The sequence below is a fragment of the Paroedura picta genome, chromosome 4, assembly GCF_049243985.1.
Source record: "Paroedura picta isolate Pp20150507F chromosome 4, Ppicta_v3.0, whole genome shotgun sequence".
NCBI classification, from domain to species: domain Eukaryota; kingdom Metazoa; phylum Chordata; class Lepidosauria; order Squamata; family Gekkonidae; genus Paroedura; species Paroedura picta.
The window spans coordinates 18,606,287-18,678,375 of NC_135372.1; positions in this window are offsets into that span (position 1 = coordinate 18,606,287).

Below are 72,089 nucleotides of genomic sequence, written 5' to 3' on the forward strand. Positions count from 1 at the left end.
TTCTCTTACAGGTCTAACAGTTCCGAAAAACCAATACAACGCCCACCCGGAACAATATATAAAGCTAAACGAACCGTTCACTGTGCACTTATCCGTACAAAAATCCCTATTGTTTTACCTGTTTTTATAAGGAAATAAAATGTGAAAAAAATGTTTCTACATCCCATGGCCTTTCCCAACCATTTAAAATTTTCTCTTACAGGTCTAACACTTCCGAAAAACCAATACAACGCCCACCTGGAACAATATATAAAGGTAAACGAACCGTTCACTGGGCACTTATCCATACGAAAATCCCTATTAATTTACCTGTTTTTACAAGGAAATAAAATGTGAAAAAAATATTTCTACATCCCATGGCCTTTCCCAACCATTTAAATTTTTCTCTTACAGGTCTAACACTTCCGAAAAGCCAATACAACGCCCACCCGGAACAATATATAAAGCTAAACGAACCGTTCACTGGGCACTTATCCGTACGAAAATCCCTATTGTTCTACCTGTTTTTAAAAGGAAATAAAATGTGGAAAAAATATTTCTACATCCCATGGCCTTTCCCAACCATTTAAATTTTTCTCTAACAGGTCTAACACCTCCGAAAAACCAATACAACGCCCTCCCAGAACAATATATAAAGCTAAACAAACCGTTCACTGGGCACTTATCCGTATGAAAATCCCTATTGATGTACCTGTTTTTACAAGGAAATAAAATGTGGAAAAAATATTTCTACATCCCGTGGCCTTTCCCAACCATTTAAATTTTTCTCTTACAGGTCTAACACTTCCGAAAAACCAATACAACGCCCACCCGGAACAATATATAAAGCTAAACGAACCGTTCACTGGGCACTTAATCGTACGAAAATCCCTATTGTTTTACCTGTTTTTAAAAGGAAATAAAATGTGAAAAAAATATTTCTACATACCATGGCCTTTCCCAACCATTTAAATTTTTCTCTTACAGGTCTAACACTTCTGAAAAACCAATACAACGCCCACCAGGAACAATATATAAAGCTAAACGAACCGGTCACTGGGTACTTACACGTACGAAAATCCCTATTGATTTACCTGTTTTAACAAGGAAATAAAATGTGAAAAAAATATTTCTACATCCCATGGCCTTTCCCAACCATTTAAATTTTTCTCTTACAGGTCTAACACTTCCAAAAAACCAATACAACGCCCACCCGGAACAATATATAAAGCTAAACGAACCGTTCACTGGGCACTTATCCGTACGAAAATCCCTATTGATTTACCTGTTTTTACAAGGAAATAAAATGTGAAAAAAATATTTCTACATCCCATGGCCTTTCCCAACCATTTAAATTTTTCTCTTACAGGTCTAACACTTCCGAAAAACCAATACAACGCCCACCCGGAACAATATATAAAGCTAAACGAACCGTTCACTGGGCACTTATCCGTACGAAAATCCCTATTGTTTTACCTGTTTTTACAAGGAAATAAAATGTGAAAAAAATGTTTCTACATCCCATGGCCTTTCCCAACCATTTAAAATTTTCTCTTACAGGTCTAACACTTCCGAAAAACCAATACAACGCCCACCTGGAACAATATATAAAGGTAAACGAACCGTTCACTGGGCACTTATCCATACGAAAATCCCTATTAATTTACCTGTTTTTACAAGGAAATAAAATGTGAAAAAAATATTTCTACATCCCATGGCCTTTCCCAACCATTTAAATTTTTCTCTTACAGGTCTAACACTTCCGAAAAGCCAATACAACGCCCACCCGGAACAATATATAAAGCTAAACGAACCGTTCACTGGGCACTTATCCGTACGAAAATCCCTATTGTTCTACCTGTTTTTACAAGGAAATAAAATGTGAAAAAAATATTTCTACATCCCATGGCCTTTCCCAACCATTTAAATTTTTCTCTTACAGGTCTAACACTTCCGAAAAACCAATACAACGCCCACCTGGAACAATATATAAAGCTAAACGAACCGTTCACTGGGCACTTATCCTTACGAAAATCCCTATTAATTTACCTGTTTTTAAAAGGAAATAAAATGTGAAAAAAATATTTCTACATCCCATGGCCTTTCCCAACCATTTAAATTTTTCTCTTACAGGTCTAACACTTCTGAAAAACCAATACAACGCCCACCCGGAACAATATATAAAGCTAAACGAACCGTTCACTGGGTACTTACACGTACGAAAATCCCTATTGATTTACCTGTTTTAACAAGGAAATAAAATGTGAAAAAAATATTTCTACATCCCAGGGCCTTTCCCAACCATTTAAATTTTTCTCTTACAGGTCTAACACTTCCGAGAAACCAATACAACGCCCACCCGGAACAATATATAAAGCTAAACGAACCGTTCACTGGGTACTTATCCGTACGAAAATCCGTATTGATTTACCTGTTTTTACAAGGAAATAAAATGTGAAAAAAATATTTCTACATCCCATGGCTTTTCCCAACCATTTAAATTTTTCTCTTACAGGTCTAACACTTCCGAAAAACCAATACAACGCCCACCCGGAACAATATCTAAAGCTAAACGAACCGTTCACTGGGCACTTATCCGTACGAAAATCCCTATTGATTTACCTGTTTTTACAAGGAAATAAAATGTGAAAAAAATATTTCTACATCCCATGGCCTTTCCCAACCATTTAAATTTGTCTCTTACAGGTCTAATACTTCCGAAAAACCAATATAACTCCCACCCGGAACAATATATAAAGCTAAACGAACCGTTCACTGGGCACTTATTCGTACGAAAATCACTATTGATTTACCTGATTTTACAAGGAAATAAAATGTGAAAAAAATATTTCTACATCCCATGGCCTTTCCCAACCATTTAAATTTTTCTCTTACAGGTCTAACACTTCCAAAAAACCAATACAACGCCCACCCGGAACAATATATAAAGGTAAACGAACCGTTCACTGGGCACTTATCCGTACGAAAATCCCTATTGATTTACCTGTTTTTACAAGGAAATAAAATGTGAAAAAAATATTTCCACATCCCATGGCCTTTCCCAACCATTTAAATTTTTCTCTTACAGGTCTAACAGTTCCGAAAAACCAATACAACGCCCACCCGGAACAATATATAAAGCTAAACGAACCGTTCACTGTGCACTTATCCGTACAAAAATCCCTATTGTTTTACCTGTTTTTATAAGGAAATAAAATGTGAAAAAAATGTTTCTACATCCCATGGCCTTTCCCAACCATTTAAAATTTTCTCTTACAGGTCTAACACTTCCGAAAAACCAATACAACGCCCACCTGGAACAATATATAAAGGTAAACGAACCGTTCACTGGGCACTTATCCATACGAAAATCCCTATTAATTTACCTGTTTTTACAAGGAAATAAAATGTGAAAAAAATATTTCTACATCCCATGGCCTTTCCCAACCATTTAAATTTTTCTCTTACAGGTCTAACACTTCCGAAAAGCCAATACAACGCCCACCCGGAACAATATATAAAGCTAAACGAACCGTTCACTGGGCACTTATCCGTACGAAAATCCCTATTGTTCTACCTGTTTTTAAAAGGAAATAAAATGTGAAAAAAATATTTCTACATCCCATGGCCTTTCCCAACCATTTAAATTTTTCTCTTACAGGTCTAACACTTCCGAAAAACCAATACAACGCCCACCTGGAACAATATATAAAGCTAAACGAACCGTTCACTGGGCACTTATCCTTACGAAAATCCCTATTGATTTACCTGTTTTTACAAGGAAATAAAATGTGAAAAAATATTTCTACATCCCATGGCCTTTCCCAACCATTTAAATTTTTCTCTTACAGGTCTAACACTTCCGAAAAACCAATACAACGCCCACCCGGAACAATATATAAAGCTAAACGAACCGTTCACTGGGCACTTATCCGTACGAAAATCCCTATTGATTTACCTGATTTTACAAGGAAATAAAATGTGAAAAAAATATTTCTACATCCCATGGCCTTTCCCAACCATTTAAATTTTTCTCTTACAGGTCTAACACTTCCGAAAAACCAATACAACGACCACCCGGAACAATATCTAAAGCTAAATGAACCGTTCACGGGGTACTTATCCGTAAGAAAATCCCTTTTGATTTACCTGTTTTTACAAGGAAATAAAATGTGAAAAAATATTTCTACATCCCATGGCCTTTCCCAACCATTTAAATTTTTCTCTTACAGGTCTAATACATCCGAAAAAGCAATACAACGCCCACCCGGAACAATATATAAAGCTAAACGAACCGTTCACTGGGTACTTACACGTACAAAAATCCCTTTTGATTTACCTTATTTTACAAGGAAATAAAATATGAAAAAAATATTTCTACATCCCATGGCCTTTCCCAACCATTTAAATTTTTCTCTTACAGGTCTAACACTTCCGAAAAACCAATACAACGCCCACCCGGAACAATATATAAAGCTAAACGAACCGTTCACTGGGCACTTATCCGTACGAAAATCCCTATTGATTTACCTGATTTTACAAGGAAATAAAATGTGAAAAAAATATTTCTACATCCCATGGCCTTTCCCAACCATTTAAATTTTTCTCTTACAGGTCTAACACTTCCGAAAAACCAATACAACGACCACCTGGAACAATATCTAAAGCTAAATGAACCGTTCACGGGGTACTTATCCGTAAGAAAATCCCTTTTGATTTACCTGTTTTTACAAGGAAATAAAATGTGAAAAAATATTTCTACATCCCATGGCCTTTCCCAACCATTTAAATTTTTCTCTTACAGGTCTAATACATCCGAAAAAGCAATACAACGCCCACCCGGAACAATATATAAAGCTAAACGAACCGTTCACTGGGTACTTACACGTACAAAAATCCCTTTTGATTTACCTTATTTTACAAGGAAATAAAATATGAAAAAAATATTTCTACATCCCATGGCCTTTCCCAACCATTTAAATTTTTCTCTTACATTTCTAACACTTCCAAAAAACCAATACAACGCCCACCTGGAACAAAATATAAAGCTAAACGAACCGTTCACTGGGCACTTATCCTTACGAAAATCCCTATTAATTTACCTGTTTTTAAAAGGAAATAAAATGTGAAAAAAATATTTCTACATCCCATGGCCTTTCCCAACCATTTAAATTTTTCTCTTACAGGTCTAACACTTCCGAAAAGCCAATACAACGCCCACCCGGAACAATATATAAAGCTAAACGAACCGTTCACTGGGCACTTATCCGTACGAAAATCCCTATTGTTCTACCTGTTTTTACAAGGAAATAAAATGTGAAAAAAATATTTCTACATCCCATGGCCTTTCCCAACCATTTAAATTTTTCTCTTACATTTCTAACACTTCCGAAAAACCAATACAACGCCCACCTGGAACAATATATAAAGCTAAACGAACCGTTCACTGGGTACTTACACGTACGAAAATCCCTATTGATTTACCTGTTTTTACAAGGAAATAAAATGTGAAAAAATATTTCTACATCCCATGGCCTTTCCCAACCATTTAAATTTTTCTCTTACAGGTCTAATACTTCCAAAAAACCAATACAACGCCCACCCGGAACAATATATAAAGCTAAACGAACCGTTCACTGGGTACTTACACGTACGAAAATCCCTATTGATTTAACTGATTTTACAAGGAAATAAAATGTGAAAAAAATATTTCTACATCCCTTGGCCTTTCCCAACCATTTAAATTTTTCTCTTACAGGTCTAACACTTCCGAAAAGCCAATACAACGCCCACCCGGAACAATATATAAAGCTAAACGAACCGTTCACTGGGCACTTATCCGTACGAAAATCCCTATTGTTTTACCTGTTTTTACAAGGAAATAAAATGTGAAAAAAATATTTCTACATCCCTTGGCCTTTCCCAACCATTTAAATTTTTCTCTTACAGGTCTAACACTTCCGAAAAACCAATACAACGCCCAGCCGGAACAATATATAAAGCTAAACGAACCGTTCACTGGGTACTTACACGTACGAAAATCCCTATTGATTTACCTGTTTTTACAAGGAAATAAAATGTGAAAAAATATTTCTACATCCCATGGCCTTTCCCAACCATTTAAATTTTTCTCTTACAGGTCTAATACTTCCGAAAAACCAATACAACGCCCACCCGGAACAATATATAAAGCTAAACGAACCGTTCACTGGGTACTTACACGTACGAAAATCCCTATTGATTTACCTGATTTTACAAGGAAATAAAATGTGAAAAAAATATTTCTACATCCCTTGGCCTTTCCCAACCATTGAAATTTTTCTCTTACAGGTCTAACACTTCCGAAAAACCAATACAACGCCCACCCGGAACAATATATAAAGCTAAACGAACCGTTTACTGGGCACTTATCCGTACGAAAATCCCTATTGATTTACCTGATTTTACAAGGAAATAATATGTGAAAAAAATATTTCTACATCCCATGGCCTTTCCCAACCATTTAAATTTTTCTCTTACAGGTCTAACACTTCTGAAAAACCAATACAACGACCACCCGGAACAATATCTAAAGCTAAATGAACCGTTCACTGGGTACTTATCCGTAAGAAAATCCCTATTGATTTACCTGTTTTTCCAAGTAAATAAAATGTGAAAAAATATTTCTACATCCCATGGCCTTTCCCAACCATTTAAATTTTTCTCTTACAGGTCTAATACATCCGAAAAAGCAATACAACGCCCACCCGGAACAATATATAAAGCTAAACGAACCGTTCACTGCGTACTTACACGTACGAAAATCCCTATTGATTTACCTTATTTTACAAGGATATAAAATATGAAAAAAATATTTCTACATATTTCTACATCCCATGGCCTTTCCCAACCATTTAAATTTTTCTCTTACATTTCTAACACTTCCAAAAAACCAATACAACGCCCACCCGGAACAATATATAAAGCTAAACGAAAATCCCTATTGATTTACCTGATTTTACAAGGAAATAAAATGTGAAAAAAATATTTCTACATCCCATGGAATTTCCAACCATTTAAATTTTTCTCTTACAGGTCTAACACTTCCGAAAAACCAATACAACCCCCACCCGGAACAATATATAAAGCTAAACGAACCGTTCACTGGGTACTTACACGTACGAAAATCCCTATTGTTTTACCTGTTTTTACAAGGAAATAAAATGTGAAAAAAATATTTCTACATCCCTTGGCCTTTCCCAACCATTTAAATTTTTCTCTTACAGGTCTAACACTTCCGAAAAACCAATACAACGCCCAGCCGGAACAATATATAAAGCTAAACGAACCGTTCACTGGGTACTTACACGTACGAAAATCCCTATTGATTTACCTGTTTTTACAAGGAAATAAAATGTGAAAAAATATTTCTACATCCCATGGCCTTTCCCAACCATTTAAATTTTTCTCTTACAGGTCTAATACTTCCGAAAAACCAATACAACGCCCACCCGGAACAATATATAAAGCTAAACGAACCGTTCACTGGGTACTTACACGTACGAAAATCCCTATTGATTTACCTGATTTTACAAGGAAATAAAATGTGAAAAAAATATTTCTACATCCCTTGGCCTTTCCCAACCATTGAAATTTTTCTCTTACAGGTCTAACACTTCCGAAAAACCAATACAACGCCCACCCGGAACAATATATAAAGCTAAACGAACCGTTTACTGGGCACTTATCCGTACGAAAATCCCTATTGATTTACCTGATTTTACAAGGAAATAATATGTGAAAAAAATATTTCTACATCCCATGGCCTTTCCCAACCATTTAAATTTTTCTCTTACAGGTCTAACACTTCTGAAAAACCAATACAACGACCACCCGGAACAATATCTAAAGCTAAATGAACCGTTCACTGGGTACTTATCCGTAAGAAAATCCCTATTGATTTACCTGTTTTTCCAAGTAAATAAAATGTGAAAAAATATTTCTACATCCCATGGCCTTTCCCAACCATTTAAATTTTTCTCTTACAGGTCTAATACATCCGAAAAAGCAATACAACGCCCACCCGGAACAATATATAAAGCTAAACGAACCGTTCACTGCGTACTTACACGTACGAAAATCCCTATTGATTTACCTTATTTTACAAGGATATAAAATATGAAAAAAATATTTCTACATATTTCTACATCCCATGGCCTTTCCCAACCATTTAAATTTTTCTCTTACATTTCTAACACTTCCAAAAAACCAATACAACGCCCACCCGGAACAATATATAAAGCTAAACGAAAATCCCTATTGATTTACCTGATTTTACAAGGAAATAAAATGTGAAAAAAATATTTCTACATCCCATGGAATTTCCAACCATTTAAATTTTTCTCTTACAGGTCTAACACTTCCGAAAAACCAATACAACCCCCACCCGGAACAATATATAAAGCTAAACGAACCGTTCACTGGGTACTTACACGTACGAAAATCCCTATTGATTTACCTGTTTTTACAAGGAAATAAAATGTGAAAAAATATTTCTACATCCCATGGCCTTTCCCAACCATTTAAATTTTTCTCTTACAGGTCTAATACTTCCGAAAAACCAATACAACGCCCACCCGGAACAATATATAAAGCTAAACGAACCGTTCACTGGGTACTTACACGTACGAAAATCCCTATTGATTTACCTGATTTTACAAGGAAATAAAATGTGAAAAAAATATTTCTACATCCCTTGGCCTTTCCCAACCATTTATATGTTTCTCTTACAGGTCTACCACTTCCGAAAAACCAATACAACGCCCACCCGGAACAATATATAAAGCTAAACGAACCGTTCACTGGGCACTTATCCGTACGAAAATCCCTATTGTTTTACCTGTTTTTACAAGGAAATAAAATGTGAAAAAAATATTTCTACATCCCATGGCCTTTCCCAACCATTTAAATTTTTCTCTTACAGGTCTAACACTTCCGAAAAACCAATACAACGCCCCCCCGGAACAATATATAAAGCTAAACGAACCGTTCACTGGGCACTTATCCTTACGAAAATCCCTATTAATTTACCTGTTTTTACAAGGAAATAAAATGTGAAAAAAATATTTCTACATCCCATGGCCTTTTCCAACCATTTAAATTTTTCTCTTACAGGTCTAATACTTCCGAAAAACCAATACAACGCCCACCCGGAACAATATATAAAGCTAAATGAACCGTTCACTGGGTACTTACACGTACGAAAATCCCTATTGATTTACCTGATTTTACAAGGAAATAAAATGTGAAAAAAATATTTCTACATCCCTTGGCCTTTCCCAACCATTGAAATTTTTCTCTTACAGGTCTAACACTTCCGAAAAACCAATACAACGCCCACCCGGAACAATATATAAAGCTAAACGAACCGTTTACTGGGCACTTATCCGTACGAAAATCCCTATTGATTTACCTGATTTTACAAGGAAATAATATGTGAAAAAAATATTTCTACATCCCATGGCCTTTCCCAACCATTTAAATTTTTCTCTTACAGGTCTAACACTTCTGAAAAACCAATACAACGACCACCCGGAACAATATCTAAAGCTAAATGAACCGTTCACTGGGTACTTATCCGTAAGAAAATCCCTATTGATTTACCTGTTTTTCCAAGTAAATAAAATGTGAAAAAATATTTCTACATCCCATGGCCTTTCCCAACCATTTAAATTTTTCTCTTACAGGTCTAATACATCCGAAAAAGCAATACAACGCCCACCCGGAACAATATATAAAGCTAAACGAACCGTTCACTGCGTACTTACACGTACGAAAATCCCTATTGATTTACCTTATTTTACAAGGAAATAAAATATGAAAAAAATATTTCTACATCCCATGGCCTTTCCCAACCATTTAAATTTTTCTCTTACATTTCTAACACTTCCAAAAAACCAATACAACACCCACCCGGAACAATATATAAAGCTAAACGAACCGTTCACTGGGCACTTATCCGTACGAAAATCCCTATTGTTTTACCTGATTTTACAAGAAAATAAAATGTGAAAAAAATATTTCTACATCCCATGGCCGTTCCCAACCCTTTAAATTTTTCTCTTACATTTCTAACACTTCCAAAAAACCAATACAACGCCCACCCGGAACAATATATAAAGCTAAACGAACCGTTCACTGGGCACTTATCCGTACGAAAATCCCTATTGATTTACCTGATTTTACAAGAAAATAAAATGTGAAAAAAATATTTCTACATCCCATGGCCTTTCCCAACCCTTTAAATTTTTCTCTTACAAGTCTAACACTTCCAAAAAACCAATACAACGCCCACCCGGAACAATATATAAAGCTAAACGAACCGTTCACTGGCCACTTATCAGTACGAAAATCCCTATTGATTTACCTGATTTTACAAGGAAATAAAATGTGAAAAAAATATTTCTACATCCCATGGAATTTCCAACCATTTAAATTTTTCTCTTACAGGTCTAACACTTCCGAAAAACCAATACAACCCCCACCCGGAACAATATATAAAGCTAAACGAACCGTTCACTGGGTACTTACACGTACGAAAATCCCTATTGATTTACCTGTTTTTACAAGGAAATAAAATGTGAAAAAATATTTCTACATCCCATGGCCTTTCCCAACCATTTAAATTTTTCTCTTACAGGTCTAATACTTCCGAAAAACCAATACAACGCCCACCCGGAACAATATATAAAGCTAAACGAACCGTTCACTGGGTACTTACACGTACGAAAATCCCTATTGATTTACCTGATTTTACAAGGAAATAAAATGTGAAAAAAATATTTCTACATCCCTTGGCCTTTCCCAACCATTTATATGTTTCTCTTACAGGTCTACCACTTCCGAAAAACCAATACAACGCCCACCCGGAACAATATATAAAGCTAAACGAACCGTTCACTGGGCACTTATCCGTACGAAAATCCCTATTGTTTTACCTGTTTTTACAAGGAAATAAAATGTGAAAAAAATATTTCTACATCCCATGGCCTTTCCCAACCATTTAAATTTTTCTCTTACAGGTCTAACACTTCCGAAAAACCAATACAACGCCCCCCCGGAACAATATATAAAGCTAAACGAACCGTTCACTGGGCACTTATCCTTACGAAAATCCCTATTAATTTACCTGTTTTTACAAGGAAATAAAATGTGAAAAAGATATTTCTACATCCCATGGCCTTTTCCAACCATTTAAATTTTTCTCTTACAGGTCTAATACTTCCGTAAAACCAATACAACGCCCACCCGGAACAATATATAAAGCTAAACGAACCGTTCACTGGGCACTTATCCGTACGAAAATCCCTATTGTTTTACCTGATTTTACAAGGAAATAAAATGTGAAAAAAATATTTCTACATCCCATGGCCTTTCCCAACCATTTAAATTTTTCTCTTACAGGTCTAACACTTCCGAAAAACCAATACAACGCCCACCCAGAACAATATATAAAGCTAAACGAACCGTACACTGGGCACTTATCCGTACGAAAATCCCTATTGATTTACCAGATTTTACAAGGAAATAAAATGTGAAAAAAATATTTCTACATCCCATGGCCTTTCCCAACCATTTAAATTTTTCTCTTACAGGCCTACCACTTCCGAAAAACCAATACAACGACCACCCGGAACAATATCTAAAGCTAAACGAACCGTTCACTGGGTACTTATCCGTAAGAAAATCCCTATTGATTTACATGTTTTTACAAGGAAATAAAATGTGAAAAAATATTTCTACATCCCATGGCCTTTCCCAACCATTTAAATTTTTCTCTTACAGTTCTAATACATCCGAAAAAGCAATACAACGCCCACCCGGAACAATATATAAAGCTAAACGAACCGTTCACTGGGTACTTACACTTACGAAAATCCCTATTGATTTACCTTATTTTACAAGGAAATAAAATTTGAAAAAAATATTTCTACATCCCATGGCCTTTCCCAACCATTTAAATTTTTCTCTTACAGGTCTAACACTTCCGAAAAACCAATACAACGACCACCCGGAACAATATCTAAAGCTAAACGAACCGTTCACTGGGTACATATCCGTTAGAAAATCCCTATTGATTTACCTGTTTTTACAAGGAAATAAGAGCCTCTTGTGGCGCAGAGTGGTAAGGCAGCGATATGCTGTCTGAAGCTGTCTGCCCATGAGGCTGGGAGTTCGATCCCAGCAGCCGGCTCAAGGTCGACTCAGCCTTCCATCCTTCCGAGGTCGGTAAAATGAGTACCCAGCTTGCTGGGGGGTAAACGGTAATGACTGGGGAAGGCACTGGCAAACCACCCCGTATTGAGTCTGCCATGAAAACGCTGGAGGGCGTCACCCCAAGGGTCAGACATGACCCGGTGCTTGCACAGGGGATACCTTTACCTTTTACCTTTACAAGGAAATAAAATGTGAAAAAATATTTCTACATCCGATGGCCTTTCCCAACCATTTAAATTTTTCTCTTATAGGTCTAATACTTCCGAAAAACCAATACAATGCCCACCCGGACCAATATATAAAGCTAAACGAACCGTTCACTGGGTACTTACACGTACGAAAATCCCTATTGATTAACCTGATTTTACAAGGAAATAAAATGTGAAAAAAATATTTCTACATCCCATGGCCTTTCCCAACCATTTAAATTTTTCTCTTACAGGTCTAACACTTCCGAAAAACCAATACAACGACCACCCGGAACAATATCTAAAGCTAAATGAACCGTTCACTGGGTACTTATCCGTAAGAAAATCCCTATTGATTTACCTGTTTTACAAGGAAATAAAATGTGAAAAAATATTTCTACATCCCATGGCCTTTCCCAACCATTTAAATTTTTCTCTTACAGGTCTAATACATCCGAAAAAGCAATACAACGCCCACCCGGAACAATATATAAAGATAAACGAACCGTTCACTGGGTACTTACACGTACGAAAATCCCTATTGATTTACCTTATTTTACAAGGAAATAAAATGTGAAAGAAATATTTCTACATCCCATGGCCTTTCCCAACCATTTAAATTTTTCTCTTACAGGTCTAACACTTCCGAAAAACCAATACAACGCCCACCCGGAACAATATATAACGCTAAACGAACCGTTCACTGGGCACTTATCCGTACGAAAATCCCTATTGATTTACCTGTTTTAACAAGGAAATAAAATGTGAAAAAAATATTTCTACATCCCATGGCCTTTCCCAACCATTTAAATTTTTCTCTTACAGGGCTAACACTTCCGAAAAACCAATACAACACCCACCCGGAACAATATATAAAGCTAAACGAACCGTTCACTTGGTACATATCCGTAAGAATATCCCTATTGATTTATCTGTTTTTACAAGGAAGTAAAATGTGAAAAAAATATTTCTACATCCCATGGCCTTTCCCAACCATTTAAATTTTTCTCTTACAGGTCTAACACTTCCGAAAAACCAATACAACGCCCACCCGGAACAATATATAAAGCTAAACGAACCGTTCACTGGGTACTTACACTTACGAAAATCCCTATTGATTTACCTTATTTTACAAGGAAATAAAATGTGAAAAAAATATTTCTACATCCCATTGCCTTTCCCAACCATTTAAATTTTTCTCTTACAGGTCTAATACTTCCGAAAAACCAATACAACGCCCACCCGGAACAATATATAAAGCTAAACGAACCGTTCACTGGGCACTTATCCGTACGAAAATCCCTATTGATTTACCTGATTTTACAAGGAAATAAAATGTGAAAAAAATATTTCTACATCCCATGGCCTTTCCCAACGATTTAAATTTTTCTCTTACAGGTCTAACACTTCCGAAAAACCAATACAACGACCACCCGGAACAATATCTAAAGCTAAACGAACCGTTCACTGGGTACATATCCGTTAGAAAATCCCTATTGATTTACCTGTTTTTACAAGGAAATAAAATGTGAAAAAATATTTCTACATCCCATGGCCTTTCCCAACCATTTAAATTTTTCTCTTATAGGTCTAATACTTCCGAAAAACCAATACAATGCCCACCCGGACCAATATATAAAGCTAAACGAACCGTTCACTGGGTACTTACACGTACGAAAATCCCTATTGATTAACCTGATTTTACAAGGAAATAAAATGTGAAAAAAATATTTCTACATCCCTTGGCCTTTCCCAACCATTTAAATTTTTCTCTTACAGGTCTAACACTTCCGAAAAACCAATACAACGCCCACCCGGAACAATATATAAAGCTAAACGAACCGTTCACTGGGCACTTATCCGTACGAAAATCCCTATTGATTTACCTGATTTAACAAGGAAATAAAATGTGAAAAAAATATTTCTACATCCCATGGCCTTTCCCAACCATTTAAATTTTTCTCTTACAGGGCTAACACTTCCGAAAAACCAATACAACACCCACCCGGAACAATATATAAAGCTAAACGAACCGTTCACTTGGTACATATCCGTAAGAATATCCCTATTGATTTATCTGTTTTTACAAGGAAGTAAAATGTGAAAAAAATATTTCTACATCCCATGGCCTTTCCCAACCATTTAAATTTTTCTCTTACAGGTCTAACACTTCCGAAAAACCAATACAACGCCCACCCGGAACAATATATAAAGCTAAACGAACCGTTCACTGGGTACTTACACTTACGAAAATCCCTATTGATTTACCTTATTTTACAAGGAAATAAAATGTGAAAAAAATATTTCTACATCCCATTGCCTTTCCCAACCATTTAAATTTTTCTCTTACAGGTCTAATACTTCCGAAAAACCAATACAACGCCCACCCGGAACAATATATAAAGCTAAACGAACCGTTCACTGGGCACTTATCCGTACGAAAATCCCTATTGATTTACCTGATTTTACAAGGAAATAAAATGTGAAAAAAATATTTCTACATCCCATGGCCTTTCCCAACCATTTAAATTTTTCTCTTACAGGTCTAACACTTCCGAAAAACCAATACAACGCCCACCCGGAACAATATATAAAGCTAAACTAACCGTTCACTGGGTACTTATCCGTACGAAAATCCCTATTGATTTACCTGTTTTTACAAGGAAATAAAATGTGAAAAAAATATTTCTACATCCCATGGCCTTTCCCAACCATTTAAATTTTTCTCTTACAGGTCTAACACTTCCGAAAAACCAATACAACGCCCACCCGGAACAATATCTAAAGCTAAATGAACCGTTCACTGGGTACTTATCTGTAAGAAAATCCCTATTGATTTACCTGTTTTACAAGGAAATAAAATGTGAAAAAATATTTCTACATCCCATGGCCTTTCCCAACCATTTAAATTTTTCTCTTACAGGTCTAATACATCCGAAAAAGCAATACAACGCCCACCCGGAACAATATATAAAGATAAACGAACCGTTCACTGGGTACTTACACGTACGAAAATCCCTATTGATTTACCTTATTTTACAAGGAAATAAAATGTGAAAGAAATATTTCTACATCCCATGGCCTTTCCCAACCATTTAAATTTTTCTCTTACAGGTCTAACACTTCCGAAAAACCAATACAACGCCCACCCGGAACAATATATAACGCTAAACGAACCGTTCACTGGGCACTTATCCGTACAAAAATCCCTATTGATTTACCTGTTTTAACAAGGAAATAAAATGTGAAAAAAATATTTCTACATCCCATGGCCTTTCCCAACCATTTAAATTTTTCTCTTACAGGGCTAACACTTCCGAAAAACCAATACAACACCCACCCGGAACAATATATAAAGCTAAACGAACCGTTCACTTGGTACATATCCGTAAGAATATCCCTATTGATTTATCTGTTTTTACAAGGAAGTAAAATGTGAAAAAAATATTTCTACATCCCATGGCCTTTCCCAACCATTTAAATTTTTCTCTTACAGGTCTAACACTTCCGAAAAACCAATACAACGCCCACCCGGAACAATATATAAAGCTAAACGAACCGTTCACTGGGTAATTACACTTACGAAAATCCCTATTGATTTACCTTATTTTACAAGGAAATAAAATGTGAAAAAAATATTTCTACATCCCATTGCCTTTCCCAACCATTTAAATTTTTCTCTTACAGGTCTAATACTTCCGAAAAACCAATACAACGCCCACCCGGAACAATATATAAAGCTAAACGAACCGTTCACTGGGCACTTATCCGTACGAAAGTCCCTATTGATTTACCTGATTTAACAAGGAAATAAAATGTGAAAAAAATATTTCTACATCCCATGGCCTTTCCCAACCATTTAAATTTTTCTCTTACAGGGCTAACACTTCCGAAAAACCAATACAACACCCACCCGGAACAATATATAAAGCTAAACGAACCGTTCACTTAGTACATATCCGTAAGAATATCCCTATTGATTTATCTGTTTTTACAAGGAAGTAAAATGTGAAAAAAATATTTCTACATCCCATGGCCTTTCCCAACCATTTAAATTTTTCTCTTACAGGTCTAAGACTTCCGAAAAACCAATACAACGCCCACCCGGAACAATATATAAAGCTAAACGAACCGTTCACTGGGTACTTACACTTACGAAAATCCCTATTGATTTACCTTATTTTACAAGGAAATAAAATGTGAAAAAAATATTTCTACATCCCATTGCCTTTCCCAACCATTTAAATTTTTCTCTTACAGGTCTAATACTTCCGAAAAACCAATACAACGCCCACCCGGAACAATATATAAAGCTAAACGAACCGTTCACTGGGCACTTATCCGTACGAAAATCCCTATTGATTTACCTGATTTTACAAGGAAATAAAATGTGAAAAAAATATTTCTACATCCCATGGCCTTTCCCAACCATTTAAATTTTTCTCTTACAGGTCTAACACTTCCGAAAAACCAATACAATGCCCACCCGGAACAATATATAAAGCTAAACTAACCGTTCACTGGGTACTTATCCGTACGAAAATCCCTATTGATTTACCTGTTTTTACAAGGAAATAAAATGTGAAAAAAATATTTCTACATCCCATGGCCTTTCCCAACCATTTAAATTTTTCTCTTACAGGTCTAACACTTCCGAAAAACCAATACAACGCCCACCCGGAACAATATATAAAGCTAAACTAACCGTTCACTGGGCACTTACACGTACGAAAATCCCTATTGATTAACCTGATTTTACAAGGAAATAAAATGTGAAAAAAATATTTCTACATCCCTTGGCCTTTCCCAACCATTTAAATTTTTCTCTTACAGGTCTAACACTTCCGAAAAACCAATACAACGCCCACCCGGAACAATATATAAAGCTAAACGAACCGTTCACTGGGCACTTATCCGTACGAAAATCCCTATAGATTTACCTGATTTAACAAGGAAATAAAATGTGAAAAAAATATTTCTACATCCCATGGCCTTTCCCAACCATTTAAATTTTTCTCTTACAGGGCTAACACTTCCGAAAAACCAATACAACACCCACCCGGAACAATATATAAAGCTAAACGAACCGTTCACTTGGTACATATCCGTAAGAATATCCCTATTGATTTATCTGTTTTTACAAGGAAGTAAAATGTGAAAAAAATATTTCTACATCCCATGGCCTTTCCCAACCATTTAAATTTTTCTCTTACAGGTCTAACACTTCCGAAAAACCAATACAACGCCCACCCGGAACAATATATAAAGCTAAACGAACCGTTCACTGGGTACTTACACTTACGAAAATCCCTATTGATTTACCTTATTTTACAAGGAAATAAAATGTGAAAAAAATATTTCTACATCCCATTGCCTTTCCCAACCATTTAAATTTTTCTCTTACAGGTCTAATACTTCCGAAAAACCAATACAACGCCCACCCGGAACAATATATAAAGCTAAACGAACCGTTCACTGGGCACTTATCCGTACGAAAATCCCTATTGATTTACCTGATTTTACAAGGAAATAAAATGTGAAAAAAATATTTCTACATCCCATGGCCTTTCCCAACCATTTAAATTTTTCTCTTAAAGGTCTAACACTTCCGAAAAACCAATACAACGACCACCCGGAACAATATCTAAAGCTAAACGACCCGTTCACTGGGTACATATCCGTTAGAAAATCCCTATTGATTTACCTGTTTTTACAAGGAAATAAAATGTGAAAAAATATTTCTACATCCCATGGCCTTTCCCAACCATTTAAATTTTTCTCTTATAGGTCTAATACTTCCGAAAAACCAATACAATGCCCACCCGGACCAATATATAAAGCTAAACGAACCGTTCACTGGGTACTTACACGTACGAAAATCCCTATTGATTTACCTTATTTTACAAGGAAATAAAATGTGAAAAAAATATTTCTACATCCCATGGCCTTTCCCAACCATTTAAATTTTTCTCTTACACGTCTAACACTTCCGAAAAACCAATACAACGACCACCCGGAACAATATCTAAAGCTAAACGAACCGTTCACTGGGTACTTATCCGTACGAAAATCCCTATTGATTTACCTGTTTTTACAAGGAAATAAAATGTGAAAAAAATATTTCTACATCCCATGGCCTTTCCCAACCATTTAAATTTTTCTCTTACAGGTCTAACACTTCCGAAAAACCAATACAACGCCCACCCGGAACAATATATAAAGCTAAACTAACCGTTCACTGGGTACTTATCCGTACGAAAATCCCTATTGATTTACCTGTTTTTACAAGGAAATAAAATGTGAAAAAAATATTTCTACATCCCATGGCCTTTCCCAACCATTTAAATTTTCTCTTACAGGTCTAACATTTCCGAAAAACCAATACAACGCCCACCCGGAACAATATATAAAGCTAAACGAACCGTTCACTGGGCACTTATCTGTACGAAAATCCCTATTGATTTACCTGTTTTTACAAGGAAATAAAATGTGAAAAAAATATTTCTACATCCCATGGCCATTCCCAACCATTTAAATTTTTCTCTTACAGGTCTAACACTTCTGAAAAACCAATACAACGCCCACCCGGAACAATATATAAAGCTAAACGAACCGTTCACTGGGCACTTATCCGTACGAAAATCCCTATTGTTTTACCTGTTTTTACAAGGAAATAGAATGTGAAAAAAATATTTCTACATCCCATGGCCTTTCCCAACCGTTTAAATTTTTCTCTTACAGGTCTAACACTTCCGAAAAACCAATACAACCCCCACCTGGAACAATATATAAAACTAAACGAACCGTTCACTGGGCACTTATCCTTACGAAAATCCCTATTGATTTACCTGTATTTACAAGGAAATAAAAGGTGAAAAAAATATTTCTACATCCCATGGCCTTTCCCAACCATTTAAATTTTTCTCTTACAGGTCTAACACTTCCGAAAAACCAATACAACGCCCACCCGGAACAATATATAAAGCTAAACGAACCGTTCACTGGGCACTTATCTGTACGAAAATCCCTATTGATTTACCTGTTTTTACAAGGAAATAAAATGTGAAAAAAATATTTCTACATCCCATGGCCATTCCCAACCATTTAAAATTTTCTCTTACAGGTCTAACACTTCCGAAAAACCAATACAACGCCCACCCGGAACAATATATAAAGCTAAACGAACCGTTCACTGGGTACTTATACGTACGAAAATCCCTATTGATTTACCTGTTTTTACAGGGAAATAAAATGTGAAAAAAATATTTCTACATCCCATGGCCTTTCCCAAACATTTAAATTTTTCTCTTACAGGTCTAACACTTCGGAAAAACCAATACAACGCCTACCGGGAACAATATATAAAGCTAAACGAACCGTTCACTGGGCACTTATCCGTACGAAAATCCCTATTGATTTACCTGTTTTTACAAGGAAATAAAATGTGAAAAAAATATTTCTACATCCCATGGCCTTTCCCAACCATTTAAATTTTTCTCTTACAGGTCTAACACTTCCGAAAAACCAATACAACGCCCACCCGGAACAATATATAAAGCTAAACGAACCGTTCACTTGGTACATATCCGTAAGAATATCCCTATTGATTTATCTGTTTTTACAAGGAAGTAAAATGTGAAAAAAATATTTCTACATCCCATGGCCTTTCCCAACCATTTAAATTTTTCTCTTACAGGTCTAACACCTCCGAAAAACCAATACAACGCCCACCCGGAACAATATATAAAGCTAAACAAACCGTTCACTGGGTACTTACACTTACGAAAATCCCTATTGATTTACCTTATTTTACAAGGAAATAAAATGTGAAAAAAATATTTCTACATCCCATGGCCTTTCCCAACCATTTAAATTTTTCTCTTACAGGTCTAATACTTCCGAAAAACCAATACAACGCCCACCCGGAACAATATATAAAGCTAAACGAACCGTTCACTGGGCACTTATCCGTACGAAAATCCCTATTGATTTACCTGATTTTACAAGGAAATAAAATGTGAAAAAAATATTTCTACATCCCATGGCCTTTCCCAACCATTTAAATTTTTCTCTTACAGGTCTAACACTTCCGAAAAACCAATACAACGACCACCCGGAACAATATCTAAAGCTAAACGAACCGTTCACTGGGTACATATCCGTTAGAAAATCCCTATTGATTTACCTGTTTTTACAAGGAAATAAAATGTGAAAAAATATTTCTACATCCCATGGCCTTTCCCAACCATTTAAATTTTTCTCTTATAGGTCTAATACTTCCGAAAAACCAATACAATGCCCACCCGGACCAATATATAAAGCTAAACGAACCGTTCACTGGGTACTTACACGTACGAAAATCCCTATTGATTAACCTGATTTTACAAGGAAATAAAATGTGAAAAAAATATTTCTACATCCCTTGGCCTTTCCCAACCATTTAAATTTTTCTCTTACAGGTCTAACACTTCTGAAAAACCAATACAACGCCCACCCGGAACAATATATAAAGCTAAACGAACCGTTCACTGGGCACTTATCCGTACGAAAATCCCTATTGATTTACCTGATTTAACAAGGAAATAAAATGTGAAAAAAATATTTCTACATCCCATGGCCTTTCCCAACCATTTAAATTTTTCTCTTACAGGGCTAACACTTCCGAAAAACCAATACAACACCCACCCGGAACAATATATAAAGCTAAACGAACCGTTCACTTGGTACATATCCGTAAGAATATCCCTATTGATTTATCTGTTTTTACAAGGAAGTAAAATGTGAAAAAAATATTTCTACATCCCATGGCCTTTCCCAACCATTTAAATTTTTCTCTTACAGGTCTAACACTTCCGAAAAACCAATACAACGCCCACCCGGAACAATATATAAAGCTAAACGAACCGTTCACTGGGTACTTACACTTACGAAAATCCCTATTGATTTACCTTATTTTACAAGGAAATAAAATGTGAATAAAATATTTCTACATCCCATTGCCTTTCCCAACCATTTAAATTTTTCTCTTACAGGTCTAATACTTCCGAAAAACCAATACAACGCCCAACCGGAACAATATATAAAGCTAAACGAACCGTTCACTGGGCACTTATCCGTACGAAAATCCCTATTGACTTACCTGATTTTACAAGGAAATAAAATGTGAAAAAAATATTTCTACATCCCATGGCCTTTCCCAACCATTTAAATTTTTCTCTTACAGGTCTAACACTTCCGAAAAACCAATACAACGACCACCCGGAACAATATCTAAAGCTAAACGAACCGTTCACTGGGTACATATCCGTTAGAAAATCCCTATTGATTTACCTGTTTTTACAAGGAAATAAAATGTGAAAAAATATTTCTACATCCCATGGCCTTTCCCAACCATTTAAATTTTTCTCTTATAGGTCTAATACTTCCGAAAAACCAATACAATGCCCACCCGGACCAATATATAAAGCTAAACGAACCGTTCACTGGGTACTTACACGTACGAAAATCCCTATTGATTAACCTGATTTTACAAGGAAATAAAATGTGAAAAAAATATTTCTACATCCCTTGGCCTTTCCCAACCATTTAAATTTTTCTCTTACAGGTCTAACACTTCCGAAAAACCAATACAACGCCCACCCGGAACAATATATAAAGCTAAACGAACCGTTCACTGGGCACTTATCCGTACGAAAATCCCTATTGATTTACCTGATTTTACAAGGAAATAAAATGTGAAAAAAATATTTCTACATCCCATGGCCTTTCCCAACCATTTAAATTTTTCTCTTACAGGTCTAACACTTCCGAAAAACCAAAACAACGCCCACCCGGAACAATATATAAAGCTAAACTAACCGTTCACTGGGTACTTATCCGTACGAAAATCCCTATTGATTTACCTGTTTTTACAAGGAAATAAAATGTGAAAAAAATATTTCTACATCCCTTGGCCTTTCCCAACCATTTAAATATTTCTCTTACAGGTCTAACACTTCTGAAAAACCAATACAACGCCCACCCGGAACAATATATAAAGCTAAACGAACCGTTCACTGGGCACTTATCCGTACGAAAATCCCTATTGATTTACCTGATTTTACAAGGAAATAAAATGTGAAAAAAATATTTCTACATCCCATGGCCTTTCCCAACCATTTAAATTTTTCTCTTACAGGTCTAACACTTCCGAAAAACCAATACAACGACCACCCGGAACAAAATCTAAAGCTAAACGAACCGTTCACTGGGTACATATCCGTTAGAAAATCCCTATTGATTTACCTGTTTTTACAAGGAAATAAAATGTGAAAAAATATTTCTACATCCCATGGCCTTTCCCAACCATTTAAATTTTTCTCTTATAGGTCTAATACTTCCGAAAAACCAATACAATGCCCACCCGGACCAATATATAAAGCTAAACGAACCGTTCACTGGGTACTTACACGTACGAAAATCCCTATTGATTAACCTGATTTTACAAGGAAATAAAATGTGAAAAAAATATTTCTACATCCCTTGGCCTTTCCCAACCATTTAAATTTTTCTCTTACAGGTCTAACACTTCCGAAAAACCAATACAACGCCCACCCGGAACAATATATAAAGCTAAACGAACCGTTCACTGGGCACTTATCCGTACGAAAATCCCTATTGATTTACCTGATTTTACAAGGAAATAAAATGTGAAAAAAATATTTCTACATCCCATGGCCTTTCCCAACCATTTAAATTTTTCTCTTACAGGTCTAACACTTCCGAAAAACCAAAACAACACCCACCCGGAACAATATATAAAGCTAAACTAACCGTTCACTGGGTACTTATCCGTACGAAAATCCCTATTGATTTACCTGTTTTTACAAGGAAATAAAATGTGAAAAAAATATTTCTACATCCCATGGCCTTTCCCAACCATTTAAATTTTTCTCTTACAGGTCTAACACTTCCGAAATACCAATACAACGCCCACCCGGAAAAATATATAAAGCTAAACTAACCGTTCACTGGGTACTTATCCGTACGAAAATCCCTATTGATTTACCTGTTTTTACAAGGAAATAAAATGTGAAAAAAATATTTCTACATCCCATGGCCTTTCCCAACCATTTAAATTTTCTCTTACAGGTCTAACATTTCCGAAAAACCAATACAACGCCCACCCGGAACAATATATAAAGCTAAACGAACCGTTCACTGGGCACTTATCTGTACGAAAATCCCTATTGATTTACCTGTTTTTACAAGGAAATAAAATGTGAAAAAAATATTTCTACATCCCATGGCCATTCCCAACCATTTAAATTTTTCTCTTACAGGTCTAACACTTCTGAAAAACCAATACAACGCCCACCCGGAACAATATATAAAACTAAACGAACCGTTCACTGGGCACTTATCTGTACGAAAATCCCTATTGATTTACCTGTTTTTACAAGGAAATAAAATGTGAAAAAAATATTTCTACATCCCATGGCCTTTCCCAACCATTTAAATTTTTCTCTAACAGGTCTAACACTTGCGAAAAACCAATACAACGCCCACCCGGAACAATATATAAAGCTAAACGAACCGTTCACTGGGTACTTACACTTACGAAAATCCCTATTGATTTACCTTATTTTACAAGGAAATAAAATGTGAAAAAAATATTTCTACATCCCATTGCCTTTCCCAACCATTTAAATTTTTCTCTTACAGGTCTAATACTTCCGAAAAACCAATACAACGCCCAACCGGAACAATATATAAAGCTAAACGAACCGTTCACTGGGCACTTATCCGTACGAAAATCCCTATTGATTTACCTGATTTTACAAGGAAATAAAATGTGAAAAAAATATTTCTACATCCCATGGCCTTTCCCAACCATTTAAATTTTTCTCTTACAGGTCTAACACTTCCGAAAAACCAATACAACGACCACCCGGAACAAAATCTAAAGCTAAACGAACCGTTCACTGGGTACATATCCGTTAGAAAATCCCTATTGATTTACCTGTTTTTACAAGGAAATAAAATGTGAAAAAATATTTCTACATCCCATGGCCTTTCCCAACCATTTAAATTTTTCTCTAATAGGTCTAATACTTCCGAAAAACCAATACAATGCCCACCCGGACCAATATATAAAGCTAAACGAACCGTTCACTGGGTACTTACACGTACGAAAATCCCTATTGATTAACCTGATTTTACAAGGAAATAAAATGTGAAAAAAATATTTCTACATCCCTTGGCCTTTCCCAACCATTTAAATTTTTCTCTTACAGGTCTAACACTTCCGAAAAACCAATACAACGCCCACCCGGAACAATATATAAAGCTAAACGAACCGTTCACTGGGCACTTATCCGTACGAAAATCCCTATTGATTTACCTGATTTTACAAGGAAATAAAATGTGAAAAAAATATTTCTACATCCCATGGCCTTTCCCAACCATTTAAATTTTTCTCTTACAGGTCTAACACTTCCGAAAAACCAAAACAACACCCACCCGGAACAATATATAAAGCTAAACTAACCGTTCACTGGGTACTTATCCGTACGAAAATCCCTATTGATTTACCTGTTTTTACAAGGAAATAAAATGTGAAAAAAATATTTCTACATCCCATGGCCTTTCCCAACCATTTAAATTTTTCTCTTACAGGTCTAACACTTCCGAAATACCAATACAACGCCCACCCGGAAAAATATATAAAGCTAAACTAACCGTTCACTGGGTACTTATCCGTACGAAAATCCCTATTGATTTACCTGTTTTTACAAGGAAATAAAATGTGAAAAAAATATTTCTACATCCCATGGCCTTTCCCAACCATTTAAATTTTCTCTTACAGGTCTAACATTTCCGAAAAACCAATACAACGCCCACCCGGAACAATATATAAAGCTAAACGAACCGTTCACTGGGCACTTATCTGTACGAAAATCCCTATTGATTTACCTGTTTTTACAAGGAAATAAAATGTGAAAAAAATATTTCTACATCCCATGGCCATTCCCAACCATTTAAATTTTTCTCTTACAGGTCTAACACTTCTGAAAAACCAATACAACGCCCACCCGGAACAATATATAAAACTAAACGAACCGTTCACTGGGCACTTATCTGTACGAAAATCCCTATTGATTTACCTGTTTTTACAAGGAAATAAAATGTGAAAAAAATATTTCTACATCCCATGGCCTTTCCCAACCATTTAAATTTTTCTCTAACAGGTCTAACACTTGCGAAAAACCAATACAACGCCCACCCGGAACAATATATAAAGCTAAACGAACCGTTCACTGGGCACTTATCCGTACGAAAATCCCTATTGTTTTACCTGTTTTTACAAGGAAATAAAATGTGAAAAAAATATTTCTACATCCCATGGCCTTTCCCAACCATTTAAATTTTTCTCTTACAGGTCTAACACTTCCGAAAAACCAATACAACCCCCACCTGGAACAATATATAAAACTAAACGAACCGTTCACTGGGCACTTATCCTTACGAAAATCCCTATTGATTTACCTGTATTTACAAGGAAATAAAAGGTGAAAAAAATATTTCTACATCCCATGGCCTTTCCCAACCATTTAAATTTTTCTCTTACAGGTCTAACACTTCCGAAAAACCAATACAACGCCCACCCGGAACAATATATAAAGCTAAACGAACCGTTCACTGGGCACTTATCTGTACGAAAATCCCTATTGATTCACCTGTTTTTACAAGGAAATAAAATGTGAAAAAAATATTTCTACATCCCATGGCCATTCCCAACCATTTAAAATTTTCTCTTACAGGTCTAACACTTCCGAAAAACCAATACAACGCCCACCCGGAACAATATATAAAGCTAAACGAACCGTTCACTGGGTACTTATACGTACGAAAATCCCTATTGATTTACCTGTTTTTACAGGGAAATAAAATGTGAAAAAAATATTTCTACATCCCATGGCCTTTCCCAACCATTTAAATTTTTCTCTTACAGGTCTAACACTTCGGAAAAACCAATACAACGCCTACCGGGAACAATATATAAAGCTAAACGAACCGTTCACTGGGCACTTATCCGTACGAAAATCCCTATTGATTTACCTGTTTTTACAAGGAAATAAAATGTGAAAAAAATATTTCTACATCCCATGGCCTTTCCCAACCATTTAAATTTTTCTCTTACACGTCTAACACTTCCGAAAAACCAATACAACGCCCACCCGGAACAATATATAAAGCTAAACGAACCGTTCACTGGGTACTTATCCGTACGAAAATCCCTATTGATTTACCTGTTTTTACAAGGAAATAAAATGTGAAAAAAATATTTCTACATCCCATGGCCTTTCCCAACAATTTAAATTTTCTCTTACAGGTCTAACACTTCCGAAAAACCAATACAACGCCCACCCGGAACAATATATAAAGCTAAACGAACCGTTCACTGGGCACTTATCCGTACGAAAATCCCTATTGATTTACCTGTTTTTACAAGGAAATAAAATGTGAAAAAAAATATTTCTACATCCCATGGCCTTTCCCAACCATTTAAATTTTTCTCTTACAGGTCTAACACTTCCGAAAAACCAATACAACGCCCACCCGGAACAATATATATAGCTAAACGAACCGTTCACTGGGCACTTATCCGTACGAAAATCCCTATTGTTTTACCTGTTTTTACAAGGAAATAAAATGTGAAAAAAATATTTCTACATCCCATGGCCTTTCCCAACCATTTAAATTTTTCTCTTACAGGTCTAACACTTCCGAAAAACCAATACAACCCCCACCTGGAACAATATATAAAGCTAAACGAACCGTTCACTATGCACTTATCCTTACGAAAATCCCTATTGATTTACCTGTATTTACAAGGAAATAAAATGTGAAAAAAATATTTCTACATCCCATGGCCTTTCCCAACCATTTAAATTTTTCTCTTACAGGTCTAACACTTCCGAAAAACCAATACAACGCCCACCCGGAACAATATATAAAGCTAAACGAACCGTTTACTGGGTACTTACACGTACGAAAATCCCTATTGATTTACCTGTTTTTACAAGGAAATAAAATGTGGAAAAAATATTTCTACATCCCATGGCCTTTCCCAACCATTTAAATTTTTCTCTTACAGGTCTAACACTTCCAAAAAACCAATACAACGCACACCCGGAACAATATATAAAGCAAAACGAACCGTTCACTGTGCACTTATCTGTACGAAAATCCCTATTGATTTACCTGTTTTTACAAGGAAATAGAATGTGAAAAAAATATTTCTACATCCCATGGCCATTCCCAACCATTTAAATTTTTCTCTTACAGGTCTAACACTTCCGAAAAACCAATACAACTCCCACCCGGAACAATATATAAAGCTAAACGAACCGTTCACTGGGTAGTTACACGTACGAAAATCCCTATTGATTTACCTGTTTTTACAAGGAAATAAAATTTGAAAAAAATATTTCTACATCCCATGGCCTTTCCCAACCATTTAAATTTTTGTCTTACATGTCTAACACTTCTGAAAAACCAATACAACGCCCACCCGGAACAATATATAAAGCTAAACGAACCGTTCACTGGGCACTTATCCTTACGAAAATCCCTATTGATTTACCTGTTTTTACAAGGAAATAAAATGTGAAAAAATATTTCTACATCCCATGGCCTTTCCCAACCATTTAAATTTTTCTCTTACAGGTCTAACACTTCCGAACAACCAATACAATGCCCACCCGGAACAATATATAAAGCTAAACGAACCGTTCACTGGGCACGTATCTGTACGAAAATCCCTATTGATTTACCTGTTTTTACAAGGAAATAAAATGTGAAAAAAATATTTCTACATCCCATGGCCATTCCCAACCATTTAGGTTTTTCTCTTACAGGTCTAACACTTCCGAAAAACCAATACAACGCCCACCCGGAACAATATATAAAGCTAAACGAACCGTTCACTGGGTAGTTACACGTACGAAAATCCCTATTGATTTACCTGTTTTTACAAGGAAATAAAATGTGAAAAAAATATTTCTACATCCCATGGCCTTTCCCAACCACTTAAATTTTTCTCTTACAGGTCTAACACTTCCGAAAAACCAATACAACCCCCACCTGGAACAATATATAAAGCTAAACGAACCGTTCACTGGGCACTTATCCGTACGAAAATCCCTATTGATTTACCTGTTTTTACAAGGAAATAAAATGTGAAAAAAATATTTCTACATCCCATGGCCTTTCCCAACCATTTAAATTTTTCTCTTACAGGTCTAACACTTCCGAAAAACCAATACAACGCCCACCCGGAACAATATATAAAGCTAAACGAACCGTTCACTGGGTAGTTACAGGTACGAAAATCCCTATTGATTTACCTGTTTTTACAAGGAAATAAAATGTGAAAAAAATATTTCTACATCCCATGGCCTTTCCCAACCATTTAAATTTTTCTCTCACAGGTCTAACACTTCTGAAAAACCAATACAACGCCCACCCGGAACAATATATAAAGCCAAACGAACCGTTCACTGGGCACTTATCCGTACAAAAATCCCTATTGTTTTACCTGTTTTTACAAGGAAATAAAATGTGAAAAAAATATTTCTACATCCCATGGCCTTTCCCAACCATTTAAATTTTTCTCTTACAGGTCTAACACTTCCGAAAAAACAATACAACCCCCACCTGGAACAATATATAAAGCTAAACGAACCGTTCAATGGGCACTTATCCTTACGAAAATCCCTATTGATTTACCTGTTTTTACAAGGAAATAAAATGTGAAAAAAATATTTCTACATCCCATGGCCTTTCCCAACCATTTAAATTTTTCTCTTACAGGTCTAACACTTCCGAAAAACCAATACAACGCCCACCCGGAACAATATATAAAGCTAAACGAACCGTTCACTGGGCACTTATCTGTACGAAAATCCCTATTGATTTACCTGTTTTTACAAGGAAATAAAATGTGAAAAAAATATTTCTACATCCCATGGCCATTCCCAACCATTTAAGTTTTTCTCTTACAGGTTTAACACTTCCGAAAAACCAATACAACGCCCACCCGGAACAATATATAAAGCTAAACGAACCGTTCACTGGGTAGTTACAGGTACGAAAATCCCTATTGATTTACCTGTTTTTACAAGGAAATAAAATGTGAAAAAAATATTTCTACATCCCATGGCCTTTCCCAACCATTTAAATTTTTCTCTTACAGGTCTAACACTTCCGAAAAACCAATACAACCCCCACCTGGAACAATATATAAAGCTAAACGAACCGTTCACTGGGTAGTTAAAGGTACGAAAATCCCTATTGATTTACCTGTTTTTACAAGGAAATAAAATGTGAAAAAAATATTTCTACATCCCATGGCCTTTCCCAACCATTTAAATTTTTCTCTCACAGGTCTAACACTTCTGAAAAACCAATACAACGCCCACCCGGAACAATATATAAAGCCAAACGAACCGTTCACTGGGCACTTATCCGTACAAAAATCCCTATTGTTTTACCTGTTTTTACAAGGAAATAAAATGTGAAAAAAATATTTCTACATCCCATGGCCATTCCCAACCATTTAAAATTTTCTCTTACAGGTCTAACACTTCCGAAAAACCAATACAACGCCCACCCGGAACAATATATAAAGCTAAACGAACCGTTCACTGGGTACTTATACGTACGAAAATCCCTATTGATTTACCTGTTTTTACAGGGAAATAAAATGTGAAAAAAATATTTCTACATCCCATGGCCTTTCCCAACCATTTAAATTTTTCTCTTACAGGTCTAACACTTCGGAAAAACCAATACAACGCCTACCGGGAACAATATATAAAGCTAAACGAACCGTTCACTGGGCACTTATCCGTACGAAAATCCCTATTGATTTACCTGTTTTTACAAGGAAATAAAATGTGAAAAAAATATTTCTACATCCCATGGCCTTTCCCAACCATTTAAATTTTTCTCTTACACGTCTAACACTTCCGAAAAACCAATACAACGCCCACCCGGAACAATATATAAAGCTAAACGAACCGTTCACTGGGTACTTATCCGTACGAAAATCCCTATTGATTTACCTGTTTTTACAAGGAAATAAAATGTGAAAAAAATATTTCTACATCCCATGGCCTTTCCCAACAATTTAAATTTTCTCTTACAGGTCTAACACTTCCGAAAAACCAATACAACGCCCACCCGGAACAATATATAAAGCTAAACGAACCGTTTACTGGGTACTTACACGTACGAAAATCCCTATTGATTTACCTGTTTTTACAAGGAAATAAAATGTGGAAAAAATATTTCTACATCCCATGGCCTTTCCCAACCATTTAAATTTTTCTCTTACAGGTCTAACACTTCCAAAAAACCAATACAACGCACACCCGGAACAATATATAAAGCAAAACGAACCGTTCACTGTGCACTTATCTGTACGAAAATCCCTATTGATTTACCTGTTTTTACAAGGAAATAGAATGTGAAAAAAATATTTCTACATCCCATGGCCATTCCCAACCATTTAAATTTTTCTCTTACAGGTCTAACACTTCCGAAAAACCAATACAACACCCACCCGGAACAATATATAAAGCTAAACGAACCGTTCACTGGGTAGTTACACGTACGAAAATCCCTATTGATTTACCTGTTTTTACAAGGAAATAAAATTTGAAAAAAATATTTCTACATCCCATGGCCTTTCCCAACCATTTAAATTTTTGTCTTACATGTCTAACACTTCTGAAAAACCAATACAACGCCCACCCGGAACAATATATAAAGCTAAACGAACCGTTCACTGGGCACTTATCCGTAAAAAAATCCCTATTGTTTTTCCTGTTTTTACAAGGAAATAAAATGTGAAAAAAATATTTCTACATCCCATGGCCTTTCCCAACCATTTAAATTTTTCTCTTACAGGTCTAACACTTCCGAAAAACCAATACAACCCCCACCTGGAACAATATATAAAGCTAAACGAACCGTTCAATGGGCACTTATCCTTACGAAAATCCCTATTGATTTACCTGTTTTTACAAGGAAATAAAATGTGAAAAAATATTTCTACATCCCATGGCCTTTCCCAACCATTTAAATTTTTCTCTTACAGGTCTAACACTTCCGAACAACCAATACAATGCCCACCCGGAACAATATATAAAGCTAAACGAACCGTTCACTGGGCACGTATCTGTACGAAAATCCCTATTGATTTACCTGTTTTTACAAGGAAATAAAATGTGAAAAAAATATTTCTACATCCCATGGCCATTCCCAACCATTTAGGTTTTTCTCTTACAGGTCTAACACTTCCGAAAAACCAATACAACGCCCACCCGGAACAATATATAAAGCTAAACGAACCGTTCACTGGGTAGTTACACGTACGAAAATCCCTATTGATTTACCTGTTTTTACAAGGAAATAAAATGTGAAAAAAATATTTCTACATCCCATGGCCTTTCCCAACCACTTAAATTTTTCTCTTACAGGTCTAACACTTCCGAAAAACCAATACAACCCCCACCTGGAACAATATATAAAGCTAAACGAACCGTTCACTGGGCACTTATCCGTACGAAAATCCCTATTGATTTACCTGTTTTTACAAGGAAATAAAATGTGAAAAAAATATTTCTACATCCCATGGCCTTTCCCAACCATTTAAATTTTTCTCTTACAGGTCTAACACTTCCGAAAAACCAATACAACGCCCACCCGGAACAATATATAAAGCTAAACGAACCGTTCACTGGGTAGTTACAGGTACGAAAATCCCTATTGATTTACCTGTTTTTACAAGGAAATAAAATGTGAAAAAAATATTTCTACATCCCATGGCCTTTCCCAACCATTTAAATTTTTCTCTCACAGGTCTAACACTTCTGAAAAACCAATACAACGCCCACCCGGAACAATATATAAAGCCAAACGAACCGTTCACTGGGCACTTATCCGTACAAAAATCCCTATTGTTTTACCTGTTTTTACAAGGAAATAAAATGTGAAAAAAATATTTCTACATCCCATGGCCTTTCCCAACCATTTAAATTTTTGTCTTACAGGTCTAACACTTCCGAAAAAACAATACAACCCCCACCTGGAACAATATATAAAGCTAAACGAACCGTTCAATGGGCACTTATCCTTACGAAAATCCCTATTGATTTACCTGTTTTTACAAGGAAATAAAATGTGAAAAAAATATTTCTACATCCCATGGCCTTTCCCAACCATTTAAATTTTTCTCTTACAGGTCTAACACTTCCGAAAAACCAATACAACGCCCACCCGGAACAATATATAAAGCTAAACGAACCGTTCACTGGGCACTTATCTGTACGAAAATCCCTATTGATTTACCTGTTTTTACAAGGAAATAAAATGTGAAAAAAATATTTCTACATCCCATGGCCTTTCCGAACCATTTAAATTTTTCTCTTACAGGTCTAACACTTCCGAAAAACCAATACAACGCCCACCCGGAACAATATATAAAGCTAAACGAACCGTTCACTGGGTACTTATCCGTACGAAAATCCCTATTGATTTACCTGTTTTTACAAAGAAATAAAATGTGAAAAAAATATTTCTACATACCATGGCCTTTCCCAACCATTTAAATTTTTCTCTTACAGGTCTAACACTTCCGAAAAACCTATACAACGCCCACCCGGAACAATATATAAAGCTAAACGAACCGTTCACTGGGCACTTATCTGTACGAAAATCCCTATTGATTTACCTGTTTTTACAAGGAAATAAAATGTGAAAAAAATATTTCTACATCCCATGGCCTTTCCCAACCATTTAAATTTTTCTCTTACAGGTCTAACACTTCCGAAAAACCAATACAACGCCCACCCGGAACAATATATAAAGCTAAACGAACCGTTCACTGGGCACTTATCCGTACGAAAATCCCTATTGATTTACCTCTTTTTACAAGTAAATAAAGTGTGAAAAAAATATTTCTACATCCAATGGCCTTTCCCAACCATTTAAATTTTTCTCTTACAGGTCTAACACTTCTGAGAAACCAATACAATGCCCACCCGGAACAATATATAAGGCTAAACGAACCGTTCACTGGGTACTTATCCGTACGAAAATCCCTATTGATTTACCTGTTTTTACAAGGCAATAAAATGTGAAAAAAATATTTCTACATCCCATGGCCTTTCCCAACCATTTAAATTTTCTCTTACATGTCTAACACTTCCGAAAAACCAATACAACGCCCACCCGGAACAATATATAAAGCTAAACGAACCGTTCACTGGGTACTTATCCGTACGAAAATCCCTATTGATTTACCTGTTTTTACAAGGAAATAAAATGTGAAAAAAATATTTCTACATCCCATGGCCTTTCCGAACCATTTAAATTTTTCTCTTACAGGTCTAACACTTCCGAAAAACCAATACAACGCCCACCCGGAACAATATATAAAGCTAAACGAACCGTTCACTGGGTACTTATCCGTACGAAAATCCCTATTGATTTACCTGTTTTTACAAGGAAATAAAATGTGAAAAAAATATTTCTACATACCATGGCCTTTCCCAACCATTTAAATTTTTCTCTTACAGGTCTAACACTTCCGAAAAACCTATACAACGCCCACCCGGAACAATATATAAAGCTAAACGAACCGTTCACTGGGCACTTATCTGTACGAAAATCCCTATTGATTTACCTGTTTTTACAAGGAAATAAAATGTGAAAAAAATATTTCTACATCCCATGGCCTTTCCCAACCATTTAAATTTTTCTCTTACAGGTCTAACACTTCCGAAAAACCAATACAACGCCCACCCGGAACAATATATAAAGCTAAACGAACCGTTCACTGGGCACTTATCCGTACGAAAATCCCTATTGATTTACCTCTTTTTACAAGTAAATAAAGTGTGAAAAAAATATTTCTACATCCAATGGCCTTTCCCAACCATTTAAATTTTTCTCTTACAGGTCTAACACTTCTGAGAAACCAATACAATGCCCACCCGGAACAATATATAAGGCTAAACGAACCGTTCACTGGGTACTTATCCGTACGAAAATCCCTATTGATTTACCTGTTTTTACAAGGCAATAAAATGTGAAAAAAATATTTCTACATCCCATGGCCTTTCCCAACCATTTAAATTTTCTCTTACATGTCTAACACTTCCGAAAAACCAATACAACGCCCACCCGGAACAATATATAAAGCTAAACGAACCGTTCACTGGGCACTTATCTGTACGAAAATCCCTATTGATTTACCTGTTTTTACAAGGAAATAAAATGTGAAAAAAATATTTCTACATCCCATGGCCATTCCCAACCATTTAAAATTTTCTCTTACAGGTCTAACACTTCCGAAAAACCAATACAACGCCTACCGGGAACAATATATAAAGCTAAACGAACCGTTCACTGGGTACTTATCCGTACAAAAATCCCTATTGATTTACCTGTTTTTACAAGGAAATAAAATGTGGAAAAAATATTTCTACATCCCATGGCCTTTCCCAACCATTTAAATTTTTCTCTTACAGGTCTAACACTTCCGAAAAACCAATACAACGCCCACCCGGAACAATATATAAAGCTAAACGAACCGTTCACTGGGCACTTATCCGTACGAAAATCCCTATTGATTTACCTGTTTTTACAAGTAAATAAAGTGTGAAAAAAATATTTCTACATCCCATGGCCATTCCCAACCATTTAAAATTTTCTCTTACAGGTCTAACAATTCCGAAAAACCAATACAACGCCCACCCGGAACAATATATAAAGCTAAACGAACCGTTAACTGGGTACTTATCCGTAAGAAAATCCCTATTGATTTACCTGTTTTTACAAGGAAATAAGTTGTGAAAAAAATATTTCTACATCCAATGGCGTTTCCCAACCATTTAAATTTTTCTCTTACAGGTCTAACACTTCCGAAAAACCAATACAAAGCCCACCCGGAACAATATATAAAGCTAAACGAACCGTTCACTGGGCACTTATCCGTACGAAAATCCCTATTGATTTACCTGTTTTTACAAGGAAATAAGTTGTGAAAAAAATATTTCTACATCCAATGGCGTTTCCCAACCATTTAAATTTTTCTCTTACAGGTCTAACACTTCCGAGAAACCAATACAACGCCCACCCGGAACAATATATAAAGCTAAACGAACCGTTCACTGGGTACTTATCCGTACGAAAATCCCTATTGATTTACCTGTTTTTACAAGGAAATAAAATGTGAAAAAAATATTTCTACATCCCATGGCCATTCCCAACCATTTAAAATTTTCTCTTACAGGTCTAACACTTCCGAAAAACCAATACAACGCCTACCGGGAACAATATATAAAGCTAAACGAACCGTTCACTGGGTACTTATCCGTACAAAAATCCCTATTGATTTACCTGTTTTTACAAGGAAATAAAATGTGGAAAAAATATTTCTACATCCCATGGCCTTTCCCAACCATTTAAATTTTTCTCTTACAGGTCTAACACTTCCGAAAAACCAATACAACGCCCACCCGGAACAATATATAAAGCTAAACGAACCGTTCACTGGGCACTTATACGTACGAAAATCCCTATTGATTTACCTGTTTTTACAAGTAAATAAAGTGTGAAAAAAATATTTCTACATCCCATGGCCTTTCCCAACCATTTAAATTTTTCTCTTACAGGTCTAACACTTCTGAGAAACCAATACAATGCCCACCCGGAACAATATATAAGGCTAAACGAACCGTTCACTGGGCACTTATCTGTACGAAAATCCCTATTGATTTACCTGTTTTTACAAGGAAATAAAATGTGAAAAAAATATTTCTACATCCCATGGCCTTTCCCAACCATTTAAATTTTTCTCTTACAGGTCTAACACTTCCGAAAAACCAATACAACGCCCACCCGGAACAATATATAAAGCTAAACGAACCGTTCACTGGGCACTTATCCGTACGAAAATCCCTATTGATTTACCTGTTTTTACAAGTAAATAAAGTGTGAAAAAAATATTTCTACATCCAAGGGCCTTTCCCAACCATTAAAATTTTTCTCTTACAGGTCTAACACTTCTGAGAAACCAATACAATGCCCACCCGGAACAATATATAAGGCTAAACGAACCGTTCACTGGGTACTTATCTGTACGAAAATCCCTATTGATTTACCTGTTTTTACAAGGAAATAAAATGTGAAAAAAATATTTCTACATCCAATGGCCTTTCCCAACCATTTAAATTTTTCTCTTACAGGTCTAACACTTCTGAGAAACCAATACAACGCCCACCCGGAACAATATATAAAGCTAAACGAACCGTTCACTGGGTACTTATCCGTACGAAAATCCCTATTGATTTACCTGTTTTTACAAGGAAATAAAATGTGAAAAAAACATTTCTACATCCCATGGCCTTTCCCAACCATTTAAATTTTCTCTTACAGGTCTAACACTTCCGAAAAACCAATACAACGCCCACCTGGAACAACATATAAAGCTAAACGAACCGTTCACTGGGCACTTATCTGTACGAAAATCCCTATTGATTTACCTGTTTTTACAAGGAAATAAAATGTGAAAAAAATATTTCTACATCCCATGGCCATTCCCAACCATTTAAATTTTTCTCTTACAGGTCTAACACTTCCGAAAAACCAATACAACGCCCACCCGGAACAATATATAAAACTAAACGAACCGTTCACTGGGCACTTATCTGTACGAAAATCCCTATTGATTTACCTGTTTTTACAAGGAAATAAAATGTGAAAAAAATATTTCTACATCCAAAGGCCTTTCCCAACCATTTAAATTTTTCTCTTACAGGTCTAACACTTCTGAGAAACCAATACAACGCCCACCCGGAACAATATATAAAGCTAAACGAACCGTTCACTGGGTACTTATCCGTACGAAAATCCCTATTGATTTACCTGTTTTTACAAGGAAATAAAATGTGAAAAAAATATTTCTACATCCCATGGCCTTTCCCAACCATTTAAATTTTTCTCTTACAGGTCTAACACTTCCGAAAAACCAATACAACGCCCACCTGGAACAATATATAAAGCTAAACGAACCGTTCACTGGGCACTTATCTGTACGAAAATCCCTATTGATTTACCTGTTTTTACAAGGAAATAAAATGTGAAAAAAATATTTCTACATCCCATGGCCATTCCCAACCATTTAAAATTTTCTCTTACAGGTATAACACTTCCGAAAAACCAATACAACGCCTACCGGGAACAATATATAAAGCTAAACGAACCGTTCACTGGGTACTTATCCGTACGAAAATCCCTATTGATTTACCTGTTTTTACACGGAAATAAAATGTGAAAAAAATATTTCTACATTCCATTGCCTTTCCCAACCATTTAAATTTTCTCTTACAGGTCTAACACTTCCGAAAAACCAATACAACGCCCACCCGGAACAATATATAAAGCTAAACGAACCGTTCACTGGGCACTTATCTGTACGAAAATCCCTATTGATTTACGTGTTTTTACAAGGAAATAAAATGTGAAAAAAATATTTCTACATCCCATGGCCATTCCCAACCATTTAAATTTTTCTCTTACAGGTCTAACACTTCCGAAAAACCAATACAATGCCCACCCGGAACAATATATAAAACTAAACGAACCGTTCACTGGGCACTTATCTGTACGAAAATCCCTATTGATTTACCTCTTTTTACAAGGAAATAAAATGTGAAAAAAATATTTCTACATCCCATGGCCTTTCCCAACCATTTAAATTTTTCTCTAACAGGTCTAACACTTCCGAAAAACCAATACAACGCCCACCCGGAACAATATATAAAGCTAAACGAACCGTTCACTGGGCACTTATCCGTACGAAAATCCCTATTGATTTACCTGTTTTTACAAGGAAATAAAATGTGAAAAAAATATTTCTACATCCCATGGCCTTTCCCAACCATTTAAATTTTTCTCTTACAGGTCTAACACTTCCGAAAAACCAATACAACGCCCACCCGGAACAATATATAAAGCTAAACGAACCGTTCACTGGGCACTTATCCGTACGAAAATCCCTATTGTTTTACCTGTTTTTACAAGGAAATAAAATGTGAAAAAATTATTTCTACATCCCATGGCCTTTCCCAACCATTTAAATTTTTCTCTTACAGGTCTAACACTTCCGAAAAACCAATACAACGCCCACCCGGAACAATATATAAAGCTAAACGAACCGTTTACTGGGTACTTATACGTACGAAAATCACTATTGATTTACTTGTTTTTACAAGGAAATAAAATGTGGAAAAAATATTTCTACATCCCATGGCCTTTCCCAACCATTTAAATTATTCTCTTACAGGTCTAACACTTCCGAAAAACCAATACAACGCACACCCGGAACAATATATAAAGCTAAACGAACCGTTCACTGGGCACTTATCTGTACGAAAATCCCTATTGATTTACCTGTTTTTACAAGGAAATAAAATGTGAAAAAAATATTTCTACATCCCATGGCCATTCCCAACCATTTAAATTTTTCTCTTACAGGTCTAACACTTCCGAAAAACCAATACAACGCCCACCTGGAACAATATATAAAGCTAAACGAACCGTTCACTGGGTAGTTACACGTACGAAAATCCCTATTGATTTACCTGTTTTTACAAGGAAATAAAATGTGAAAAATATATTTCTACATCCCATGGCCTTTCCCAACCATTTAAATTTTTCTCTTACAGGTCTAATACTTCTGAAAAACCAATACAACGCCCACCCGGAACAATATATAAAGCTAAACGAACCGTTCACTGGGCACTTATCCGTACAAAAATCCCTATTGTTTTACCTGTTTTTACAAGGAAATAAAATGTGAAAAAAATATTTCTACATCCCATGGCCTTTCCCAACCATTTAAATTTTTCTCTTACAGGTCTAACACTTCCGAAAAACCAATACAACGCCCACCCGGAACAATATATAAAGCTAAACGAACCGTTCACTGGGCACTTATCCGTACGAAAATCCCTATTGATTTACCTGTTTTTACAAGGAAATAAAATGTGAAAAAAATATTTCTACATCCCATGGCCTTTCCCAACCATTTAAATTTTTGTGTTACATGTCTAACACTTCCGAAAAACCAATACAACGCCCACCCGGAACAATATATAAAGATAAACGAACCGTTCACTGGGCACTTATCCGTACGAAAATCCCTATTGATTTACCTGTTTTTACAAGGAAATAAAATGTGAAAAAAATATTTCTACATCCAATGGCCTTTCCCAACCATTTAAATTTTTCTCTTACAGGTCTAACACTTCCGAGAAACCAATACAATGCCCACCCGGAACAATATATAAAGCTAAATGAACCGTTCACTGGGTACTTATCCGTACGAAAATCCCTATTGATTTACCTGTTTTTACAAGGAATTAAAATGTGAAAAAAATATTTCTACATCCCATGGCCTTTCCCAACCATTTAAATTTTTCTCTTACAGGTCTAACACTTCCGAAAAACCAATACAACGCCCACACGGAACAATATATAAAGCTAAACGAACCGTTCACTGGGTACTTATCCGTACGAAAATCCCTATTGATTTACCTGTTTTTACAAGGAAATAAAATGTGAAAAAAATATTTCTACATCACATGGCCTTTCCCAACCATTTAAATTTTCTCTTACAGGTCTAACACTTCCGAAAAACCAATACAACGCCCACCCGGAACAATATATAAAGGTAAACGAACCGTTCACTGGGCACTTATCTGTACGAAAATCCCTATTGATTTACCTGTTTTTACAAGTAAATAAAATGTGAAAAAATATTTCTACATCCCATGGCCATTCCCAACCATTTAAATTTTTCTCTTACAGGTCTAACACTTCCGAAAAACCAATACAACGCCCACCCGGAACAATATATAAAACTAAACGAACCGTTCACTGGGCACTTATCTGTACGAAAATCCCTATTGATTTACCTGTATTTACAAGGAAATAAAATGTGAAAAAAATATTTCTACATCCCATGGCCTTTCCCAAACATTTAAATTTTTCTCTAACAGGTCTAACACTTCCGAAAAACCAATACAACGCCCACCCGGAACAATATATAAAGCTAAACGAACCGTTCACTGGGCACTTATCCGTACGAAAATCCCTATTGATTTACCTGTTTCTACAAGGAAATAAAATGTGAAAAAAATATTTCTACATCCCATGGCCTTTCCCAACCATTTAAATTTTTCTCTTACAGGTCTAACACTTCCGAAAAACCAATACAACGCCCACCCGGAACAATATATAAAGCTAAACGAACCGTTTACTGGGTACTTATACGTACGAAAATCCCTATTGATTTACCTGTTTTTACAAGGAAATAAAATGTGGAAAAAATATTTCTACATCCCATGGCCTTTCCCAACCATTTAAATTATTCTCTTACAGGTCTAACACTTCCGAAAAACCAATACAACGCACACCCGGAACAATATATAAAGCTAAACGAACCGTTCACTGGGCACTTATCTGTACGAAAATCCCTATTGATTTACCTGTTTTTACAAGGAAATAAAATGTGAAAAAAATATTTCTACATCCCATGGCCATTCCCAACCATTTAAATTTTTCTCTTACAGGTCTAACACTTCCGAAAAACCAATACAACGCCCACCTGGAACAATATATAAAGCTAAACGAACCGTTCACTGGGTAGTTACACGTACGAAAATCCCTATTGATTTACCTGTTTTTACAAGAAAATAAAATGTGAAAAATATATTTCTACATCCCATGGCCTTTCCCAACCATTTAAATTTTTCTCTTACAGGTCTAATACTTCTGAAAAACCAATACAACGACCACCCGGAACAATATATAAAGCTAAACGAACCGTTCACTGGGCACTTATCCGTACAAAAATCCCTATTGTTTTACCTGTTTTTACAAGGAAATAAAATGTGAAAAAAATATTTCTACATCCCATGGCCTTTCCCAACCATTTAAATTTTTCTCTTACAGGTCTAACACTTCCGAAAAACCAATACAACGCCCACCCGGAACAATATATAAAGCTAAACGATCCGTTCACTGGGCACTTATCCGTACGAAAATCCCTATTGATTTACCTGTTTTTACAAGGAAATAAAATGTGAAAAAAATATTTCTACATCCCATGGCCTTTCCCAACCATTTAAATTTTTGTGTTACATGTCTAACACTTCCGAAAAACCAATACAACGCCCACCCGGAACAATATATAAAGCTAAACGAACCGTTCACTGGGTACTTATACGTACGAAAATCCCTATTGATTTACCTGTTTTTACAGGGAAATAAAATGTGAAAAAAATATTTCTACATCCCATGGCCTTTCCCAACCATTTAAATTTTTCTCTTACAGGTCTAACACTTCCGAAAAACCAATACAACGCCTACCGGGAACAATATATAAAGCTAAACGAACCGTTCACTGGGCACTTATCCGTACGAAAATCCCTATTGATTTACCTGTTTTTACAAGGAAATAAAATGTGGAAAAAATATTTCTACATCCCATGGCCTTTCCCAACCATTTAAATTTTTCTCTTAGAGGTCTAACACTTCCGAAAAACCAATACAACGCCCACCCGGAACAATATATAAAGATAAACGAACCGTTCACTGGGCACTTATCCGTACGAAAATCCCTATTGATTTACCTGTTTTTACAAGGAAATAAAATGTGAAAAAAATATTTCTACATCCAATGGCCTTTCCCAACCATTTAAATTTTTCTCTTACAGGTCTAACACTTCCGAGAAACCAATACAATGCCCACCCGGAACAATATATAAAGCTAAACGAACCGTTCACTGGGTACTTATCCGTACGAAAATCCCTATTGATTTACCTGTTTTTACAAGGAATTAAAATGTGAAAAAAATATTTCTACATCCCATGGCCTTTCCCAACCATTTAAATTTTTCTCTTACAGGTCTAACACTTCCGAAAAACCAATACAACGCCCACACGGAACAATATATAAAGCTAAACGAACCGTTCACTGGGTACTTATCCGTACGAAAATCCCTATTGATTTACCTGTTTTTACAAGGAAATAAAATGTGAAAAAAATATTTCTACATCCCATGGCCATTCCCAACCATTTAAATTTTTCTCTTACAGGTCTAACACTTCCGAAAAACCAATACAACGCCCACCTGGAACAATATATAAAGCTAAACGAACCGTTCACTGGGTAGTTACACGTACGAAAATCCCTATTGATTTACCTGTTTTTACAAGGAAATAAAATGTGAAAAATATATTTCTACATCCCATGGCCTTTCCCAACCATTTAAATTTTTCTCTTACAGGTCTAATACTTCTGAAAAACCAATACAACGCCCACCCGGAACAATATATAAAGCTAAACGAACCGTTCACTGGGCACTTATCCGTACAAAAATCCCTATTGTTTTACCTGTTTTTACAAGGAAATAAAATGTGAAAAAAATATTTCTACATCCCATGGCCTTTCCCAACCATTTAAATTTTTCTCTTACAGGTCTAACACTTCCGAAAAACCAATACAACGCCCACCCGGAACAATATATAAAGCTAAACGAACCGTTCACTGGGCACTTATCCGTACGAAAATCCCTATTGATTTACCTGTTTTTACAAGGAAATAAAATGTGAAAAAAATATTTCTACATCCCATGGCCTTTCCCAACCATTTAAATTTTTGTGTTACATGTCTAACACTTCCGAAAAACCAATACAACGCCCACCCGGAACAATATATAAAGATAAACGAACCGTTCACTGGGCACTTATCCGTACGAAAATCCCTATTGATTTACCTGTTTTTACAAGGAAATAAAATGTGAAAAAAATATTTCTACATCCAATGGCCTTTCCCAACCATTTAAATTTTTCTCTTACAGGTCTAACACTTCCGAGAAACCAATACAATGCCCACCCGGAACAATATATAAAGCTAAATGAACCGTTCACTGGGTACTTATCCGTACGAAAATCCCTATTGATTTACCTGTTTTTACAAGGAATTAAAATGTGAAAAAATATTTCTACATCCCATGGCCTTTCCCAAACATTTAAATTTTTCTCTTACAGGTCTAACACTTCCGAAAAACCAATACAACGCACACCCGGAACAATATATAAAACTAAACGAACCGTTCACTGGGCACTTATCTGTACGAAAATCCCTATTGATTTACCTGTATTTACAAGGAAATAAAATGTGAAAAAAATATTTCTACATCCCATGGCCTTTCCCAAACATTTAAATTTTTCTCTAACAGGTCTAACACTTCCGAAAAACCAATACAACGCCCACCCGGAACAATATATAAAGCTAAACGAACCGTTCACTGGGCACTTATCCGTACGAAAATCCCTATTGATTTACCTGTTTCTACAAGGAAATAAAATGTGAAAAAAATATTTCTACATCCCATGGCCTTTCCCAACCATTTAAATTTTTCTCTTACAGGTCTAACACTTCCGAAAAACCAATACAACGCCCACCCGGAACAATATATAAAGCTAAACGAACCGTTTACTGGGTACTTATACGTACGAAAATCCCTATTGATTTACCTGTTTTTACAAGGAAATAAAATGTGGAAAAAATATTTCTACATCCCATGGCCTTTCCCAACCATTTAAATTATTCTCTTACAGGTCTAACACTTCCGAAAAACCAATACAACGCACACCCGGAACAATATATAAAGCTAAACGAACCGTTCACTGGGCACTTATCTGTACGAAAATCCCTATTGATTTACCTGTTTTTACAAGGAAATAAAATGTGAAAAAAATATTTCTACATCCCATGGCCATTCCCAACCATTTAAATTTTTCTCTTACAGGTCTAACACTTCCGAAAAACCAATACAACGCCCACCCGGAACAATATATAAAGCTAAACGAACCGTTCACTGGGTAGTTACACGTACGAAAATCCCTATTGATTTACCTGTTTTTACAAGAAAATAAAATGTGAAAAATATATTTCTACATCCCATGGCCTTTCCCAACCATTTAAATTTTTCTCTTACAGGTCTAATACTTCTGAAAAACCAATACAACGACCACCCGGAACAATATATAAAGCTAAACGAACCGTTCACTGGGCACTTATCCGTACAAAAATCCCTATTGTTTTACCTGTTTTTACAAGGAAATAAAATGTGAAAAAAATATTTCTACATCCCATGGCCTTTCCCAACCATTTAAATTTTTCTCTTACAGGTCTAACACTTCCGAAAAACCAATACAACGCCCACCCGGAACAATATATAAAGCTAAACGATCCGTTCACTGGGCACTTATCCGTACGAAAATCCCTATTGATTTACCTGTTTTTACAAGGAAATAAAATGTGAAAAAAATATTTCTACATCCCATGGCCTTTCCCAACCATTTAAATTTTTGTGTTACATGTCTAACACTTCCGAAAAACCAATACAACGCCCACCCGGAACAATATATAAAGCTAAACGAACCGTTCACTGGGTACTTATACGTACGAAAATCCCTATTGATTTACCTGTTTTTACAGGGAAATAAAATGTGAAAAAAATATTTCTACATCCCATGGCCTTTCCCAACCATTTAAATTTTTCTCTTACAGGTCTAACACTTCCGAAAAACCAATACAACGCCTACCGGGAACAATATATAAAGCTAAACGAACCGTTCACTGGGCACTTATCCGTACGAAAATCCCTATTGATTTACCTGTTTTTACAAGGAAATAAAATGTGGAAAAAATATTTCTACATCCCATGGCCTTTCCCAACCATTTAAATTTTTCTCTTAGAGGTCTAACACTTCCGAAAAACCAATACAACGCCCACCCGGAACAATATATAAAGATAAACGAACCGTTCACTGGGCACTTATCCGTACGAAAATCCCTATTGATTTACCTGTTTTTACAAGGAAATAAAATGTGAAAAAAATATTTCTACATCCAATGGCCTTTCCCAACCATTTAAATTTTTCTCTTACAGGTCTAACACTTCCGAGAAACCAATACAATGCCCACCCGGAACAATATATAAAGCTAAACGAACCGTTCACTGGGTACTTATCCGTACGAAAATCCCTATTGATTTACCTGTTTTTACAAGGAATTAAAATGTGAAAAAAATATTTCTACATCCCATGGCCTTTCCCAACCATTTAAATTTTTCTCTTACAGGTCTAACACTTCCGAAAAACCAATACAACGCCCACACGGAACAATATATAAAGCTAAACGAACCGTTCACTGGGTACTTATCCGTACGAAAATCCCTATTGATTTACCTGTTTTTACAAGGAAATAAAATGTGAAAAAAATATTTCTACATCCCATGGCCATTCCCAACCATTTAAATTTTTCTCTTACAGGTCTAACACTTCCGAAAAACCAATACAACGCCCACCTGGAACAATATATAAAGCTAAACGAACCGTTCACTGGGTAGTTACACGTACGAAAATCCCTATTGATTTACCTGTTTTTACAAGGAAATAAAATGTGAAAAATATATTTCTACATCCCATGGCCTTTCCCAACCATTTAAATTTTTCTCTTACAGGTCTAATACTTCTGAAAAACCAATACAACGCCCACCCGGAACAATATATAAAGCTAAACGAACCGTTCACTGGGCACTTATCCGTACAAAAATCCCTATTGTTTTACCTGTTTTTACAAGGAAATAAAATGTGAAAAAAATATTTCTACATCCCATGGCCTTTCCCAACCATTTAAATTTTTCTCTTACAGGTCTAACACTTCCGAAAAACCAATACAACGCCCACCCGGAACAATATATAAAGCTAAACGAACCGTTCACTGGGCACTTATCCGTACGAAAATCCCTATTGATTTACCTGTTTTTACAAGGAAATAAAATGTGAAAAAAATATTTCTACATCCCATGGCCTTTCCCAACCATTTAAATTTTTGTGTTACATGTCTAACACTTCCGAAAAACCAATACAACGCCCACCCGGAACAATATATAAAGATAAACGAACCGTTCACTGGGCACTTATCCGTACGAAAATCCCTATTGATTTACCTGTTTTTACAAGGAAATAAAATGTGAAAAAAATATTTCTACATCCAATGGCCTTTCCCAACCATTTAAATTTTTCTCTTACAGGTCTAACACTTCCGAGAAACCAATACAATGCCCACCCGGAACAATATATAAAGCTAAATGAACCGTTCACTGGGTACTTATCCGTACGAAAATCCCTATTGATTTACCTGTTTTTACAAGGAATTAAAATGTGAAAAAATATTTCTACATCCCATGGCCTTTCCCAAACATTTAAATTTTTCTCTAACAGGTCTAACACTTCCGAAAAACCAATACAACGCACACCCGGAACAATATATAAAGCTAAACGAACCGTTCACTGGGCACTTATCTGTACGAAAATCCCTATTGATTTACCTGTTTTTACAAGGAAATAAAATGTGAAAAAAATATTTCTACATCCCATGGCCATTCCCAACCATTTAAATTTTTCTCTTACAGGTCTAACACTTCCGAAAAACCAATACAACGCCCACCCGGAACAATATATAAAGCTAAACGAACCGTTCACTGGGTAGTTACACGTACGAAAATCCCTATTGATTTACCTGTTTTTACAAGAAAATAAAATGTGAAAAATATATTTCTACATCCCATGGCCTTTCCCAACCATTTAAATTTTTCTCTTACAGGTCTAATACTTCTGAAAAACCAATACAACGCCCACCCGGAACAATATATAAAGCTAAACGAACCGTTCACTGGGCACTTATCCGTACAAAAATCCCTATTGTTTTACCTGTTTTTACAAGGAAATAAAATGTGAAAAAAATATTTCTACATCCCATGGCCTTTCCCAACCATTTAAATTTTTCTCTTACAGGTCTAACACTTCCGAAAAACCAATACAACGCCCACCCGGAACAATATATAAAGCTAAACGATCCGTTCACTGGGCACTTATCCGTACGAAAATCCCTATTGATTTACCTGTTTTTACAAGGAAATAAAATGTGAAAAAAATATTTCTACATCCCATGGCCTTTCCCAACCATTTAAATTTTTGTGTTACATGTCTAACACTTCCGAAAAACCAATACAACGCCCACCCGGAACAATATATAAAGCTAAACGAACCGTTCACTGGGTACTTATACGTACGAAAATCCCTATTGATTTACCTGTTTTTACAGGGAAATAAAATGTGAAAAAAATATTTCTACATCCCATGGCCTTTCCCAACCATTTAAATTTTTCTCTTACAGGTCTAACACTTCCGAAAAACCAATACAACGCCTACCGGGAACAATATATAAAGCTAAACGAACCGTTCACTGGGCACTTATCCGTACGAAAATCCCTATTGATTTACCTGTTTTTAAAAGGAAATAAAATGTGGAAAAAATATTTCTACATCCCATGGCCTTTCCCAACCATTTAAATTTTTCTCTTAGAGGTCTAACACTTCCGAAAAACCAATACAATGCCCACCCGGAACAATATATAAAGATAAACGAACCGTTCACTGGGCACTTATCCGTACGAAAATCCCTATTGATTTACCTGTTTTTACAAGGAAATAAAATGTGAAAAAAATATTTCTACATCCAATGGCCTTTCCCAACCATTTAAATTTTTCTCTTACAGGTCTAACACTTCCGAGAAACCAATACAATGCCCACCCGGAACAATATATAAAGCTAAACGAACCGTTCACTGGGTACTTATCCGTACGAAAATCCCTATTGATTTACCTGTTTTTACAAGGAATTAAAATGTGAAAAAAATATTTCTACATCCCATGGCCTTTCCCAACCATTTAAATTTTTCTCTTACAGGTCTAACACTTCCGAAAAACCAATACAACGCCCACACGGAACAATATATAAAGCTAAACGAACCGTTCACTGGGTACTTATCCGTACGAAAATCCCTATTGATTTACCTGTTTTTACAAGGAAATAAAATGTGAAAAAAATATTTCTACATCCCATGGCCTTTCCCAACCATTTAAATTTTCTCTTACAGGTCTAACACTTCCGAAAAACCAATACAACGCCCACCCGGAACAATATATAAAGGTAAACGAACCGTTCACTGGGCACTTATCTGTACGAAAATCCCTATTGATTTACCTGTTTTTACAAGGAAATAAAATGTGAAAAAATATTTCTACATCCCATGGCCATTCCCAACCATTTAAATTTTTCTCTTACAGGTCTAACACTTCCGAAAAACCAATACAACGCCCACCCGGAACAATATATAAAACTAAACGAACCGTTCACTGGGCACTTATCTGTACGAAAATCCCTATTGATTTACCTGTTTTTACAAGGAAATAAAATGTGAAAAAAATATTTCTACATCCCATGGCCTTTCCCAAACATTTAAATTTTTCTCTAACAGGTCTAACACTTCCGAAAAACCAATACAACGCCCACCCGGAACAATATATAAAGCTAAACGAACCGTTCACTGGGCACTTATCCGTACGAAAATCCCTATTGATTTACCTGTTTTTACAAGGAAATAAAATGTGAAAAAAATATTTCTACATCCCATGGCCTTTCCCAACCATTTAAATTTTTCTCTTACAGGTCTAACACTTCCGAAAAACCAATACAACGCCCACCCGGAACAATATATAAAGCTAAACGAACCGTTCACTGGGCACTTATGCGTACGAAAATCCCTATTGATTTACCTGTTTTTACAAGGAAATAAAATGTGAAAAAAATATTTCTACATCCCATGGCCTTTCCCAACCATTTAAATTTTCTCTTACAGGTCTAACACTTCCGAAAAACCAATACAACGCCCACCCGGAACAATATATAAAGCTAAACGAACCGTTCACTGGGCACTTATCTGTACGAAAATCCCTATTGATTTACCTGTTTTTACAAGGAAATAAAATGTGAAAAAAATATTTCTACATCCCATGGCCTTTCCCAACCATTTAAATTTTTCTCTTACAGGTCTAACACTTCCGAAAAACCAATACAACGCCCACCCGGAACAATATATAAAGCTAAACGAACCGTTCACTGGGCACTTATCCGTACGAAAATCCCTATTGTTTTACCTGTTTTTACAAGGAAATAAAATGTGAAAAAAATATTTCTACATCCCATGGCCTTTCCCAACCATTTAAATTTTTCTCTTACAGGTCTAACACTTCCGAAAAACCAATACAACACCCACCTGGAACAATATATAAAGCTAAACGAACCGTTCACTGGGCACTTATCCATACGAAAATCCCTATTGATTTACCTGTATTTACAAGGAAATAAAATGTGAAAAAAATATTTCTACATCCCATGGCCTTTCCCAACCATTTAAATTTTTCTCTTACAGGTCTAACACTTCCGAAAAACCAATACAACGCCCACCCGGAACAATATATAAAGCTAAACGAACCGTTTACTGGGTACTTACACGTACGAAAATCCCTATTGATTTACCTGTTTTTACAAGGAAATAAAATGTGGAAAAAATATTTCTACATCCCATGGCCTTTCCCAACCATTTAAATTTTTCTCTTACAGGTCTAACACTTCCGAAAAACCAATACAACGCCCACCCGGAACAATATATAAAGCTAAACGAACCGTTCACTGGGTACTTATCCGTACGAAAATCCCTATTGATTTACCTGTTTTTACAAGGAAATAAAATGTGAAAAAAATATTTCTACATACCATGGCCTTTCCCAACCATTTAAATTTTTCTCTTACAGGTCTAACACTTCCGAAAAACCAATACAACGCCCACCCGGAACAATATGTAAAGCTAAACGAACCGTTCACTGGGTACTTATCCGTAAGGAAAATCCCTATTGATTTACCTGTTTTTACAAGGAAATAAAATGTAAAAAAAATATTTCTACATCCCATGGCCTTTCCCAACCATTTAAATTTTCTCTTACAGGTCTAACACTTCCGAAAAACCAATACAACGCCCACCCGGAACAATATGTAAAGCTAAACGAACCGTTCACTGGGTACTTATCCGTAAGGAAAATCCCTATTGATTTACCTGTTTTTACAAGGAAATAAAATGTAAAAAAAATATTTCTACATCCCATGGCCTTTCCCAACCATTTAAATTTTCTCTTACAGGTCTAACACTTCCGAAAAACCAATACAACGCCCACCCGGAACAATATATAAAGCTAAACGAACCGTTCACTGGGCACTTATCTGTACGAAAATCCCTATTGATTTACCTGTTTTTACAAGGAAATAAAATGTGAAAAAATATTTCTACATCCCATGGCCATTCCCAACCATTTAAATTTTTCTCTTACAGGTCTAACACTTCCGAAAAACCAATACAACGCCCACCCGGAACAATATATAAAGCTAAACGAACCGTTCACTGGGTAGTTACACGTACGAAAATCCCTATTGATTTACCTGTTTTTACAAGGAAATAAAATGTGAAAAATATATTTCTACATCCCATGGCCTTTCCCAACCATTTAAATTTTTCTCTTACAGGTCTAACACTTCTGAAAAACCAATACAACGCCCACCCGGAACAATATATAAAGCTAAACGAACCGTTTACTGGGTACTTACACGTACGAAAATCCCTATTGATTTACCTGTTTTTACAAGGAAATAAAATGTGGAAAAAATATTTCTACATCACATGGCCTTTCCCAACCATTTAAATTTTTCTCTTACAGGTCTAACACTTCCGAAAAACCAATACAACGCCCACCCGGAACAATATATAAAGCTAAACGAACCGTTTACTGGGTACTTACACGTACGAAAATCCCTATTGATTTACCTGTTTTTACAAGGAAATAAAATGTGGAAAAAATATTTCTACATCACATGGCCTTTCCCAACCATTTAAATTTTTCTCTTACAGGTCTAACACTTCCGAAAAACCAATACAACGCCCACCCGGAACAATATATACAGCTAAACGAACCGTTCACTGGGTACTTATCCGTACGAAAATCCCTATTGATTTACCTGTTTTTACAAGGAAATAAAATGTAAAAAAAATATTTTTACATCCCATGGCCTTTCCCAACCATTTAAATTTTCTCTTACAGGTCTAACACTTCCGAAAAACCAATACAACGCCCACCCGGAACAATATATAAAGCTGAACGAACCGTTCACTGGGCACTTATCTGTACGAAAATCCCTATTGATTTACCTGTTTTTACAAGGAAATAAAATGTGAAAAAATATTTCTACATCCCATGGCCATTCCCAACCATTTAAATTTTTCTCTTACAGGTCTAACACTTCCGAAAAACCAATACAACGCCCACCCGGAACAATATATAAAACTAAACGAACCGTTCACTGGGCACTTATCTGTACGAAAATCCCTATTGATTTACCTGTTTTTACAAGGAAATAAAATGTGAAGAAAATATTTCTACATCCCATGGCCTTTCCCAACCATTTAAATTTTTCTCTAACAGGTCTAACACTTCCGAAAAACCAATACAACGCCCACCCGGAACAATATATAAAGCTAAACGAACCGTTCACTGGGCACTTATCCGTACGAAAATCCCTATTGATTTACCTGTTTTTACAAGGAAATAAAATGTGAAAAAAATATTTCTACATCCCATGGCCTTTCCCAACCATTTAAATTTTTCTCTTACAGGTCTAACACTTCCGAAAAACCAATACAACGCCCACCCGGAACAATATATAAAGCTAAACGAACCGTTCACTGGGTACTTATCCGTACGAAAATCCCTATTGATTTACCTGTTTTTACAAGGAAATAAAATGTGAAAAAAATATTTCTACATCCCATGGCCTTTCCCAACCATTTAAATTTTTCTCTTACAGGTCTAACACTTCCGAAAAACCAATACAACGCCCACCCGGTACAATATATAAAGTTAAACGAACCGTTCACTGGGCACTTATCTGTACGAAAATCCCTATTGATTTACCTGTTTTTACAAGGAAATAAAATGTGAAAAAAATATTTCTACATCCCATGGCCTTTCCCAACCATTTAAATTTTTGTCTTACATGTCTAACACTTCCGAAAAACCAATACAACGCCCACCTGGAACAATATATAAAGCTAAACGAACCGTTCACTGGGCACTTATCTGTACGAAAATCCCTATTGATTTACCTGTTTTTACAAGGAAATAAAATGTGAAAAAAATATTTCTACATCCCATGGCCATTCCCAACCATTTAAAATTTTCTCTTACAGGTCTAACACTTCCGAAAAACCAATACAACGCCCACCCGGAACAATATATAAAGCTAAACGAACTGTTCACTGGGTACTTATCCGTACGAAAATCCCTATTGATTTACCTGTTTTTACAAGGAAATAAAATGTGGAAAAAATATTTCTACATCCCATGGCCTTTCCCAACCATTTAAATTTTTCTCTTACAGGTCTAACACTTCCGAAAAACCAATACAACGCCCACCCGGAACAATATATAAAGCTAAACGAACCGTTCACTGGGCACTTACACGTACGAAAATCCCTATTGATTTACCTGTTTTTACAAGGAAATAAAATGTGGAAAAAATATTTCTACATCACATGGCCTTTCCCAACCATTTAAATTTTTCTCTTACAGGTCTAACACTTCCGAAAAACCAATACAACGCCCACCCGGAACAATATATAAAGCTAAACGAACCGTTTACTGGGTACTTACACGTACGAAAATCCCTATTGATTTACCTGTTTTTACAAGGAAATAAAATGTGGAAAAAATATTTCTACATCACATGGCCTTTCCCAACCATTTAAATTTTTCTCTTACATGTCTAACACTTCCGAAAAACCAATACAACGCCCACCCGGAACAATATATACAGCTAAACGAACCGTTCACTGGGTACTTATCCGTACGAAAATCCCTATTGATTTACCTGTTTTTACAAGGAAATAAAATGTAAAAAAAATATTTCTACATCCCATGGCCTTTCCCAACCATTTAAATTTTCTCTTACAGGTCTAACACTTCCGAAAAACCAATACAACGCCCACCCGGAACAATATATAAAGCTGAACGAACCGTTCACTGGGCACTTATCTGTACGAAAATCCCTATTGATTTACCTGTTTTTACAAGGAAATAAAATGTGAAAAAATATTTCTACATCCCATGGCCATTCCCAACCATTTAAATTTTTCTCTTACAGGTCTAACACTTCCGAAAAACCAATACAACGCCCACCCGGAACAATATATAAAACTAAACGAACCGTTCACTGGGCACTTATCTGTACGAAAATCCCTATTGATTTACCTGTTTTTACAAGGAAATAAAATGTGAAGAAAATATTTCTACATCCCATGGCCTTTCCCAACCATTTAAATTTTTCTCTAACAGGTCTAACACTTCCGAAAAACCAATACAACGCCCACCCGGAACAATATATAAAGCTAAACGAACCGTTCACTGGGCACTTATCCGTACGAAAATCCCTATTGATTTACCTGTTTTTACAAGGAAATAAAATGTGAAAAAAATATTTCTACATCCCATGGCCTTTCCCAACCATTTAAATTTTTCTCTTACAGGTCTAACACTTCCGAAAAACCAATACAACGCCCACCCGGAACAATATATAAAGCTAAACGAACCGTTCACTGGGTACTTATCCGTACGAAAATCCCTATTGATTTACCTGTTTTTACAAGGAAATAAAATGTGAAAAAAATATTTCTACATCCCATGGCCTTTCCCAACCATTTAAATTTTTCTCTTACAGGTCTAACACTTCCGAAAAACCAATACAACGCCCACCTGGAACAATATATAAAGCTAAACGAACCGTTCACTGGGCACTTATCTGTACGAAAATCCCTATTGATTTACCTGTTTTTACAAGGAAATAAAATGTGAAAAAAATATTTCTACATCCCATGGCCATTCCCAACCATTTAAAATTTTCTCTTACAGGTCTAACACTTCCGAAAAACCAATACAACGCCCACCCGGAACAATATATAAAGCTAAACGAACTGTTCACTGGGTACTTATCCGTACGAAAATCCCTATTGATTTACCTGTTTTTACAAGGAAATAAAATGTGGAAAAAATATTTCTACATCCCATGGCCTTTCCCAACCATTTAAATTTTTCTCTTACAGGTCTAACACTTCCGAAAAACCAATACAACGCCCACCCGGAACAATATATAAAGCTAAACGAACCGTTCACTGGGCACATATCCGTACGAAAATCCCTATTGATTTACCTGTTTTTACAAGGAAATAAAATGTGAAAAAAATATTTCTACATCCAATGGCCTTTCCCAACCTTTTAAATTTTTCTCTAACAGGTCTAACACTTCCGAAAAACCAATACAACGCCCACTCGGAACAATATATAAAGCTAAACGAACCGTTCACTGGGTACTTATCCGTACGAAAATCCCTATTGATTTACCTGTTTTTACAAGGAAATAAAATGTGGAAAAAATATTTCTACATTCCATGGCCTTTCCCAACCATTTAAATTTTTCTCTTACAGGTCTAACACTTCCGAAAAACCAATACAACGCCCACCCGGAACAATATATAAAGCTAAACGAACCGTTCACTGGGCACTTATCCGTACGAAAATCCCTATTGATTTACCTGTTTTTACAAGGAAATAAAATGTGAAAAAAATATTTCTACATCCAATGGCCTTTCCCAACCATTTAAATTTTTCTCTAACAGGTCTAACACTTCCGAAAAACCAATACAACGCCCACTCGGAACAATATATAAAGCTAAACGAACCGTTCACTGGGCACTTATCCGTACGAAAATCCCTATTGATTTACCTGTTTTTACACGGAAATAAAATGTGAAAAAAATATTTCTACATCCCATGGCCTTTCCCAACCATTTAAATTTTTCTCTTACAGGTCTAACACTTCCGAAAAACCAATACAACGCCCACCCGGAACAATATATAAAGCTAAACGAACCGTTCACTGGGTACTTATCCGTACGAAAATCCCTATTGATTTACCTGTTTTTACAAGGAAATAAAATGTGAAAAAAATATTTCTACATCCCATGGCCTTTCCCAACCATTTAAATTTTTCTCTTACAGGTCTAACACTTCCGAAAAACCAATACAACGCCCACCCGGAACAATATATAAAGCTAAACGAACCGTTCACTGGGTACTTATCCGTAAGGAAAATCCCTATTGATTTACCTGTTTTTACAAGGAAATAAAATGTAAAAAAAATATTTCTACATCCCATGGCCTTTCCCAACCATTTAAATTTTCTCTTACATGTCTAACACTTCCGAAAAACCAATACAACGCCCACCCGGAACAATATATAAATCTAAACGAACCGTTCACTGGGCACTTATCTGTACGAAAATCCCTATTGATTTACCTGTTTTTACAAGGAAATAAAATGTGAAAAAATATTTCTACATCCCATGGCCATTCCCAACCATTTAAATTTTTCTCTTACAGGTCTAACACTTCCGAAAAACCAATACAACGCCCACCCGGAACAATATATAAAGCTAAACGAACCGTTCACTGGGTAGTTACACGTACGAAAATCCCTATTGATTTACCTGTTTTTACAAGGAAATAAAATGTGAAAAATATATTTCTACATCCCATGGCCTTTCCCAACCATTTAAATTTTTCTCTTACAGGTCTAACACTTCTGAAAAACCAATACAACGCCCACCCGGAACAATATATAAAGCTAAACGAACCGTTCACTGGGTACTTATCCGTACGAAAATCCCTATTGATTTACCTGTTTTTACAAGGAAATAAAATGTGGAAAAAATATTTCTACATTCCATGGCCTTTCCCAACCATTTAAATTTTTCTCTTACAGGTCTAACACTTCCGAAAAACCAATACAACGCCCACCCGGAACAATATATAAAGCTAAACGAACCGTTCACTGGGCACTTATCCGTACGAAAATCCCTATTGATTTACCTGTTTTTACAAGGAAATAAAATGTGAAAAAAATATTTCTACATCCAATGGCCTTTCCCAACCATTTAAATTTTTCTCTAACAGGTCTAACACTTCCGAAAAACCAATACAACGCCCACTCGGAACAATATATAAAGCTAAACGAACTGTTCACTGGGCACTTATCCGTACGAAAATCCCTATTGATTTACCTGTTTTTACACGGAAATAAAATGTGAAAAAAATATTTCTACATCCCATGGCCTTTCCCAACCATTTAAATTTTTCTCTTACAGGTCTAACACTTCCGAAAAACCAATACAACGCCCACCCGGAACAATATATAAAGCTAAACGAACCGTTCACTGGGTACTTATCCGTACGAAAATCCCTATTGATTTACCTGTTTTTACAAGGAAATAAAATGTGAAAAAAATATTTCTACATACCATGGCCTTTCCCAACCATTTAAATTTTTCTCTTACAGGTCTAACACTTCCGAAAAACCAATACAACGCCCACCCGGAACAATATATAAAGCTAAACGAACCGTTCACTGGGTACTTATCCGTAAGGAAAATCCCTATTGATTTACCTGTTTTTACAAGGAAATAAAATGTAAAAAAAATATTTCTACATCCCATGGCCTTTCCCAACCATTTAAATTTTCTCTTACATGTCTAACACTTCCGAAAAACCAATACAACGCCCACCCGGAACAATATATAAATCTAAACGAACCGTTCACTGGGCACTTATCTGTACGAAAATCCCTATTGATTTACCTGTTTTTACAAGGAAATAAAATGTGAAAAAATATTTCTACATCCCATGGCCATTCCCAACCATTTAAATTTTTCTCTTACAGGTCTAACACTTCCGAAAAACCAATACAATGCCCACCCGGAACAATATATAAAGCTAAACGAACCGTTCACTGGGTAGTTACACGTACGAAAATCCCTATTGATTTACCTGTTTTTACAAGGAAATAAAATGTGAAAAATATATTTCTACATCCCATGGCCTTTCCCAACCATTTAAATTTTTCTCTTACAGGTCTAACACTTCTGAAAAACCAATACAACGCCCACCCGGAACAATATATAAAGCTAAACGAACCGTTCACTGGGTACTTATCCGTACGAAAATCCCTATTGATTTACCTGTTTTTACAAGGAAATAAAATGTGGAAAAAATATTTCTACATTCCATGGCCTTTCCCAACCATTTAAATTTTTCTCTTACAGGTCTAACACTTCCGAAAAACCAATACAACGCCCACCCGGAACAATATATAAAGCTAAACGAACCGTTCACTGGGCACTTATCCGTACGAAAATCCCTATTGATTTACCTGTTTTTACAAGGAAATAAAATGTGAAAAAAATATTTCTACATCCAATGGCCTTTCCCAACCATTTAAATTTTTCTCTAACAGGTGTAACACTTCCGAAAAACCAATACAACGCCCACTCGGAACAATATATAAAGCTAAACGAACCGTTCACTGGGCACTTATCCGTACGAAAATCCCTATTGATTTACCTGTTTTTACACGGAAATAAAATGTGAAAAAAATATTTCTACATCCCATGGCCTTTCCCAACCATTTAAATTTTTCTCTTACAGGTCTAACACTTCCGAAAAACCAATACAACGCCCACCCGGAACAATATATAAAGCTAAACGAACCGTTCACTGGGTACTTATCCGTACGAAAATCCCTATTGATTTACCTGTTTTTACAAGGAAATAAAATGTGAAAAAAATATTTCTACATACCATGGCCTTTCCCAACCATTTAAATTTTTCTCTTACAGGTCTAACACTTCCGAAAAACCAATACAACGCCCACCCGGAACAATATATAAAGCTAAACGAACCGTTCACTGGGTACTTATCCGTAAGGAAAATCCCTATTGATTTACCTGTTTTTACAAGGAAATAAAATGTAAAAAAAATATTTCTACATCCCATGGCCTTTCCCAACCATTTAAATTTTCTCTTACATGTCTAACACTTCCGAAAAACCAATACAACGCCCACCCGGAACAATATATAAAGCTAAACGAACCGTTCACTGGGCACTTATCTGTACGAAAATCCCTATTGATTTACCTGTTTTTACAAGGAAATAAAATGTGAAAAAATATTTCTACATCCCATGGCCATTCCCAACCATTTAAATTTTTCTCTTACAGGTCTAACACTTCCGAAAAACCAATACAACGCCCACCCGGAACAATATATAAAGCTAAACGAACCGTTCACTGGGTAGTTACACGTACGAAAATCCCTATTGATTTACCTGTTTTTACAAGGAAATAAAATGTGAAAAATATATTTCTACATCCCATGGCCTTTCCCAACCATTTAAATTTTTCTCTTACAGGTCTAACACTTCTGAAAAACCAATACAACGCCCACCCGGAACAATATATAAAGCTAAACGAACCGTTCACTGGGTACTTATCCGTACGAAAATCCCTATTGATTTACCTGTTTTTACAAGGAAATAAAATGTGGAAAAAATATTTCTACATTCCATGGCCTTTCCCAACCATTTAAATTTTTCTCTTACAGGTCTAACACTTCCGAAAAACCAATAAAACGCCCACCCGGAACAATATATAAAGCTAAACGAACCGTTCACTGGGCACTTATCCGTACGAAAATCCCTATTGATTTACCTGTTTTTACAAGGAAATAAAATGTGAAAAAAATATTTCTACATCCAATGGCCTTTCCCAACCATTTAAATTTTTCTCTAACAGGTCTAACACTTCCGAAAAACCAATACAACGCCCACTCGGAACAATATATAAAGCTAAACGAACCGTTCACTGGGCACTTATCCGTACGAAAATCCCTATTGATTTACCTGTTTTTACACGGAAATAAAATGTGAAAAAAATATTTCTACATCCCATGGCCTTTCCCAACCATTTAAATTTTTCTCTTACAGGTCTAACACTTCCGAAAAACCAATACAACGCCCACCCGGAACAATATATAAAGCTAAACGAACCGTTCACTGGGTACTTATCCGTAAGGAAAATCCCTATTGATTTACCTGTTTTTACAAGGAAATAAAATGTAAAAAAAATATTTCTACATCCCATGGCCTTTCCCAACCATTTAAATTTTCTCTTACATGTCTAACACTTCTGAAAAACCAATACAACGCCCACCCGGAACAATATATAAAGCTAAACGAACCGTTCACTGGGCACTTATCTGTACGAAAATCCCTATTGATTTACCTGTTTTTACAAGGAAATAAAATGTGAAAAAATATTTCTACATCCCATGGCCATTCCCAACCATTTAAATTTTTCTCTTACAGGTCTAACACTTCCGAAAAACCAATACAACGCCCACCCGGAACAATATATAAAGCTAAACGAACCGTTCACTGGGTAGTTACACGTACGAAAATCCCTATTGATTTACCTGTTTTTACAAGGAAATAAAATGTGAAAAATATATTTCTACATCCCATGGCCTTTCCCAACCATTTAAATTTTTCTCTTACAGGTCTAACACTTCTGAAAAACCAATACAACGCCCACCCGGAACAATATATAAAGCTAAACGAACCGTTCACTGGGCACTTATCTGTACGAAAATCCCTATTGATTTACCTGTTTTTACAAGGAAATAAAATGTGAAAAAATATTTCTACATCCCATGGCCATTCCCAACCATTTAAATTTTTCTCTTACAGGTCTAACACTTCCGAAAAACCAATACAACGCCCACCCGGAACAATATATAAAGCTAAACGAACCGTTCACTGGGTACTTATCCGTACGAAAATCCCTATTGATTTACCTGTTTTTACAAGGAAATAAAATGTGGAAAAAATATTTCTACATTCCATGGCCTTTCCCAACCATTTAAATTTTTCTCTTACAGGTCTAACACTTCCGAAAAACCAATACAACGCCCACCCGGAACAATATATAAAGCTAAACGAACCGTTCACTGGGCACTTATCCGTACGAAAATCCCTATTGATTTACCTGTTTTTACAAGGAAATAAAATGTGAAAAAAATATTTCTACATCCAATGGCCTTTCCCAACCATTTAAATTTTTCTCTAACAGGTCTAACACTTCCGAAAAACCAATACAACGCCCACTCGGAACAATATATAAAGCTAAACGAACCGTTCACTGGGCACTTATCCGTACGAAAATCCCTATTGATTTACCTGTTTTTACACGGAAATAAAATGTGAAAAAAATATTTCTACATCCCATGGCCTTTCCCAACCATTTAAATTTTTCTCTTACAGGTCGAACACTTCCGAAAAACCAATACAACGCCCACCCGGAACAATATATAAAGCTAAACGAACCGTTCACTGGGTACTTATCCGTACGAAAATCCCTATTGATTTACCTGTTTTTACAAGGAAATAAAATGTGAAAAAAATATTTCTACATACCATGGCCTTTCCCAACCATTTAAATTTTTCTCTTACAGGTCTAACACTTCCGAAAAACCAATACAACGCCCACCCGGAACAATATATAAAGCTAAACGAACCGTTCACTGGGTACTTATCCGTAAGGAAAATCCCTATTGATTTACCTGTTTTTACAAGGAAATAAAATGTAAAAAAAATATTTCTACATCCCATGGCCTTTCCCAACCATTTAAATTTTCTCTTACATGTCTAACACTTCCGAAAAACCAATACAACGCCCACCCGGAACAATATATAAAGCTAAACGAACCGTTCACTGGGCACTTATCTGTACGAAAATCCCTATTGATTTACCTGTTTTTACAAGGAAATAAAATGTGAAAAAATATTTCTACATCCCATGGCCATTCCCAACCATTTAAATTTTTCTCTTACAGGTCTAACACTTCCGAAAAACCAATACAACGCCCACCCGGAACAATATATAAAGCTAAACGAACCGTTCACTGGGTAGTTACACGTACGAAAATCCCTATTGATTTACCTGTTTTTACAAGGAAATAAAATGTGAAAAATATATTTCTACATCCCATGGCCTTTCCCAACCATTTAAATTTTTCTCTTACAGGTCTAACACTTCTGAAAAACCAATACAACGCCCACCCGGAACAATATATAAATCTAAACGAACCGTTCACTGGGTACTTATCCGTACGAAAATCCCTATTGATTTACCTGTTTTTACAAGGAAATAAAATGTGGAAAAAATATTTCTACATTCCATGGCCTTTCCCAACCATTTAAATTTTTCTCTTACAGGTCTAACACTTCCGAAAAACCAATAAAACGCCCACCCGGAACAATATATAAAGCTAAACGAACCGTTCACTGGGCACTTATCCGTACGAAAATCCCTATTGATTTACCTGTTTTTACAAGGAAATAAAATGTGAAAAAAATATTTCTACATCCAATGGCCTTTCCCAACCATTTAAATTTTTCTCTAACAGGTCTAACACTTCCGAAAAACCAATACAACGCCCACTCGGAACAATATATAAAGCTAAACGAACCGTTCACTGGGCACTTATCCGTACGAAAATCCCTATTGATTTACCTGTTTTTACACGGAAATAAAATGTGAAAAATATATTTCTACATCCCATGGCCTTTCCCAACCATTTAAATTTTTCTCTTACAGGTCTAACACTTCTGAAAAACCAATACAACGCCCACCCGGAACAATATATAAAGCTAAACGAACCGTTTACTGGGTACTTACACGTACGAAAATCCCTATTGATTTACCTGTTTTTACAAGGAAATAAAATGTGAAGAAAATATTTCTACATCCCATGGCCTTTCCCAACCATTTAAATTTTTCTCTAACAGGTCTAACACTTCCGAAAAACCAATACAACGCCCACCCGGAACAATATATAAAGCTAAACGAACCGTTCACTGGGCACTTATCCGTACGAAAATCCCTATTGATTTACCTGTTTTTACAAGGAAATAAAATGTGAAAAAAATATTTCTACATCCCATGGCCTTTCCCAACCATTTAAATTTTTCTCTTACAGGTCTAACACTTCCGAAAAACCAATACAACGCCCACCCGGAACAATATATAAAGCTAAACGAACCGTTCACTGGGTACTTATCCGTACGAAAATCCCTATTGATTTACCTGTTTTTACAAGGAAATAAAATGTGAAAAAAATATTTCTACATCCCATGGCCTTTCCCAACCATTTAAATTTTTCTCTTACAGGTCTAACACTTCCGAAAAACCAATACAACGCCCACCCGGAACAATATATAAAGCTAAACGAACTGTTCACTGGGTACTTATCCGTACGAAAATCCCTATTGATTTACCTGTTTTTACAAGGAAATAAAATGTGGAAAAAATATTTCTACATCCCATGGCCTTTCCCAACCATTTAAATTTTTCTCTTACAGGTCTAACACTTCCGAAAAACCAATACAACGCCCACCCGGAACAATATATAAAGCTAAACGAACCGTTCACTGGGCACTTATACGTACGAAAATCCCTATTGATTTACCTGTTTTTACAAGGAAATAAAATGTGAAAAAAATATTTCTACATCCAATGGCCTTTCCCAACCTTTTAAATTTTTCTCTAACAGGTCTAACACTTCCGAAAAACCAATACAACGCCCACTCGGAACAATATATAAAGCTAAACGAACCGTTCACTGGGTACTTATCCGTACGAAAATCCCTATTGATTTACCTGTTTTTACAAGGAAATAAAATGTGGAAAAAATATTTCTACATTCCATGGCCTTTCCCAACCATTTAAATTTTTCTCTTACAGGTCTAACACTTCCGAAAAACCAATACAACGCCCACCCGGAACAATATATAAAGCTAAACGAACCGTTCACTGGGCACTTATCCGTACGAAAATCCCTATTGATTTACCTGTTTTTACAAGGAAATAAAATGTGAAAAAAATATTTCTACATCCAATGGCCTTTCCCAACCATTTAAATTTTTCTCTAACAGGTCTAACACTTCCGAAAAACCAATACAACGCCCACTCGGAAAAATATATAAAGCTAAACGAACCGTTCACTGGGCACTTATCCGTACGAAAATCCCTATTGATTTACCTGTTTTTACACGGAAATAAAATGTGAAAAAAATATTTCTACATCCCATGGCCTTTCCCAACCATTTAAAATTTTCTCTTACAGGTCTAACACTTCGGAAAAACCAATACAACGCCTACTCGGAACAATATATAAAGCTAAACGAACCGTTCACTGGGCACTTATCCGTACGAAAATCCCTGTTGATTTACCTGTTTTTACAAGGAAATAAAATGTGAAAAAAATATTTCTACATACCATGGCCTTTCCCAACCATTTAAATTTTTGTCTTACATGTCTAACACTTCCGAAAAACCAATACAACGCCCACCTGGAACAATATATAAAGCTAAACGAACCGTTCACTGGGTACTTATCCGTACGAAAATCCCTATTGATTTACCTGTTTTTACAAGGAAATAAAATGTGAAAAAAATATTTCTACATCCCATGGCCTTTCCCAACCATTTAAATTTTTCTCTTACAGGTCTAACACTTCCGAAAAACCAATACAACGCCCACCCGGTACAATATATAAAGCTAAACGAACCGTTCACTGGGCACTTATCTGTACGAAAATCCCTATTGATTTACCTGTTTTTACAAGGAAATAAAATGTGAAAAAAATATTTCTACATCCCATGGCCTTTCCCAACCTTTTAAATTTTTGTCTTACATGTCTAACACTTCCGAAAAACCAATACAACGCCCACCTGGAACAATATATAAAGCTAAACGAACCGTTCACTGGGCACTTATCTGTACGAAAATCCCTATTGATTTACCTGTTTTTACAAGGAAATAAAATGTGAAAAAAATATTTCTACATCCCATGGCCATTCCCAACCATTTAAAATTTTCTCTTACAGGTCTAACACTTCCGAAAAACCAATACAACGCCCACCCGGAACAATATATAAAGCTAAACGAACTGTTCACTGGGTACTTATCCGTACGAAAATCCCTATTGATTTACCTGTTTTTACAAGGAAATAAAATGTGGAAAAAATATTTCTACATCCCATGGCCTTTCCCAACCATTTAAATTTTTCTCTTACAGGTCTAACACTTCCGAAAAACCAATACAACGCCCACCCGGAACAATATATAAATCTAAACGAACCGTTCACTGGGCACTTATCCGTACGAAAATCCCTATTGATTTACCTGTTTTTACAAGGAAATAAAATGTGAAAAAAATATTTCTACATCCAATGGCCTTTCCCAACCTTTTAAATTTTTCTCTAACAGGTCTAACACTTCCGAAAAACCAATACAACGCCCACTCGGAACAATATATAAAGCTAAACGAACCGTTCACTGGGTACTTATCCGTACGAAAATCCCTATTGATTTACCTGTTTTTACAAGGAATTAAAATGTGGAAAAAATATTTCTACATTCCATGGCCTTTCCCAACCATTTAAATTTTTCTCTTACAGGTCTAACACTTCCGAAAAACCAATACAACGCCCACCCGGAACAATATATAAAGCTAAACGAACCGTTCACTGGGCACTTATCCGTACGAAAATCCCTATTGATTTACCTGTTTTTACAAGGAAATAAAATGTGAAAAAAATATTTCTACATCCCATGGCCTTTCCCAACCATTAAAAATTTTCTCTTACAGGTCTAACACTTCGGAAAAACCAATACAACGCCTACTCGGAACAATATATAAAGCTAAACGAACCGTTCACTGGGCACTTATCCGTACGAAAATCCCTGTTGATGTACCTGTTTTTACAAGGAAATAAAATGTGAAAAAAATATTTCTACATACCATGGCCTTTCCCAACCATTTAAATTTTTGTCTTACATGTCTAACACTTCCGAAAAACCAATACAACGCCCACCTGGAACAATATATAAAGCTAAACGAACCGTTCACTGGGCACTTATCTGTACGAAAATCCCTATTGATTTACCTGTTTTTACAAGGAAATAAAATGTGAAAAAAATATTTCTACATCCCATGGCCATTCCCAACCATTTAAAATTTTCTCTTACAGGTCTAACACTTCCGAAAAACCAATACAACGCCCACCCGGAACAATATATAAAGCTAAACGAACCGTTCACTGGTCACTTATCCGTACGAAAATCCCTATTGATTTACCTGTTTTTACAAGGAAATAAAATGTGAAAAAAATATTTCTACATCCAATGGCCTTTCCCAACCATTTAAATTTTTCTCTAACAGGTCTAACACTTCCGAAAAACCAATACAACGCCCACCCGGAACAATATATAAAGCTAAACGAACCGTTCACTGGGCACTTATCCGTACGAAAATCCCTATTGATTTACCTGTTTTTATAAGGAAATAAAATGTGAAAAAAATATTTCTACATCCCATGGCCTTTCCCAACCATTTAAATTTTGTCTTACATGTCTAACACTTCCGAAAAACCAATACAACGCCCACCCGGAACAATATATAAAGCTAAACGAACCGTTCACTGGGCACTTATCCGTACGAAAATCCCTATTGATTTACCTGTTTTTACAAGGAAATAAAATGTGAAAAAAATATTTCTACATCCAATGGCCTTTCCCAACCATTTAAATTTTTCTCTAACAGGTCTAACACTTCCGAAAAACCAATACAACGCCCACCCGGAACAATATATAAAGCTAAACGAACCGTTCACTGGGCACTTATCCGTACGAAAATCCCTATTGATTTACCTGTTTTTACAAGGAAATAAAATGTGAAAAAAATATTTCTACATCCCATGGCCTTTCCCAACCATTTAAATTTTGTCTTACATGTCTAACACTTCCGAAAAACCAATACAACGCCCACCCGGAACAATATATAAAGCTAAACGAACCGTTCACTGGGCACTTATCCGTACGAAAATCCCTATTGTTTTACCTGTTTTTACAAGGAAATAAAATGTGAAAAAAATATTTCTACATCCCATGGCCTTTCCCAACCATTTAAATTTTTCTCTTACAGGTCTAACACTTCCGAAAAACCAATACAACACCCACCTGGAACAATATATAAAGCTAAACGAACCGTTCAATGGGCACTTATCCTTACGAAAATCCCTATTGATTTACCTGTATTTACAAGGAAATAAAATGTGAAAAAAATATTTCTACATCCCATGGCCTTTCCCAACCATTTAAATTTTTCTCTTACAGGTCTAACACTTCCGAAAAACCAATACAACGCCCACCCGGAACAATATATAAAGCTAAACGAACCGTTTACTGGGTACTTATACGTACGAAAATCCCTATTGATTTACCTGTTTTTACATGGAAATAAAATGTGGAAAAAATATTTCTACATCCCATGGCCTTTCCCAACCATTTAAATTTTGTCTTACATGTCTAACACTTCCGAAAAACCAATACAACGCCCACCCGGAACAATATATAAAGCTAAACGAACCGTTCACTGGGCACTTATCCGTACGAAAATCCCTATTGTTTTACCTGTTTTACAAGGAAATAAAATGTGAAAAAAATATTTCTACATCCCATGGCCTTTCCCAACCATTTAAATTTTTCTCTTACAGGTCTAACACTTCCGAAAAACCAATACAACACCCACCTGGAACAATATATAAAGCTAAACGAACCGTTCAATGGGCACTTATCCTTACGAAAATCCCTATTGATTTACCTGTATTTACAAGGAAATAAAATGTGAAAAAAATATTTCTACATCCCATGGCCTTTCCCAACCATTTAAATTTTTCTCTTACAGGTCTAACACTTCCGAAAAACCAATACAACGCCCACCCGGAACAATATATAAAGCTAAACGAACCGTTTACTGGGTACTTATACGTACGAAAATCCCTATTGATTTACCTGTTTTTACATGGAAATAAAATGTGGAAAAAATATTTCTACATCCCATGGCCTTTCCCAACCATTTAAATTTTTCTCTTACAGTTCTAACACTTCCGAAAAACCAATACAACGCCCACCCGGAACAATATATAAAGCTAAACGAACCGTTCACTGGGCACTTATCCGTACGAAAATCCCTATTGATTTACCTGTTTTTACAAGGAAATAAAATGTGAAAAAAATATTTCTACATCCCATGGCCTTTCCCAACCATTTAAATTTTTGTCTTACATGTCTAACACTTCCGAAAAACCCATACAACGCCCACCCGGAACAATATATAAAGCTAAACGAACCGTTCACTGGGTACTTATACGTACGAAAATCCCTATTGATTTACCTGTTTTTACAGGGAAATAAAATGTGAAAAAAATATTTCTACATCCCATGGCCTTTCCCAACCATTTAAATTTTTCTCTTACAGGTCTAACACTTCGGAAAAACCAATACAACGCCTACCGGGAACAATATATAAAGCTAAACGAACCGTTCACTGGGCACTTATCCGTACGAAAATCCCTATTGATTTACCTGTTTTTACAAGGAAATAAAATGTGAAAAAATATTTCTACATCCCATGGCCATTCCCAACCATTTAAATTTTTCTCTTACAGGTCTAACACTTCCGAAAAACCAATACAACGCCCACCCGGAACAATATATAAAGCTAAACGAACCGTTCACTGGGCACTTATCCGTACGAAAATCCCTATTGTTTTACCTGTTTTTACAAGGAAATAAAATGTGAAAAAAATATTTCTACATCCCATGGCCTTTCCCAACCATTTAAATTTTTCTCTTACAGGTCTAACACTTCCGAAAAACCAATACAACACCCACCTGGAACAATATATAAAGCTAAACGAACCGTTCAATGGGCACTTATCCTTACGAAAATCCCTATTGATTTACCTGTATTTACAAGGAAATAAAATGTGAAAAAAATATTTCTACATCCCATGGCCTTTCCCAACCATTTAAATTTTTCTCTTACAGGTCTAACACTTCCGAAAAACCAATACAACGCCCACCCGGAACAATATATAAAGCTAAACGAACCGTTTACTGGGTACTTATACGTACGAAAATCCCTATTGATTTACCTGTTTTTACAAGGAAATAAAATGTGGAAAAAATATTTCTACATCCCATGGCCTTTCCCAACCATTTAAATTTTTCTCTTACAGGTCTAACACTTCCGAAAAACCAATACAACGCACACCCGGAACAATATATAAAGCTAAACGAACCGTTCACTGGGCACTTATCTGTACGAAAATCCCTATTGATTTACCTGTTTTTACAAGGAAATAAAATGTGAAAAAAATATTTCTACATCCCATGGCCATTCCCAACCATTTAAATTTTTCTCTTACAGGTCTAACACTTCCGAAAAACCAATACAACGCCCACCCGGTACAATATATAAAGCTAAACGAACCGTTCACTGGGTAGTTACACGTACGAAAATCCCTATTGATTTACCTGTTTTTACAAGGAAATAAAATGTGAAAAATATATTTCTACATCCCATGGCCTTTCCCAACCATTTAAATTTTTCTCTTACAGGTCTAACACTTCTGAAAAACCAATACAACGCCCACCCGGAACAATATATAAAGCTAAACGAACCGTTCACTGGGCACTTATCCGTACAAAAATCCCTATTGTTTTACCTGTTTTTACAAGGAAATAAAATGTGAAAAAAATATTTCTACATCCCATGGCCTTTCCCAACCATTTAAATTTTTCTCTTACAGGTCTAACACTTCCGAAAAACCAATACAACGCCCACCCGGAACAATATATAAAGCTAAAAGAACCGTTCACTGGGCACTTATCCGTACGAAAATCCCTATTGATTTACCTGTATATACAAGGAAATAAAATGTGAAAAAAATATTTCTACATCCCATGGCCTTTCCCAACCATTTAAATTTTTCTCTTACAGGTCTAACACTTCCGAAAAACCAATACAACGCCCACCCGGAACAATATATAAAGCTAAACGAACCGTTTACTGGGTACTTATATGTACGAAAATCCCTATTGATTTACCTGTTTTTACAAGGAAATAAAATGTGGAAAAAATATTTCTACATCCCATGGCCTTTCCCAACCATTTAAATTTTTCTCTTACAGGTCTAACACTTCCGAAAAACCAATACAACGCACACCTGGAACAATATATAAAGCTAAACGAACCGTTCACTGGGCACTTATCTGTACGAAAATCGCTATTGATTTACCTGTTTTTACAAGGAAATAAAATGTGAAAAAAATATTTCTACATCCCATGGCCATTCCCAACCATTTAAATTTTTCTCTTACAGGTCTAACACTTCCGAAAAACCAATACAACGCCCACCCGGAACAATATATAAAGCTAAACGAACCGTTCACTGGGTAGTTACACGTACGAAAATCCCTATTGATTTACCTGTTTTTACAAGGAAATAAAATGTGAAAAATATATTTCTACATCCCATGGCCTTTCCCAACCATTTAAATTTTTCTCTTACAGGTCTAACACTTCTGAAAAACCAATACAACGCCCACCCGGAACAATATATAAAGCTAAACGAACCGTTCACTGGGCACTTATCCGTACAAAAATCCCTATTGTTTTACCTGTTTTTACAAGGAAATAAAATGTGAAAAAAATATTTCTACATCCCATGGCCTTTCCCAACCATTTAAATTTTTCTCTTACAGGTCTAACACTTCCGAAAAACCAATACAACGCCCACCCGGAACAATATATAAAGCTAAACGAACCGTTCACTGGGCACTTATCCGTACGAAAATCCCTATTGATTTACCTGTTTTTACAAGGAAATAAAATGTGAAAAAAATATTTCTACATCCCATGGCCTTTCCCAACCATTTAAATTTTTGTCTTACAGGTCTAACACTTCCGAAAAACCAATACAACGCCTACCGGGAACAATATATAAAGCTAAACGAACCGTTCACTGGGCACTTATCCGTACGAAAATCCCTATTGATTTACCTGTTTTTACAAGGAAATAAAATGTGGAAAAAATATTTCTACATCCCATGGCCTTTCCCAACCATTTAAATTTTTCTCTTACAGGTCTAACACTTCCGAAAAACCAATACAACGCCCACCCGGAACAATATATAAAGATAAACGAACCGTTCACTGGGCACTTATCCGTACGAAAATCCCTATTGATTTACCTGTTTTTACAAGGAAATAAAATGTGAAAAAAATATTTCTACATCCAATGGCCTTTCCCAACCATTTAAATTTTTCTCTTACAGGTCTAACACTTCTGAGAAACCAATTCAATGCCCACCCGGAACAATATATAAAGCTAAACGAACCGTTCACTGGGTACTTATCCGTACGAAAATCCCTATTGATTTACCTGTTTTTACAAGGAATTAAAATGTGAAAAAAATATTTCTACATCCCATGGCCTTTCCCAACCATTTAAATTTTTCTCTTACAGGTCTAACACTTCCGAAAAACCAATACAACGCCCACCCGGAACAATATATAAAGCTAAACGAACCGTTCACTGGGTACTTATCCGTACGAAAATCCCTATTGATTTTCCTGTTTTTACAAGGAAATAAAATGTGAAAAAAATATTTCTACATCCCATGGCCTTTCCCAACCATTTAAATTTTCTCTTACAGGTCTAACACTTCCGAAAAACCAATACAACGCCCACCCGGAACAATATATAAAGCTAAACGAACCGTTCACTGGGCACTTATCTGTACGAAAATCCCTATTGATTTACCTGTTTTTACAAGGAAATAAAATGTGAAAAAATATTTCTAGATCCCATGGCCATTCCCAACCATTTAAATTTTTCTCTTACAGGTCTAACACTTCCGAAAAACCAATACAACGCCCACCCGGAACAATATATAAAGCTAAACGAACCGTTCACTGGGCACTTATCCGTACGAAAATCCCTATTGATTTACCTGTTTTTACAAGGAAATAAAATGTGAAAAAAATATTTCTACATCCCATGGCCTTTCCCAAACATTTAAATTTTTCTCTAACAGGTCTAACACTTCCGAAAAACCAATACAACGCCCACCCGGAACAATATATAAAGCTAAACGAACCGTTCACTGGGCACTTATCCGTACGAAAATCCCTATTGTTTTACCTGTTTTTAAAAGGAAATAAAATGTGAAAAAAATATTTCTACATCCCATGGCCTTTCCCAACCATTTAAATTTTTCTCTTACAGGTCTAACACTTCCGAAAAACCAATACAACACCCACCTGGAACAATATATAAAGCTAAACGAACCGTTCACTGGGCACTTATCCTTACGAAAATCCCTATTGATTTACCTGTATTTACAAGGAAATAAAATGTGAAAAAAATATTTCTACATCCCATGGCCTTTCCCAACCATTTAAATTTTTCTCTTACAGGTCTAACACTTCCGAAAAACCAATACAACGCCCACCCGGAACAATATATAAAGCTAAACGAACCGTTTACTGGGTACTTACACGTACGAAAATCCCTATTGATTTACCTGTTTTTACAAGGAAATAAAATGTGGAAAAAATATTTCTACATCCCATGGCCTTTCCCAACCATTTAAATTTTTCTCTTACAGGTCTAACACTTCCGAAAAACCAATACAACGCCCACCCGGAACAATATATAAAGCTAA